Source organism: Atractosteus spatula, chromosome 24, assembly GCF_055471065.1.
Source record: "Atractosteus spatula isolate fAtrSpa1 chromosome 24, fAtrSpa1.hap1, whole genome shotgun sequence".
In the NCBI taxonomy this organism is placed as follows: Eukaryota; Metazoa; Chordata; class Actinopteri; order Semionotiformes; family Lepisosteidae; genus Atractosteus; species Atractosteus spatula.
Window position 1 is genome coordinate 8,841,615 of NC_142729.1, and position 72,089 is coordinate 8,913,703.

The following is a 72,089-nucleotide window of genomic DNA, read 5'->3' on the forward strand; positions in this document are numbered from 1 at the left end:
TGGGCCCGAAATCGTGTCAAAACCAAGACATGGATGTTGCAGCATCAGAAAGACAACATAAACACCAAAAGAGGTATTTCTCTAAAACCCTCTTCAAAAGAAAATTCGGAAATGGCGAGTGTGTGTCAAGAGAATGGCTGCTGTGTTCCCCTTCGAAAGGCGCAGTGTTTTGTTTTCGAATGTAAATTATTTGAGGACGCCGATAATCAGTCAGGACTGACCGTAGGCTATAGCGACTGGAAAAATGCCGCCACACGCTTGGCTGAACAACTGTCGGAGAGCCATAAAAAGGCTATGGTTGCATACGTTATGCGCTGTGGGGCCAAGTGGGGTGCTCACCCTGCGGTCTGTGTGGGTCCTAATGCCCCAGTATACTGATGGGGACACTAGACTGTAAACAGGCGCTGTCCTTCGGATGAGACGTAAAACTGAGGTCCTTACTCTCTGTGGTCATTAAAAATCCCAGGGTGTTTCTTGAAAAGAGTAGGGGTGTTACCCCAGTGTCCTGGACAAATTTCCCATCGGCCCTTACCAATCATGGCACCCTAATAATCCCCATCTATGAATTGGCTTCATCACTCTGCTCTCTTCCCCACTGAGAGCTGATGTGTGGGGAGCGTTCTAGCGCACTATGGCTGCCGTCGCATCATCCAGGTGGATGCTGCACACTGGTGGTGGAGGGGAGTCCCCATTACCTGTAAAGTGCTTTGAGTGGAGTGTCCAGAAAAGCGCTATATAAGTGTAAGCAATTATTATAATTATTAACTTAGCAGTGTTTCTGAATATCTCAGCAGTGAGAGCACTGCACTGCTGTGCAGCTGTCTGTAGAGGAATTCTATCGAGGCTTTTTAGTCTCCAGTGATGTTATAATCTGTTATCAATGAAGGCCTGTTTCCTCATTCATTATGCTGTCTGCAACAAAACTTGCTGCTCCAGCCTATCACACTATTACACTTAAAAAGCTCTTGCAATGCCCACAAGAGGGCGCTCATTGACAACATCAACATACAGTATCAATATCACAGAGCTGCTCCGTTTCTCTCTCTACTTGGCCTGAGTGGGTTCCGGCCTATCAGTCATCTTCCTCTCCTCTCCAGCTCTATCAGGCTAATCTCCTTGTCTCCTGTCCCCTCTCACACTGGGCGTATTTTATCTTCTTATAAAGATCAAAACTACCCACTTTTCACACAATATTACAGGGCAGTAATGAAAAGCTTAACTGTGGCTATCTTTACCTGTACTCGTGAATGAAAAAATGGGACACCTTTACATCCCTGATTTCTTCTGAAAGTTATTATATTATATTTGCACAAAGTCTATACATTTGTCAAATGACACTTTGCAGAGTGACAATGCAATGAGAAATACATTGCAATGAGAAGCAATCTCTCATCCTAGCGTTGATCCCGCATCAGCAGGGTCCGCTTGTCGGCACACCCGTCTCCATTTGGTGGTTTGAACCAAATCTTTGAGCTGACGTTGCCATTAAATGCGACTGAGAAATACTCCAACCGGCGCGTCGCTCCGCCTGCCGTCGGATGCAGTGAGAAGCAATAGAATTATTAATACTGCATCTGTATTGGCATAATATGAGAACATTTAGGTGGTCAGACAAAGATCAAGACGGAGAAGGAATTAAACTACAATGAATTTAGGATGTATGGAAACCAAATTTAATGAAGGTCACTTGGATATCTTTGACTGTTCATGGATTTTTTTTTCTGGTTTGAATCCCACCTGTGGAAGGACTCAGAGTGTGTCCTCTCTCTTTTTGCATCTTCTAAATGCTTTTTTGAAACATTCAAAAATAAATTAATTAATTTCATCCCTTTTTCAAATTATGGGCAACTTTATTTCTTCGGGAAATATTTTGATACAGAGACGACAGAAGGACAGATCTGGAGTGGGTCCTCCCTTGTCTTCAAAGTCGTTTGTATGTCTGCTGTTCCAGTGTGCCCACAACTTGTGACTCAGTCATCTCACCAGTCCAGTAGCAGCTACACTTGTTATGTTAGAGTGTTCCTCCTCTCCAGGGGCTCTTTGATCACACAGGGGTAGGAGGAAGGATTGTAACACCTGTAAAAATCCTCAGACTACACCCTGTCCCACACTGCAGAGAATAAAGACAGCACGTTGAGTCACTCATCACGTTTTTCTAGGGCTTAGGGAAGAAAATACAAATAAATGAGTTCTTACCTCATGATGATTAACAATTATCATTCTATGTCATTTGAAAATACGTTTCAGTGTTGGACTTTATTGATATTCCATCCATCCATTTTCTAGCTGCTTGATCCAATTAATGATCACGAGGGTGCCAGAGTCTATCCCAGCCAGCAAACAGCACAGGGCAGGATACACCCTGTACAGTACGTGACAGCAGTCCACCACACGGCAGACACAGAAACAATCATGGTCATTGTCAAACCACTTTCCCAGAAGCCAATAAGCCTGGTATGTCCTTTAGACTGTGGGATGAAACTAAAGCACCAGGTGAAAACCCACTGGAACCAGGTGAAATCATATCAACACCATGCAGAGAGCACCACAGGAATTCAACCCAGTGCTCAATTGCTGTGAGGCAGCGATAGTAACTACTGTGTCAACTGTTTTTATCTGCAATAAGTGAAAGAATATCTGTGGTGCAGACTGAACTTTCACTCTGCAAGCAGATCATAACTCTTTTTGTCATATAGATATGTATAAAATAAGGTTGTTTTCATACTTCAGAAAAATCTCCCTGCTCTAAGCAACTGCTATAATAACAGTCTATGGTTTACTGACCAAGGAAACCAATTTGCATAGAAGAGACACTTTGCATTGGCAGCACATGCTTCAGTGCTCTGGGAGTGTTTATAGCCCTGTGAGTTTAACACTTCATGACTGAGAGCTGCCCTGCATGGCAACAGAACTCACAACAACAATGACCTTCATCACCACCTTCATCTGGGCACTCCTCGTTTGCACTCAGGGTAAGATATTATTTCATTATTTATTTTTATTTTGGGGGGGAAGATATAATTGAAGTATAATACATTGAACAATGCAAAAATATAATGCTGGCAATGAAAACAAACAATATAAATATAATGATGTTTTTTATTTTCAGAATCCAGAGGACAGATTACTGTGACTCAGACTCCATCAGTGAAACATGTAACTCAAGGACAGACAGTCACTGTGAGCTGTAAAAGCAGCACAGCAGTAGACAGCTGCGCTTCAAGCAATGACTGCCTATCCTGGTACCAACAGAAACCTGGAGAAGCTCCTAAACTCCTAATCTATTATTCAACTACCCGTCAGACTGGGATCCCAGAGCGTTTCAGTGGCAGTGGATCTGGGACTGACTTCACTCTGACCATCACAGGAGTCCAGGCTGAAGATGCAGCAGATTATTACTGTCAGAGTGTTCACTACATCAACAGTAAATATCTGTTCACACAGTGTTACACAGCCGTACAAAAACCTCCCTCAGCAGGACTGCACAGCGACTGTACTGCTACAGCTGGGACCTACTGTGATGAAGACAGATGAAACAGAACACAGTTTACTGTAGGAAGCAATTGAACTGAGAAAAAAGCTGAAATTCATTGATGATGTAAGTTAAGATATAACTTTATTTTCTATCCAAAAGGATGGAAATTTGTCTTTGGCATCACCATACAAAACAAAAAAAACACAATACTCAACATAAAATCAGTATACATTAAATACAAACAATAGTCCAAGGCATGCAAAAATATGTATTGTATACAGTACACACATCTTTCTCTGCCCATACTACATTACGATTATGTGACCATCGCGGTTCTGTGCGGGCCTGTGCCCTTGCCGCTCCCCCCTGCTGGTTCATCCCGCAATACCTGGACACAAACCCAGGTCTCCGGCATAACACAACAGGGAACCAGTCGAGTGAGCTAAAGGAGACCTCCCTCAACCCAGCCGGCCGAGGTCCCTGCTTTGCGCACGGAGGGCGAAGACGTCACCGTGCTGAAACCAGCTCCGCTACCATTACACATATTTCCATAGCTCCATACAGGAAACAGTCACTGAGCTGTGTTTAATATACTGACTCCTCAGGGAACAGTGGATTTCTTGTAGACATTTTTCTTGGCCACAGGCTTTCTAAACTGCCTCCCTGCAGGAATCTCTTGGAAATGGGAATAAAGAGGTCGGGATGGGTCATCAAAGATAAGCCGAGCTTTCTTATCAACTGTATGTTACGGATTCGGCCAGTGAAACCGAAACCAAGTAGTGAACCCACTTGCGGGAGCCGACAGAGACGAGTCGTGATCCAAATACCGTAGCCGAAGGAGAGAGCCAAGAGTCCAGGGGAAGCCAGTGATCCAAACAGGGAGAGAGTAGCCAAAGCCAGACCGTAATCCAAAACCGTAGACGAAGGAGAGAGCCGAGAGTCCAGGGGAAGCAAGAGAACCAAACTAGGAGAAAGCAACCGTAGCCGAGCCGTAATCCAAAAGACGTAGTAAAAGGGGAAAAACCAAAGTCGGAACCAGAACAGTACGAGGAGGTAGAAGGTGTAGCGCAACTAAGTAGCTCGAAAGGGAAACCAATACTGAGCGAGGGAGTAGGGACTAATGCTTAAATACCAGATGAGACGGAGGTGTGGTGGTGAAAGCGTACACTGATAGGTGGACTGATGAACTAAGGCTACGCCTTCTTCTGCCTCTTTCGTTGCCGAGAGGCAGGGATCGTAACATTACCCCCCTCTCTATGGGCGGCAAGGAAGGTAGGGGAATAAAATGGGCGGATTCAGAGAAACGATCTACTACAACCATGACTGTCGTGTATCCTTGGCTTGGTGGAAGGTCAGTAATGAAATCAACGGAGAGGTGGGTCCAAGGACAGTCGGGGATAGGTAAGGGTTGAAGAGGGCCTGCCGCCCTCATCCGAGAAGACTTAATTCGGGAACATATAGAGCAGGCTTGGACATACTCCTTGACATCTTTAACCATGGTTGGCCACCAGAAATCTCTAGAGATGAAATCCAAGGTACGTCGGAATCCAGGGTGTCCGGCGAAGCAGGAGTCATGTCCCCATTGCAAGACAGAAGATCTGACTGGGGTTGAGACAAATAACTTGTCCTGAGGGCACTGAGGAGGTACAGTTTGTCCAGCCAAGGCGCGTCTAACTATGACTTCTATGTCCCATCTGACAGCTGCCAGGAATCTACCAGAAGGGATGATGGGTTCCGGAAGCAGTTCAGCCTCAGGGGGGACGTGGATCCGTGAGAGAGCGTCAGCTTTGATGTTTTTAGAGCCTGGAGTGTAGGTGATAAGGAAATTAAATCTGTTGAAAAAGAGGGACCATCTGGCCTGGCGAGGACATAGACATTTGGCCGATTGTAAATATTCCAGGTTTTTGTGATCAGTGTATATCAAAAATGGATGATGGGCTCCCTCCAGCCAGTGCCTCCATTCCTCCAATGCTAACTTAATAGCCAGAAGCTCACGGTTACCAACATCATAGTTCATCTGTGCAGGAGATAACTTTTTAGAAAAGAAGGCGCAGGGGTGAAGAATCTGTTTTTCTCCATGACGTTGAGAGAGAACAGCACCCACACCATGGCCAGAAGTGTCCACCTCAACAACGAAAGGCAAAGAAGGATCAGGGTGTTTCAGGATGGGGGCACCTGAAAAGGTGTTTCAGGTGCTGAAATGCCTCTTCTGCTTGAGGGGTCCATTTACCTTGTCTGGGTCCTTTGCGGGTTAAACAGGTTATGGGAGCAACCACCGAGCTGAAGTTTCGAATAAACTTTCTATAGAAGATGGCAAAGCCAAGAAACCGTTGTATGTGTTTAAGGTTCTTGGGTGTGGGCCAATCATTAATTGCAGAGACTTTACTTGAGTCCATTTCTACCCCTTCTGGAGAGATGATGTAACCTAAAAAGTGAATCCTAGAAGCATTAAAAGTGCACTTCTCCAGTTTGACATAAAGTTTATTCTTTATGAGTCGGGAGAGTACTTCTCTGACATGGAGAACATGATCCTGGAAGGTATTAGAGAAAATTAGAATGTCATCAAGGTATACTAAGACAAACCTTTGTATGAGATCCCGAAAAATATCGTTAATAAAGGTTTGAAACACTGCCGGGGCATTTACCAAACCAAAAGGCATGACCAAATACTCATAATGTCCATGGGTTGTCATAAATGCCGTCTTCCACTTGTCCCCTTCCCGAATACGGATTACATTATAGGCCCCCCGTAGATCCAGTTTAGTGAAGATCTTGGCCCCATGCACGGACTCAAGTGCTGCCGGAATTAGGGGCAAAGGGTACCGGTTTTTAATAGTGATCTCATTAAGGCCACGATAATCAATACAGGGACGGAGCCCACCATCCTTCTTTTCCACAAAAAAGAAACTGGCACAAGCAGGTGAAGTAGATGGGCGTATAATTCCAGCCTTTAGAGAATCTTGTATATATACTTTCAGGGCTTCGGATTCCGTATTGGAGAGCGGAAATATACGACCCTTAGGAGGAATAGATCCTGGCAAAAGGTCTATGGCACAGTCATAGGGTCGGTGGAGTGGGAGAGCCAAGGCCTCTTGCTCATTAAAGGCTTCCTGTAGATCAGAATATTGGGGGGGTATCGTAGGAACGCCAGAAGGGGGCGTTTCCATGAGTGCAACTCTTACAGGCAGACGACAGCAACTACCAATACATTGGGGTCCCCAAGTTAAAATTTCTCTATGGGACCATGAAATGGTAGGGTCATGCTGTTGGAGCCAGGGAAAGCCTAGTACAAGGGGATGTGATGGGGTCTCGAGGAGATAAAACCAGATATCCTCAACATGTGTGGCGCCAATTTGCAATCTTATTAAGTCAGTTTGCCATCTTATAAGTCCTGGAGACACTGGGGAACCATCAATAGATTGTACACAAAGAGGAGGAGTCACCTGGGTCAGGGGCAGTTTCCAAGCTTGTGCTAAGGAGGCATCGATGAAGTTCCCCGCTGCCCCCGAGTCAATAAAAGCAAGAAGTGGGATCTGTTATTACCCCAAAACAATGTAGAGCTAATAGAAAATCCTGAGGAAAACTTAGAGGATTGAGTCAACTCACTCACCACAGGATCTTGAGCAGTTGGGAGGCGCCTCAAAGACGAACATAAGGCAGAGCAGTTAGCTTTAAAGTGTCCTAATTTTCCACAGTACATACAGCGGCCCTCTCGTCTGCGTCCCTCTCTTTCTTCTGGAGTTAACCGGGCGTGGGCAATTTCCATAGGTTGTTCCGAGTCTAGAGTGTTGGTAGGTGGTGGCCGAAGAACCTCTTGTATCTGTGTCTGAGATCTTTCTCTATTCCTCTGATGAAGTCTAAACTCTAACTCCAACACCTGGGAAATTACTTCCTCCAAGGTTCTGCCCGACTGTGGCATAGTTACCAGGTGATCCTTTATTTCTTCACATAATCCTTGCAGGAAAAAAAAATTAGGACCTTATTATCCCAGAGAGTTTCTGCTGCTGTTATTTGAAAGTCTATGGCATAATCCTGTGCAGACCTGCAGCCCTGGCGGATAGATGAGAGGCGGTAGGCGGAGTCTTGATCAGCTGCGAAACGACTAAAAACCCCCTTAAATTTCTCTAAAAAGAGATCATAGTCCTGTACCTCAGGAGCCCCGCGATCTAGTAAGGCAGTAGCCCATTCCAGAGCACGGCCAGTTAACAGAGAAACTACGAAGGCAATCTTGTCTTGAGGAGAAAAAAAGGTTACCGGATGGAGCCTGAAAACCAGCGCACACTGTGCCAAGAAGCCCCGACTTTTCGTAGGGTTGCCGTCAAACCTGTCAGGGGGTGTAAGTGGAAGAGGTCGAGGAGCAGGTGTAGAAGCTGGCAGCTCCAGCGTTACTTACACTATTACCAGTAGGCGGCATTGCCGACAGGTGCACAGAAATCTGTTGTACGGAAGCCTGTAACTGGAGTAAGGCTTGCCAGTGCTGATCCAAAACCGAGCGAATCTCCTCTTGCTCCACTGGGTTCATGTTAAATGGCTCAGTATTCTGTTATGGATTCGGCCAGTGAAACCGAAACCAAGTAGTGAACCCACTTGCGGGAGCCGCCAGAGACGAGTCGTGATCCAAATACCGTAGCCGAAGGAGAGAGCCAAGAGTCCAGGGGAAGCCAGTGATCCAAACAGGGAGAGAGTAGCCAAAGCCAGACCGTAATCCAAAACCGTAGACGAAGGAGAGAGCCGAGAGTCCAGGGGAAGCCAGAGAACCAAACTAGGAGTAAGCAACCGAAGCCGAGCCGTAATCCAAAAGACGAAGTAAAAGGGGAAAAACCAAAGTCAGAACCAGAACAGTACGAGGAGGTAGAAGGCGTAGCGCAACTAAGTAGCTCGAAAGGGAAACCAATACTGAGCGAGGGGGTAGGGAAAGACTAATGCTTAAATACCAGATGAGACGGAGGTGTGGTGGTGAAAGCGTACAGTGATAGGTGGACTGATGAACTAAGGCTATGCCTTCTTCTGCCTCTTTCGTTGCCGAGAGGCAGGGATCGTAACAGTTATTACTTAATGATTTTATAAATAATTTCTCTCTTAAACTGTGTCTCATTCCTACAAAGTCTGCTTTGTTCCCAAAAGGCTTTGCAACCTCTGCTTGCCCCTGTCTTGTTTGAAAAGACCAGAGCCATACAAGTATTCTTGTAGATGCTTGAACAACCTGAGTAAGAAAACACACATTAATTATGTTTACCACTGTGGATTCTGTTGCTGATCTTTCTTGCTGACCTCTACAGTTGCTTACATACTCTCTGGCTATAATGATCAGATCTTCAGTTCTTCCTTTGAAACGTTCTCTTCAGGCAGTATTTGCACAGCTTCTCATATATCTGGTCCGCTTCCTTCTGCGGTTTCCATTCTTATTCACTGAGCAACCAGACCGCTTCTGCTCACCAGCTCCATTGCCTGTCTTACCTTAGTGTCAAGAACCGTTTTTCAGGACCCTCTGCAGACAGCATAATCCGAAGGGGAATGAGACAAACACAGGGAAAAAAGGACTAGGATAGGGGCTGGAAGAACTGATCTGCTACCTGTCCTTTCCCTCAATCATCAGCCTGCTTTTAACACAGTATCAGCCTGTCTTCCACATCTCTCAGCTGGAGCTTACTACACTCGGCTTTCTGACACCCTGGGAAACTCCTGCACCTGTGTTCCCACCTGACAGCTCCTGCTACTGATTTCCAGGTGTTACGAAGCGTCTTTCAGGACCCTATGCAGACAACACAATCCGGAAGGGAGTGAACAGACATGGGGAGGAGACAAGGAACTTGCTCTATGGACTAGAGTAGAATCCATATTACTTACAACCCATATATCTGGGGTTCTTGATGCGATTCAATGGCAGTGGGTCTGGAACAGCCTTTACACTGACAATCACTGGAGTCCAGGCTGAAGATGCAGGAGATAATTACTGTGGGAAGTTTGGATTCTACTCTATCCAGCAGAGATGCTGACTCATTAAAAAAGAGTCATGTGTGTATAAAGATTCAGAATTAAGATTAAATGAGAGAAAGAGAAGGAAGTATTTTATAAAAAGATTAGGTATCAAGTGTGGTTAGGGCCAGGTAGTGTGAATTGGGTAGATTAATCTATGGATTACAGAAGAATCCATATTGCATACAACCCATCTGTCTGGGTTTCCTGATTGATTCACTGGTGGTGAGTCTGGACCAGCCTTTATACTGATAATCACTGGAGTGAAGGCTGTTCTCTCAGCTCAGGCCTTTTCTGTCTGTGACCGGATTTGCATACAGGAAGGAGCTTTGCATACCTGTACCACCTCACTGCTCCAAACACTTTAAGACTCACAGAGTGGATCAGTCACTGTTCAGCCCTTTCAGAGTCACTGACACACAGGACAATGATGCCACTGATTCTACTGCTGGGGACACTGGGGTTCTTTGCTCAAGGTGAGGATTAAAGAAAATACTTCTCTAATTATATTATATTTATTTTATTAACATTAATTTCACAACATTAACCTTTAAAAGTTAGTTTAAAGAACTGAATAAATTTAGAATAAATCTAAAATTTAAAGAACTTCAATAGAAGTGTAGCAAATGTGTTTTCAGACGCAAATATATTTACAAATTTGTATAAAGTGTGTATTATAATTAATTATAGGCTAGGTGTTGACTTTAATATATTTTATGATTTGTGGAGTATATAGCTGTTAGCATATTATGTAAACAAGCTGTACAGAAAAGAGTAAAATAGCTAAAAGAAATTAAATTCCCTGTGTTTTGTCTTGTTTACAGAATCCAGTGGACAGGTTACTCTAACTCAGATTCCAACAGTGAAATCTGTTCTCTCTGGACAGTCACTGTGAGCTGTAAGACCAGCCCTGCAGTGCATGTTTCTAACTCTAAGCACTACCTACACTGGTACCAACAGAAAGCTGGAGAAGCTCCTAAACTATTGATCTATTATGCAACTACCCGTCAGACTGGGATCCCAGAGCGTTTCAGTGGCAGTGGATCTGGGACTGACTTCACTCTGACCATCACAGGAGTCCAGGCTGAAGATGCAGCAGATTATTACTGTCAGAGTTACCACTACATCAACAGTAAAAATCTGTTCACACAGTGTTACACAGCCGTACAAAAACCTCCCTCAGCAGGACTGCACAGAGGCTGCACTGCTGCAGCTGGGACCTCCTGCAGGTGCACTTACAAGTTAATTATACTACTGTAAGAGATCATTTAACACAGTCACATTATTCAAGGAACTGTGATTATTCTATTTCTCATTTAAATCATTTTAAGAGTGAGGCTTTGGAGCAGACAGATGTAGCGGCAATGCTTGTTAATAAGACAGAATTAAGTGTTGCTGTGCTTTCCCAAATGAGGCCCCATCTCTCTCTTCATCTCTGTGGTGCAGCCACAAAGAAACTATTCATGCAGGCTGATTTAAGGTTTCCTTTGATAAGGAACAGCTCCCAAATGGGGATGCACTTCGCTAAGCCTGGCTATCATGATCAATGGTCATCCATTGGCGCCTATCTGTCTAGGGAGTGCCAGATGGACATCTGGACTGCATTCCTAAGTGTCAGGAGTAAGTGACTCATATCTCACCTTGATCAACCAATCAGGGACTGTCAGGGCAGAGTAACCCACGTGGGTCTCTGATGGCCATGGAACTTTCAGCCAATGAACGAGCTGAAGTTCCTCCAGGTAAAAACAGGCAACACAGAGAGCCTGGAGTAGGAGAATCTCAAAGGAGAATTCCAGGGGTGCTAGGAGAATTCCAGGGCAGGACGGCCCAGGAGCAGAAAGGCTCCCAGGGGCAGGACATTCTCGCAGAGCGCCTCCTGACCATCCTGAGACTCAGCCCGGACAACCACGGAACGGCCAGTGTGTCCGAGTGCCAGAACTTTCCTCTGTTCTAAGAGTCTAGAGCGGAGGTTGCCAGAGAGTAACCAGAGGATCCACCCGAGGTTAGCATCAGCAGCAAGCCTGCTGAACAGGTCGGAACTGTGGACAGCTGAATCACTATTCAGAACTAGCGCTTCATCAGGAACGAACTGGTCCTCTTCCTGACCTGCTGGGACCCACAGTCATCTTTTCTCCTGTGCACAAACTCTTGCTAGTTTCAGCCAAAACTAACTAGCCGGTCTTCAGAGAGCACCAGCAGCACACCGTCGCAAGCCGCACAGCACAGCCTGGCACGGAGCCAGAGAGCGCGGATTGAACAGCAACAAGCCTGCAACTGTTTCTTTGTGCCCGCAGGAGATCTGAATCCCCAAAGATTGGATGAGTATTCAACTTCACTGCATTACTGCTCGAGAATTCAATTGTTATCCCAACCAGTTGATATCAATTTAATTCCTAAGAGTTATGTACTTGTTTTGAGTATCTAATGTAGACGTTATAACCAAGTTCATTTACGAAACGCTCTAAATGAATGATATACTGAACGTATGTCCTCTTGATATATGTAACTCTTTGTGATTGAATGAATATATATCTTTTGTATTCTGATCACCCTCACCATAAGATCTGTTAGGTTTACATGCATATTGTATGTATTAATAAATGTATTCTTGTGTATTAGTACCTGTGTGTGTGCGTTGTTTGAGTTATACCGCATGGTTGGATTCTAAAGCCAGTAAAAGAATCATTTTGTGATTTATGTGATTTAAATGCCCGAACCCCTACAGAACTGGTGCCTCGTGAGAGCACACTACACAGATACACAAACACAAACACTCACACACTCACACCAAGGTCCATATTCCCAGCAGCGGGGGCGCTGTGGAGTTGGCTAGTTTTACCAGTGTGGCCGGTTGCTGTGGAAACGCAGTCAGACAGGCAGCTGGGTTAACCTGTGAATAACCATGTCTTGCTGAACTTTAGTCTTTAAAAACAGAGTTTGTACACCATTTGATTTTCTGGTTCTGGCCACTAGGTAAACAGATGAGAGAACTTGGTTTGTCCCAGCTACAACTTATTTTTTAATATATTCGGACATGCAACATGTCGACAAAAGAAACAGTCCAATGGTCTAAGACAGCAACATAGACAGCAAAAATAACAGTTGGTTCATGAACACAATATTTCTTCTGTTGCAGAAAGAATATCTTGAACAGAATTATGTACATCACAGCTGGTGATTGGCTGAGATGTTGTCAGGTTAAGTTCTGGTACCACCCTACAGATCTCCCACTAGTGGATCTTCCTTTGGGTAATGAACAGTGGCCTTGGACCTTATGATCATGTCTAGATGACTTTCTGCTTGACATCCAGCCACCTTTGGCAAACATCCACCATGGAGAGTACTGGGTCATCACTGTCCTGTGAAAGACAAATTAATCTTCCTCACTTCCCCACACACAAAGAGCACCAGGTCACTCTGTGGCTGAGATCACAGCATGAGAGCCATATGGAGCTAAAGACAGGGGCCTCTTTAGCTACATTCTGGTGCCCTTTCTGCTTTCTCAAGGCACACAAATACGATCAGAAAAGTATTAGAATGCTTCTGGTACTCCTCTTTCAATGTAGAAAGAACATGATCATCCGAAAAGCTCACAGAAAATGGAATCAACAGGAAACAGATTAAACAGGTATTACGACATAAATTTAAAAATTAAAATTCAGACTGTGCTGTCAGAAACATTGTATGAGGAGATTACAAAGTAAGATGGACCTTTTATTAAAAATAATTACTATGACTTCAGATGTGAGACACTGGTAGTAATAGAATATCTGGTGAGTGGAAGGGTATTCAGAAACTAGTGTTTTGTAGCAAAAACAAAATACAAAAATAAAAAGTTAATAAAAGTTTGGTAGTAAGGGATATTCCAATAGAATCTGCTAATTAACATAGTCTGATAATAATTTGAAAACACATAATTGATTTCATAATGATCAATTGGATTGCTCTGATTGAAAATGATTTAAAAAATTATCTCTATTAGTACAATTAGCACAGCAGAAGCTTCTTCACATAAAGAATCATACAGTGTGCCTAGATGCTCATCAATTACCACACAGTCAGAATGGATGTGTGCAGTCTGGCCCACACCTGGAACAGAGGGACAGACAAGAACACTAAAGAGAAGGAACTAAAGGAAAAAAGACACAGCACTCCACAACACTTGCCAATCATCATATAGTAATAGTCTTATGAATCACCAAACAATGGGCAGTCATATCCGTAAAGCCCTATTAAAACCCACCTGAGATGTGGTCCCCAAGCTTCTGGTCTGCATCTTAAATAACAAAAGGAACATATCAACTCTGATGTTATTAAGTCTTATCTTGGTAATCCCTGAGGGAATGATCAATTTTCCCTATCACAGCAGATCATTTCACAAATATATTCTTTTAAGACTGATGGCTTATTGTTGCATGTTCTGGTGTTGTATCAATATGTTGTACACCATGTACAGTATGTTGTGTTGCAGCCGCTATTAAGCCCTGCAGTGAAATGACAGGTTAAGCCCCAAGCGCAGGACTGCAGGGATCTTTGGGACCTCAAAGAGTATCTGTTACTGTTGTATACAGTATATGCTGTATGAATTGTTGTGTTTTATGCAAAAAGATAATTGGTCACTCCAGGGTGACAAAAAAAATATTTTAATAAGGTCAAAGTCAGAAATACACCATCGAAATACACCAAAAATACATCAAATACATGTGGTTAGGATGGTTTGTGAATGTGTTAGGTGGATGCATTGTGTTATTGGCTTTATGTTGTATTTGTATTGCATGTATTTAATTGTATGAGCTCACCAAACCACATTCTATGTAACTAGTTGTTATGGCAATAAAGTTTTGAGCTTGAACTTGAACTACACTATCTGTTTTGGTCTAACTTGCATGATCAACCAGCCTACTTACTCAGCATTAATACTCTTGAAGATAAGTAAATATGGAGTTACTATTGTTTGTGCAAATTCACATCATTGGATACCGTGGTAAACATTCTAAAAGTGTCATGGGTCTTCAATAACCAACAGCTCAAGAATTTGACTGAACGCCTGTAACAGGGTTGTGGTGCTGGAATAACTCTGGGCCTGCGTTGACAGCGGTCTCAGATCTATACCAATTTGAGTGAGAGCCAGAGGAGCAGCTCAGGGAACTTTCGTTTAATTATTTCAAGGTTTAAAAGAAATGTGACAAGCCAAGCTCGTACTAGTCTTGAGAAAGAAAAGAGAAGACCTGTTTTCTTCATGTGAAAAAGAAAATTACTCCTGCATCTGAAGGTCAGAAGTGAGGCTCTGTACTGAAAGCAGATGAATGATAATCTTTTATTGCTGCCCATATCAAGAGGCGCAGCTGCTGTGCATTTCGTTAAGGCAGAATTCCCACACGGCTCTCAGAGTGCAGTTCATGGTCCACTAGTGACCTCTAGAGGAGACTTCAGGTGAAAAAAGGACCGCTGTGTCGCAGCACCTCCAACTGGGCAGCTAATGAATTCCTGATACAGGGGAAGTTCTGCAGACTCCTGCTCAACAAGCACCACTCACAGAAACACAATCATATTATTGGTTTCCCATTGCAGTCCTTACCAGGACCAGCCTTGCTTAGGTTTAGCCAAACATTTTGGTGATATTTAAGAAAGATATTTATTGCACATATCTGAACTGGACATTTCTGAACACAAATTGTTTATTTGAAACAACGTCCTTAATCAATTAAATCATCTACCCTATTTTGCAGTTAATTTAATTCTATCTGAGCTCATTACTGAAGCTGAATATACAGTTCTCTTTTTTTCGTGATATATGATACTAAACTCAATACAATGTCTTTCAGACAAACAGGTTATTCCCCCACATCCCTTCTTAACAGGAGTCAGTTATCCAGGTGGACAATATTCCCAGGTCTCCATCACACCTGAGGTGCCATTGAGGACATGAATTCAGCCTTTTCACTGTTACTTTACTGGCTGTCCATCAAAGCATCTTTATACAGTAATACTAGAACTTGTTATAAAATGTGAATTGAAACTTAAAGTACTGGTACATTTGTAACAATGTTTTTTCAGTATTAAATGTACAGTATAAGGATCAAGCTGTAATAAAATAAGTTATGTTTTTCAGCATGTTAGAGATTAGTAACCCATCTTTTACTGGGATAAACAGAGCAAAACATTAACATTTTCCATTATTCTTGCAGGATAGTTAGTAAAATGATGTTAGTAAATTATTTACACAGTAAAAACAAATTAGTGAAATAAGAGAAATAAATGTTTGAAATTTCAGAGATTAGTAACCCATCTTTGACTGGGATAAACAGAGCAAAACATGACACACTGACACAAAACCCTAACAAGCCCCATCTGTTTTCACAGCTCAGATCTCATCTAACTGTGACAGGATTTGTATACAGGAAGGAGCTTTGCATACCTGTGCCGCCTCACTGCTCCAAACACTTTAAGACTCACAGTGTGGATTAGTCGCTGTTCAGCCCTTTCAGAGTCACTGACACACACAGGACAATGATGCCACTGATTCTACTGCTGGGGACACTGGGGCTCTTTGCTCAAGCTGAGGATAAAAGAGAATTCTTACATTCTTTGGTTCTGTGATTCATTCTGAATATTGTGATACAATAAAACTTACTGATAAATGAATGAAAATTATAGCATTTTTTTTCTCATGTAAAGGAATACATACTGTAAATGTGTATAATGATCAATTATTAATATTCTCTTATCTATAACTACTCCCTCTCCAGGATCCAGTGGACAGATTGTTCTGACTCAGTCTTCTGCTCAGACTGTTCTCCCTGGAAGCTCTGTCTCTATCAGCTGTACAGCCAGTCAGCCTATTAGCAACGACCTGCACTGGTACCTGCAGAAACCTGGTCAGGCTCCACAGTTCCTGGTTTATTATGCAACAAACCGTCAGTCTGGGGTTCCTGAATGATACAGTGGCAGTTATTCTGGGACAGTCTTCACACTGAAAATCACTGGAGTCCAGGCTGAAGATGCAGGAGATTATTACTGTCAGCAGAGTAACAGCTGGCCTCTCACACAGTGATACACGTCTGTACAAAAACCTCCCTCAGCTCTACAGGAGCTGCTCTGGCTCATCAGCAGGTCTGAGGCTAAGAAGAACAGCAGAGGTGCTACAGGAGAACTGAACAACACTGGTTTTGTATATAATGTACAAATCTACAGCATATTATATTTGAATATATTTGTAAGTACTGTAGATATTGGTTATTTTCCATTTTAACACATACATTTCTAATGTATCTAAGTTAATACAGTAGATATAGCAGCATGATGGCACAGTGGTTACTATTGTGCCTTGGAGTGCTGGTGCCCTGCATTCAATTCTGAATCTGGTGTGGAGTTTGTATGTGCTGGTGCTGGAGGAAATGACATTAGTTCAATTTTTTACAAATCATTCATCTTAGATTATCAAAGTGAATAAGAAAAGAAATGTAAAAGGCTTCTTTGGCATTTTTAAGTTTCACAGTTATACTAGAATACGTTCTTATGCCATACACTCCGCAGAGATGCAACAAGTTACAGCACAGATCAGCGATGGTTTGAAGGGGTTTTAAGTCATATAACAAAGGCCAGAGAACACCAACGGTGCTCTGAATCCCAGGAGTTTTGCAGGATGTTTTATAGTCTGAGTACAGCTCTGGCCAGCCCCTGTTATTACATCAGACTCTTTTCTATTCCTCACCCCTTTCTCTTGGGCTGTCTGGATTACTTTTCTTTCCCTCTTCTTCCAGCTCCCCAGCAGATCCTTTTTATTCCTTGCTAGGGAGCCAGGCATCCTGATTCCGTTCCGATGCCTGGAGATCCTCACTCTGTGAGCCTGAGCTCCCTGAGAATTCCTAGTTCCTGGGCTCTGACTGGGACCTCTCCCTGCAGCTGTGCTGACCCGGGGCTCTGAGAGATTAGAGGGGACTGAGATCAGGACAAGAAACTGTATAGAAGTTCACATTGTAGAAATACATATCTGTGCTCCAGAAAAATCAAATTGATTTTTGATACAAATCTCATCTTAGAGAGAGGATTGGGGGAAAATCTGTCAGTTGTTGTGTTGTTGGAAGGAATTCCTCAGATGAGAGAGTTGAAATGTATCGGACTGTGTCTCTGTGTTTCTCTGACAAACCAGGTACACAGCTCCCTGAACCCTGATGGTGTCAGTTCAATCTCTTTGTGGCCGTTTGCTTGTTTAGTTCCTTCTGCAGTGTTTAAACTTCTCATTCAGTATCTGAAATGTGCGACGGGTACCACAGATGTAGTTTGACTGCAGGAGTGTTTCCAGGATGCTTCACATGTCATAGAAACTATAGATGACTAGTTTAAACAATGAGGATTTAGATTTTAAATGTAAACTGTATCAGAAGTGTATACTGTATCTAAATACTGTAATCCTTTCTACCTACAAATAGCTTGCTTTCAGGTATTTGTGAGAAATATTGATTTCAGGTATTTGTGGCCTTCAAACATCTAACAGTTGTCAATCAGTGTAAACTGTATTCACATCTCCACTACACCATTAAAACTCTCAATTTCCTTTTTTTTGCAAATAAATGTAATCATTGACTACAATGCAATACACTACAGTATATCTATATAGAGTAAATATACATAGATAGATCAATATACAATAATAAATCTGATACTTATCAGTATATAACCCATCAGAAATGTGATCTGTGTGTGTATCTGAAGTCTGTTTTGTATCATTATTTGCTGACTAAGATGAGCCACTTTGAAAAACTAAGTGTGAGAGAAGGGGAGCCAAAGTACTGAAAGAAGCTGACATCTGGGACTGACTTCACTCTGACCATCACAGGAGTCCAGGCTGAAGATGCAGGAGATTATTACTGTTAGAGTGGTCTTGTGATCACACAGTGTTACACACCCATAGAAAAACTGCTGCTCTGGCTCATCAACAGGAATTACAGAAAATTGAAGACAACTGCGGACCTACCACAGCTGGACGGGGTCAGTACGTCCCTCAGTGACACATTTTTTAATCGTCACCTGCCCCAATTTTTACTTTTGAAGACTTTGATTAGGAAAAGGAAACAGACAGACTGGAGAAAGACAAACACCCTGTCACGATTGTAGTCCCTCCTCCTTAAGGGCGCTCCGGCTCTTTCACTTCGGACCTGATTTTGTGCACCTGCCCCTTTCTCAAGCCTCCTTCCCATCCCCCTTAAAAGCCAGACACTCAGTCAGTTCGGGGCTCTGCATCTGATTCCCATATCGTGCGAGCCCGGGACCTGTAATCGCCTGGCTCCATTATGTTTTTAAGTTTCTGTTCCTGTTCCCGTTCCCCCTGCCAGTTCCGACCCGTTTCCTGTTTTTAACCTGTCTGTTCTCGGATGGACCGCCTGGCTTTGGACTTTGCCCGTTTTTGGATTCCTTGTTTGGATTGCCTCTGGATTGTTTGCCCTGGACTCACCCCCCTGGACACCTGTGCACTTTGGACACGCCCCCCCGTATTAATTCCCGACTCCTGCATGCCTTTTTCCTAGTGTTTCCTCACTCCACCCCGGATTGTGTCATCTGCATAGGGTCTGGAAAGAACTGTTCCGTTACACACCCCTTAACTGACAGACTCACTGGCCACTATATACTGTGTTCAAACTCAATTAATCTCCTGAGCCTTTGCCTTTCTTCAACTGTTGTTACTTGTAACATATATTTTTCTATTTTTTAGTAACCCTTGAGCTCAACCAATATAAAATAACTGCATTGAGAGCAGCTCTTCCCCTGCCTAGATGTAATCGTCACTAGAGAGCTCAGAGCTCACTAACACTTCCCAGACAGCAGGAGACTTCTGCACTGTCTAGGGCTCAACAAGGGTGGAAAGATTTGGGAGGTTGTAGGATAGGGTGGAGGAGGTGTGACAGGGCCCAATTACAGCCCATCCCACAGCCTGCAAGCATCAGGCAGTAATACTGACTCTGGAATCTTGTAACTTAGTTTTGAGGTTTTATTTAATACTTTCTGTTTACAAAAAAAATGTTGAAATAATCAATTCCTCACAAAGGTCATATTTAATGGGAAATCAACATAATCAAAATGACACCTTTGTTCTCACTCACATTCCCTTTATTTAGAGAAACCCTGTACACTTGGTAGAGGGGCTGGTAGTTGGACACTGAGCTGTTCAGTTACAAGCTTGGAGATGTTCAGTCTGGGATCTGATCAACCCACAGTACAGGAACAAATATGCTAAAGCGAGAGACACGAGCTCAGAATGGCCATAAGATGGTGCAACGTCTCCATTTTTGAACTAGAAACAGAGGAAAACAAAATAGCTTTTCTCTCAGCAGTGTTCCCAGTGACAGATAGTCAACAGTCTTTCAGGGCCTGTTACAGGGGTAAAGGGGTCTTTGTACCCTTCAAGGTGTCTGGTGGTGCAGTCAGTCAGCTACAAAACTGCATTTAGGGCTCATCATCCTTGACATATTATGACATATATTTAAATTGTTTGTGCTAAAATAAATAAAATTTGCATTCATGTTTTTTGTAAATATTGTTAGAGGCTGAGGTTGTGGACAATGGAGGTATCTAAGAATCTAGATAAAGTGTCTAACACCTGGCACTGTAAACATTTCCAGCTTCAAAGCAGGGGGGTATGTTTGCTGAGATGTACAGAGTCCAGATTCTGTGATCAAAGCAGTCATAAAGTTTACCTCGGTTTACCTTAATTAAGTTCTGAGTAAATGAGTAAAGTGTCAATCAAAAGTCCAGAATGACACCATATAAAATCAGATTAAGAGAAGGACAGAAAAGATGAAAAGGGTAAACCAGGACACAAGAAGAAAGAGAACAGGAATAGACAGAACTTGAAACTTGTACCAGGAAAGAGTCCCTACTTCAAGATCATCTCAAAAGTCCTGATTCGAGCTCAGTATCTGAATCTTGCTAAGAGAGCTTGCTATTCTGTGGCTTTTAGGAAACATGGAGTTCCTGAGTGAAAAGTCCCTCAGTTTAAAACTGCCTCTCCTGCTTATCGGGTGCATTTTAGAATAGAGAGATGGGCTCCCATTTATTCTGTGCCATCTGGGTGTATAGGGAGAGATCTAAGTGTAGGCTGTATTCTGTTTAGTTTAGAAGGCAGCTTATCTCTCCTTTGGCCTCTGTTGGCATTATTAAAAAGCCAGGTATTCAGTAGGAGTTTGGGGTTATCTGGGTGGTCTGGATGTAGGCCTAGTCTGTATACTTGTAAATACAATAACTTGTGTTTTGTATGTTTATGATGTGTTTAGTGTACAGTTTGTATTGTCATTGTTAATATTTGTTTAACCCAGTGTGCCTGTATTTTTACTGTTTTCATCAAAACAGAAAACAAAGAATTTATGTAACTAATCATACCAACCACTCTGGTTAATTCTTTAAGAAATCTGTCATGGAAATATAACTATCAAGGAAGCCACAAGAGAGAGTTCTCACCTGAGTAAAGTCTTTATTTCAATATTGCAATATTGGGAGCCCTGCTGCCACTTCGCAAAGTGCAACCAGAGACTCAATTTGTTACAAGCAGTACAGGGTTTTTATAAGACGTTGCGCTGTAAAAAAGCTCAGCGCTTTGTCCCTTCTAAAACTTCCCCTTTCCCTAAGACAAAACAGATTACATCATAGAGCGAGAGAAGAAGCACTAGATTTGTTATTCAAAGCTAATCAGTTACTTTCGGCTAATTCTAACGACCCAGACAGCATATATTGTTTTCGTACATTGTCTTCTAAAGTAACCTAAACAGTGTGCTTTGTTGACGCACTGTTTTCTAAAATTCTGCATGTACTGTAGCACAGCAATTACATCCTTGAAATATATTATCTAAAAGCACCAATATATTTTTTGCAAAGCTCTCTACATTTTAAGAATCAATTTACTTATTAGATTTCCACTTCAATTCCTTACAAGCTTGGGGTTATGATTATTTATTTTACTTATTGCTTTATTCATTCACTCAATTCCTGTTTTTCACCATTTTCGAAACCCCACCACTTGTAATAATACTCTGTTTTCATGTCAAGACACCCACAGATCATGTTGCTCTGCAGGATTTAAGATGCTTCAGGTGGAACATAGTGTTAGGGAAAAAATCTCCTTAAAAGCAAAAACACAACTGGTGCTAAAAGGGTTTTTTGGGTCTCAGACATTTTTCAGGTTTTGCACAAGATCAGTGAGTTCTGGAGATGGAAAAATGTATTGGTTTAGAAATGCACCTCCAAAATTCCTGATGTACTGTACTTTTACTAAAACAAATAAAGCACTTCAAAGCAGGTGTTGCTTTCTTGAGCTCTTTCTGCAAAGGTTCGCCACCTGTTAGACAGCCTTGTTTTTCTTTAAGGACACCATCAGCTTGTCCTGTGCGTGACAGCAAAGTAGCTTCTGATGAAATATTGTGGCAAAAACATGTTGTCATGAATCTTACTCCCGCGTGCATCTCCCGGCGTACACACCTGCGCTGCTTTTAGCAATTAGTCCGTCATTCACCGCTTTCACATATAAACCCCTTCACTCCGTTCATTCCTTCATTCGCTCACTGTTGAGATTGCCTTAAACCTTCTCTTGTGCGCGTTTTTTTCTACTGACTTCTGGATTTCGACCCTGATGCTCTTCGGCAACTTGACTTCTGGTTACCGACCCTGCTTCGTCCCCGGCTACCTTCGTCACTCTCTCTTACGGACCACGGATTTGGATACCTTTCGACCGGACACCTATACCCGACCGTAGCCGACAACCCGACCTCACATCACTCTCTCTCGCCCTTTTGGATTCCTGACGTCTACCTTCTCAGCACCGCATCGGGTCCGACCTCTCCTATCACTAGACGCTACTGATTACCTAGTGACACATGTTGAATGAAGCCGGATGGGCTGCAGACATTATTCACAGTGAAAACAGAGAACACAGGAGAGGAATCAGGAGGGATTGAAAATTAAATATCCAGAAAGGGTCTAAGTTAATCAAATATTCAATGTCAAGATCTACAACTAGATCAAGGTTGGATATGGAGAAAGAAATGGGAGTTAAAAGAGCTTTATTGAGAACAGGGGGAAACTGGAGGCACAGAAGTGGAACAAGCTGTATCAGTTGAAGGTGATCCCATTCAAGAACATGCAAGATGAGCATCTTGGATCATCAAGAATCAGCAGTTTATTTAGCTGTCAACAAGTATTTTACTGGAGCAATCTACATGAAGTACAGGCTGAAAGGGCACAACAGCAGTGGTTTAGATGGGATTTCAACCCTCAGCCTTCCAATTAACTAACTGTAACAGAGAAAGCAAGAAGGACCACTAGCCTCCTCATTTATAATCGTTCTTGTGTCTCTGAGCAGCTTGGACCTTCTTTGATCCTTTTATGCAAGCAGTCACGACAAGCATAAGCTCCAATTTGAAACTCAATGCATAGGAATAGTTTTTCAAGGCTCTTGGTTTACAACTCTGTCTGTTCCCATCCACATCAATGGTCATGAGCTTTGGATGGTTACTGAAAGAACTGTGGACACAGGGGGCTGAAAAGAGTTTTTTTTTCAGGTCTGTTGGGTTTCCTCTCCAAGACTAGGGCAGCTTGTGTCGTGAATGACTGAATCGTAATTGTGGAGGATGTCTGAGTGTGATGTGATGGCAATATCAGCTGTGAGCAGCCAGGAAGGCATTTGGATTACAGAGGTGTCAGTGCCATTACAAGGTCAATGCTCTTGCTGGCAACCGTTTTGGTTCTAGATATTAGATAATATAAAGTGGAAAATGGCAAATGAGGTTTTGAGTCTACAAATGTATAACACATGTCACAGATTCTTTATTATTGTCATTGATATTGGGGGCAGATATTAATCTAGTTATTTTTTAAAATGAATTGCAAGCAAGGTGGTTCGTGGTACCAAATGATTAATGATATCATCCAGCCCAGATTTTAGTTCATTCAAATCGATTATGTATTCAGAAATATCATTCATGTACTCTACTCTTCCAGAGAGTGTACTCAGAACTGTGGTGCAGTCTTTGATCTTCTTCTGCACTGATGTCATCTGTTTGATGAGTGACTTTTGCAGTTTTTCAGTCACAGTTTTAAGATCGTTGTTTATCTTTTTAACTTCTGTCTCTGTACCTTCTAGTTCTTCTCTGCATTTTCTCAGGCTTTCTTCAACTGTAGAAATAGTCTGCCGATGTTCAGAGACCAAAGCTTGTAATTCCTTTTCTTTGTTCTCTGCTGCTATAAGGAAGCTAGCAGAGACTCCTGCTGTAATACCCCCTGGAAATAAAGATTAAAAGATTAAAAGGAAATTCTTAAACCTGCATATCAATACCTTGATATCTACCTGTAATTAATTGAACACTGAAGGCATTTTCATAAATAGGTACTGATCAACACACATTGTTAAAGTGTAAAATCAGGTCATTATTAATATAACAGCACTTGTATTTTTAAGTGTGGTGATTAAATAGGTGATACAATATTTGTGTTGAGCCAAATGTGCTTGTTCTTGTGCAAGAGATTGATCTTCAAGTAAGAAGCAGTAAGCATTCAAGATAATTTTTACTTTGGGAATTAAAACTGGTCAACGTACAGAACGGAGCACAAATGTGAGGAGTGACTGTTCAAACTGAGGTGTAATTAGTGGAGTAGCAAATGTATCTGGATTAGGAACATTACTAATCCTAGTTTTTAGGTAAAAACAAGTATAATTAAAAACTAGGCATGTTTGCAGACAATTCCAAAATGCAAGAGTAAGCACAGAAGCTGTAAAGAGTAATGTGTAAATAGTATAAGTACAGAATGTTTAAATATATTGCAACAGGTCAAGATTTGGCAAACAACCCTCAAATGTCCAACACTGACGCATAACGAACAAAACTTTTGTAGTCTTTAACAAGAGAAAACTCCAAGGAGACCTGATTGTGTTTAAGATATCTCAAAGCTTTTACTAACTCTGTTGATACTTCAGATTCCACACTTAAGCACAAACAAGAGAAATCAATTGAAAATGACAAGGAGTTGGAATTTAAAGCACAGAAGGAGGAATTTTTACAGAAATGATAGTGGGAATCTGGAATAATCTACCTAACCGTGTTGGGAAAACCTGGGTTCTTTAAAAAATGAAACCCTGTGGTAAACTACTGTGGTAAAATTTAGGGAGTGTCTGGTGTGGGGGGCGGAGCCCTGGATTAGGGAAGACGCATTGCCATGTAAACCACACCTGACGTGAATAAGTGAATGAGCGGCAGGTGTAGAAGTGGTTTAAAGGGGAAAGATGCAGCAGGACCTCAGCCCTCACCACTCCCACCCTAGTTCATCACTCACAGCATGGGCTTAAACCCAGGTCTCCATCATTGTTCAACAAGGGTCTTGCCGGCTGAGCTAAAGAAGACCTTCTTAAGCCCCGGCGGCCAACATCCTTGTTATGCGCAGGGGAGGCCGGTGCCGTCACCGCACTGCAACCAGATCGTACAACCTGTATGTTGGCCATTCCGTTACACTATATTCATAAATCATACAGGATCATGGGATCTATAGGCCTGAAGACTTGTCTTGTCAAGTGCCCTGAAAAAATCAAATTAATGTACTGTAGGTCTACACTAATGTTTATGGAAGCCCATTTCTGCCAGGGAGGCTTCCATAGTACCTGGATGGAATAGTGGCTTCTTTTGCCAAATGAGCATCCTGCCTGGCTATGTTCATTGCTGGTGTTAGAAGTGACATCAAAATTGTGGGATATCAAGTCGCAATTATGAGATATAAAGTCGTAAATCCAAGAAATGAAGTCGGAACTATGAGATTTCAAGTCGCAATTGTGAGATACGAAGTCATAATTATGACAAAGTTTGAGATATAGAGTTGCAATTGCGAGATAAAAACTTGTAATTCTGAGATGCAATGTCGCAATTGCAAGAAATAAAGTCGAAATTTTGAGATCTAAAGTCGAAACTGCAAGATACCATAGTGCGTTTTTTTTTTGCTCCCTGGCAGAAACGGGCTTTCATATTAACTAGATGTGAAATGTATACAATGCTATAAATTCTGACCTCCACTGCTATCACTCCAACGTTTTTTATTTCTGAAAACGGAAGATCTGGGAAAATACAGCTGACAGACTTACCTGCTATCCACCCAATCACTGGTATTACCATTAAAGCCAGGCCTGTTATGGTTGCTATCTCTGCTTCCTTCTTTTTATCCTGGGCTTCTGCTACTTCTTTCTTTGCCTTTTCAAGTTCCTTTTCTATTTCTCTCATTTTACTCAACAGATTACTTTTGTCTTTCTCAAGACCTTTTTCTTTTTTCTTCAAACTTTCAAATTCCATTTCTTTGTCTTTCATTTCATTGTTAAGTTTGAGCTTTTCAGCGGTTAGCTGTTCACAGGTTGTGTTAATTTGTTCCACTTCTTTAAGGGCAGACTTTTCAGCCTCACTTGTCTTTTCATGAGCTGTAGCGATAAGCTTTTTCACTGTCTCACAAGCTGCTGCTGTGACACAGGACGGGTTGATCATGGCAATGGTGTCCTTGAGGGACGCGATGGCAGTCAAGCCCTCCTTCAAAGGGGGAAAAACAACACGTCTGAAGTCTTCAGAACAGCCAGAAACCACCACCTCCATAATGGTTTACTGAAACAGGAACAGTTAAAAACATTCTATTAATTCTCTTAATATACTAATATGTTAGATATTGCAATCCACATTAGTATTTAAAGCTAGGTTGAACCAAAACCTTAAATCAGTTTACTACAGAAGCACATTGCTGCCATCAAAATAAATTGCAAATTATTTTCATAATTACAAGATAATACAAAATGCATACTTGATATGATCATCACACAGTAGCACAAATGTCATACTTTATTTGAATTTGAGCTTTAAGCAGTGGAATCAATTTCACGGTACACTGGTTCTTGTTTAAGAATCCCTGTGAGTGTCCTTATGGTGAAATTTGTGTTCACAATAGGTACTAATTAAATATTATAAACCCCACTGGAAATTATGTCCATGCACTTTCTACAGCATTGCTCATGGTCACGAACACTAAAGTCACAGTTGGTAACTTCTATGTGCTGTAATCCCCAGTTCATACAGGTTGTTCATACACTCAGGTGATCATTTGTATCTTGTAATACAGATGAGCATTGATATCCTGTAATTACAAGACCATTTACTATCTCATTATAACAAGTTCATATTTTCATAATTAAGCGATAACTCACTTTTTTTATTTCAGAAAAAGGTGAAGTGGTGTAGGAGGTACAGTAGGGCACTCAAAAGGTAAAACTGAATTATGTTATGAGTTGTAAGAAAAAGAATGAAAGAGTCTGTGTGATTCCAACAGTTTGCTGAAGGATTACTTAGTGTCTAGCATTAAGCAGAGAATTTCAGGGGTCAGCTCGGACAAGAAGAACGATTACACAAACCATAGTCATATTATATGTGTACTATTTATTTCTCATACCCTTATCTTTCTTAAGAAATCATAAACAGAAATAGTAGTGACCAAAAATGTATACAAGTCCTATGAAACCTGTACTCTCTAGCAATAGTAGATAATTTAGCATTCATTTAGTATGAAGGAAGACTTTAAACCAGTGGTGTCATAAGGGTGTCAAGAAAGGCTGAGACGCACGTTTTGGGACAGTTGCATGCTCAGATGATGAGATGCATGAGTTACATGAGATGTCCTGGGGTACTGGGTTTGTGGATTTTTGGAATGAGGTAAAATTGGGATACCTGAGGGTGTTCAACAGTGAGACACTTGAGAAGTGAGATGGTGGATACCACTTCTTTTTGGTGGTTAGTGGTAGGATCCTATAGAAGAGGAGGATAGGTGAAAGTGTTGATAAGTTGTCAGGAGTGAAGAAAGATACAAGGCGTGAAGAAGGGGTTACCTTAAGTCCTTTCTGCACAAGGACTGGACTTCTAAGCAACAGGCTGGAGTTTATGGCAGGAAAGGGAGATAAGTGCTAAAGATTCCAGATGCCAGCTAGGAAACCCCAGGGAGGGTAATCTAAAACCCTGACCATTTGGCCAAAAGGCTGTAAACTGTCCAAACACCGTGACCTCTCCCTATTACCATAGTACAGAGCAACGTCAGAAGCGGCAGGAAAACCCTATATAAACTGAAAGTTCTGTACCGGCATTTTGAACAATACTTCGGTTCTATTGTTCCTTGCATGCAATAAACTCATCTGTTTAACTTCATCCGGGATCCAGAGCTTATTCTTTCTGTTACAACAGAGGTTTCATTAATATACAGGTCTTTTTGCCACACCACAACAGTGCCGCCTTTGTCTGCTGATTTGATGACAATATCATCTCTATTGTGGAGAGACTGGAGTGCCTGAAATTCTCATAAGGTGAGGTTAGACCTGTATTTCCTAGGTTTGGAAAGGGTCTTGGGAGCTTGATTGTTGCATTGATTAATAAAACAGTCCACTGACAGAAAACGCCCGGAGGGGGGAGTCCAAAAGCTCTGTTTAGGATTAATTTTGTTAATGACTTTGATAACTTGCCAGAGAAGAGGTGTCATCAGCAAAATGTGCTCTGAGCCAGATCCTGCAGTAAAAGCAGTTGAGATCACAAAACAAAAATATGATTGTATTTTTATTTAGGTCATGCGATCAGAGTGATGCATTGCCAGTTCAGTGGTAAAATTATCACGTACCATGTGGGAGGCCAGGATTTGGTTCAAGCCAGTGAGCAAGTGATACTTTAACAAACTAAGGGATAATAAAGACTCTTTCTCTAATAATGAGGAGGAGGTGGAGGTGGTACAGGAGGAACAAGAAGCATAAAATCATGGCCACACACAATCAGACACAAGCCTCCTGTAATTCCCGCAAATGTAGACCAATTAATTAACCATCCAATCGGTCACCACCACACCAGAGTACTTAAGGGCTCTTTCACACCGTCACCGGTGCTCACTATTTTTGGGTATTTGAGCCCCTAACCTCAGTATCTTCTCGCTACCTGTGTGCTGTCTGTTTCCTGAACCTCCAGCTTATTGACCCGCACTCTCTACGATAACAACTTCATATATCGCTTATTGGCTAAGCATACCTGGCTCTCACCAAAACGTGTGTCTAGGGTAAAATCTTTCACTGCATAGGGTCCAGCTTTGATCTTGACTACAGTGCCATAACACATCAACTCTGCAAAGTCACAAAACAGATGTAAAATACTATGTATTTTATACAACTACACTTATAGGTACTGTACCATAACTGACATGATGGTAACAGAGATGACATGAGAGTAACATTTGACAGTTATAATTAATTCTGAAATAATTGTAATTAAATTATCATTGAACTCTCAACTGTGCAAATACTTGCAAAAAAATACATTTGCATATTTGAGAGGATATGTAATTAAGAAGTTAATCGATCAGAGAAGGAACAGCTAATTCAGGAATTTCATGGGAGAAAGCCCGTAGAAACTACTCAGAAAAAAACTAATTGGTAAACTCCCTGAAAGGCTACATTGCCCAGATATTTGCTTCCTAGAGTCTGCAGGTACTGTCCAGCCTGCTGGATTCTGTTATATAAGTCAATCAATATGGTCAATCGTATGTTGTTTAAAGGTGATAACACCGTTATCTGATAGTGTTCAGGAGATTGATAATCCAATTTCTATGGAGTGTGAAGAAGGAAAAACTGCATGTGTGTATACTGTACAGGTACATACTGTTGTACATATAATATTGTAAAGTGTCGTTTATTCCAGATTTATCTGTGACAAGAAAATAACATCCTTAATTAAATAAAAGTGGGGATTATGAAGACTTACGGTTATCCTGAGTGGTGTATTTTCCCTTAAGAAAATATTTCATTTTGGTGAGTCCACAAAACTTTTAAGTGTTACCAAAATCCTTAGACAAAGTCACAAAGTGAGTGGGCAAAATGGCAATTGTAATTTAACATTGATGTTAAGTGCAAAGCAATCCACAACATGCGCTACACATGTTGTGATTGCCTGTTGGAGTACTTGACAAACATTAGGTTAGCACTGTACGGCTGTATTTTGATATTTGGTACAGTTTATTTACTTTTTGATTTTAATATAAATGTAAACATAAATGCTGTTCAGTCTATTGTAGTTTTATTTTAGCTGAGTAGGGACTGATCAGGGGGAATGCAAGGGGGACTGTGAAACATCCAAGACAAATGCTGGTATTTTAATACAGTTGACGATCAAAAGAAACTCACAATTAGTATGATGTTGTCATTAATGTGCCTTGAAATTGATGTTCAGATAAAGTATTTGAAGAAACTATGAAAAAAGCAACAGCAAAAGCAAAGGATTTTGATTTTGAACCACTCTTTGCACCTTAATAACAGCAATGTTTTTGCTCTTGCAATGATCCTCTTCTGGAAAGGCTTAAAGTTGTTTGCTTCCATTCTATTTTGGATGTAGCTATAACTTTCATTGAAGAGAGGTTTTCATACTTTCAACTTTTTGTATACTATTGGAAACATTAAAAAAATAGTTTTCTAAAAAAGCATTTCTATGACCTACATTTAGCACTTATTACCAGTATCAATAACACTTCCGATATGGATTAGAAATCTATGATGAACTGAGAGCTTTATCTGAGCTAAATAAAAGCCCTAAAATGCCTCCTGTAAAAATTTTAGGATTGATAGCAAGATTTCTTTTTTCATCCTAAACGTTGCTATTGCATTACACATTAAGTGAACATTACCAGCTTCAGCAGGTTCTGGTGAGCACTGAAATTAATAAAATATTTAACATGATCCATGTTTCAAAATCATTCATCAGGATTCACATTAATATCAGTTGAAAATAATACATAAATAAAATAGATTTAATTAGGAGGGATGACAACAACCAAGTTCAATCAGACTCCGCTGTCAGTAATTTGCAATCACTCCTTTCCTGAAACCCTATAATATTTTGTTCTCTCCCTTCTCTCCCTCACATATATCTTTTTGTCTGGAGTGTGCTATGACCCTGCTTTTCCTTTCTTTTTTCAACTGGAATGGATATTCTTGTTTGCTGCTCCAGCAAATAGTTTTTAATCTTGGCCAAGAATCTCCGGATCCTCACGTTCAGTCTGTACCAATTTCATGCTGAGATTCATACCTGTCTTTTTCAAAACCGCTAGCTTCATGACCATCTTATTTGTCCCGTAAAATCAGGCTGCTCTAGACAAAAGCAAACTTTTTCTGACATTTGCAAACCGTGTCCTATCTGTTTTGAAACCTTCCCTGCCATTAACATTTTGGCTGTAGAAAAACACCAGCATATTCTCCATTAACAGTGTTTCGTTCACAATATACATTTAGGAGTATTGCTTCTTTTTAGCTATCAAAAGTATATAATAAACAAGTCCTGGGATTCCAAAAAACCAGCATCTCCCAATGATGTCATCAGCAATCCTACACTCCAGTCTGGTACAAAGATCTGAGCTGCCAGCGTCTGCTGAGCTACTGAGCCTCTCCTCACATTCATTGGATTGTGCTCCGAATAACATTCAGGAAAGTAAAAAAAACATATTGATTGTTTCACGTTTGCCTCCCACATTATTCTCGCAATGTTTGCATTCATTCTCTATATGTGGACTGTGCTTCGAACAACAAGTAAGGAAAAGAAAAGTGCAGAATAAAGGAAAAGAAATGTGCCACTTTTTTGCTTTCTAGCAAACCTGATTAATTGAAATGCACCTACAGTAAGAAAGCTTTGAAGTTTGTAAATAAATTGTGGTTATTCAGCAAGCTTCTGCTTCTGGCGATGCTGTCACTCAGCACACAACAGGACAGAAGAGCCTCTGAGACACTGTCCCTGCAAACCCCAGGACCATCTGTTACACCTCCATCCTATGTTTGTTTCTTCTTTCTGCATTCTTTATCAGTTTGTATTTGTTTTTCTTGATTCTGCTTCCTCTTGTTTTATCTTGTTTAAACTCATTCCTCTGAATCTCAAGCCTCATGCTGCATTCTTTCCTCTATGTTCTTTAACCTTGTCTTTTCTCCTGCCCTCTCTTTTGCTTCTGGGCCAGTGTAGCACCTTCTCAGCTACAGCATTACAGTGGGAGTCTGTGTTACCCAGTAGTCAGTCCCCGACACGTAACTCCTGCTACACCAGGAGTTCACAAAGTCAACAGGTTTATATGCCTCAGCATCTGATTGTGTTTCACAGCTCCCCCTGTTCTCTGGGGTAGCCAGGGTGTCGCAAAGAATCTGGTCTGACACTGACAAAGGCTGCTGTCAGTCTTTCTCTGAGTCCAGACTGCTGGTCAAATCTGTCAACACAGAGACCCCAAGACTTCAACACTCAGTACTGCTGTCTTTAGTAAGGCTACACTACTTTTCTCTCAATAGACACAGGCAGAACAGTTCTCTCCTGTTAAGTGAGCAACGACATCTGCCCTGTGTCTGCCAGCTCTAGGTAGAAGAACACCTCTTTGTTTCCTACACTGGCTTTGTCCCTGGCCTCTACAGGCAATACCTCAATGACTGCGTTCACACTGCCACATTCTCTAATGGCCACCTAGAGCATTTTCTGCATCACTTCACCAACTTCCATCCATCCAAAAATACAGTTAACATATCTTCCACTACTCTTCTGTTTCTGGCATAAACTTATCCATTAACCATCCATGACTCTATACTTCTGTCTATTACAAATTCAGAGATTCACACAGCTAACTCTTGTACAGTTCCTTTCAGCCCACACTAAAAACCCTCTCCCAGCTATTTACGTTGGTGAAACAGGAAGGAGACTGGGAGACTGTTTCAGGGAACATGTCAGTGCTGTGAGGATTAAAGATTGCTCTTAGCCTATAGTTTCCCATCTCACCTCAAATGGCCACGATCATTCTGATCTCTCCTTTTGCATTCTCACAGAGGGGGTTTCAGAACTTCTATTTTAGAAAGATGTCTGAACCAAAATTATCCTGAAACTAGAATCACATCTTCCACCTTCTCTCAATGACCAACCCATTTCCTTCTAATCCTCTCTATTCATCGGCAGGTTTTGACTTCACACCTCTCTTGGCTTCACATCACTTGAGTATTTCTACTGCTTCTCTTCTGCTTCAGCCTCCTCTCCCCTCCCAGGTTTTATACTCCAATGCTTTATTTACTGCCAGTTTTCCTCTCTTCCCCACACCTGTAGGAGGCTCTACAACTGAAACATTGTGTTTTATTTTCAGAATGGAATAGTTCTTTACTTGTTTCCTTGCATAAATCAGACCTTTCTTCCAAACTGGATGGCCAAGTAAAATGAGGACTGATCAGAGTGAGACAACAATATCCCAAGCACTGTACAATCTGGCCTGTATTACAGAGTGGCAAATCCACATGAAACCCCACATGGAGCTTGCAACAAAACATTTAAGTGATAGCATAAACAGGTTTTGTGGTTTGACACAACTAAAATGGCTTAACCAAAATTTTCCACAAACACATTGCACAACATAGAAAACTACTGTACAACATAGAGGTGGCGTCATCATGCTATGGGAATGTTTCTCACATAACTGTTTAGTGGCAATGCTTGTTAATAAGACAGAATTAAGTGTTGCTGTGCTTTCCCAAATGAGGCCCCATCTCTCTCTTCATCTCTGTGGTGCAGCCACAGAGAAACTATTCATGCAGGCTGATTTAAAGATGTTTTCTTTTGATAAGGGACAGCTCCCAAATGGGGATGCACTTAGCTAAGCCTGGCTATCATGATCAATGGTCATACATTGGCGCCTATCTGTCTAGGGAGTGCCAGATGGACATCTGGACTGCATTCCTAAGTGTCAGGAGTAAGTGACTCATATCTCACCTTGATCAACCAATCAGGGACTGGTAGGGCAGAGTAACCCACGTGGGACTCTGATGCCCATGAAACTTTCAGCCAATGAACGAGCTGAAGTTCCTCCAGGTAAAAACAGTCAACACAACTTTGATAAGAAATTGTTAGGAGGAAAAAACCTGAAGAAGGTTAAAAAGATTGTAAAGCTTTGAACCTTCCTAGGAGCACTGTGAAGTCCATTGTAACAAAATGGGAAAAAACATGGCACAAGCCAGATACTACTAAGATCATACTACCAAATTGAGCAACTGGACAAGAAAGGCAATTGTCAGAAAAGTGACCAAGAGGCCAGCTACAAAACTAACAGAGCTGCAGAGCTCTTTGGCTGAAATGGGAGAAACTGTCTAGAGATCAACAATCTCTTCAGCACTTCCCAGATTCGGCCTCCTTGGGAGAGTGGCTAGATGGAAGCCACTTCTGAGAATGGCAAACATTAAGTCATGCCTGGAGTTTGCTGGAAGCCATGTGACAAAACCTGAAACCTTTTGGAAGGAAATTTTGTGGTCTGATGAGACTAAAGTTGGTCTGAAAGCAAAGTGCTGGCGCAAACCAAATACAGCCCAAAACCCAGGTAACACCATCCATACTGTCAAGCATGGTGGTGGCAGCATCATGCTCTGGGGTTGCTTTTCAGCAGGAGGAAGGCTTGTTAGATCTGCGTTAAGGGCAAAGCTTTATTTTCCAGAAGGACAATGACCCAAAGCACATGGCAAAAGCTATCAAGGAATGGCTTGGAAAAAAAGAAGGTTTGTTTTCTGGAATGGCCCAGCCAGAGCCCACAGTTGAATCCACTTGAAAATCTGTGGTATGACCTGAAAATTGCTGTCCACCGATGCTCTCCATCTAATTTGGCAGAGTTGGAGCAAATTTTCATTGAAGAATGGGCAAAAATTCCACAATCTAAATGCGCAAAGCTCATACAGACATACCTAAGAAGACTCACGGCTGTAATTGCTGCTAAAGGACTATGTACAAAGTATTGACTGGTGGGGGGGGGGTGAATACTTTCATTCTGAAGAAACAAATATTCTTGAATAAAAAGTATTCAAGAACATTTATGAATTTTTGATTCATAAATGTATTGAACTTATTGTGTAATTGAAGGGAGAAAAAAATTCAATGTGTACAAATTTGGAGGTGTAACAGGAATGAACTGTGAAAAAATTCAAGGGGGTGAATACTTTCTGAAGGCACTGTACTTCCTGTGTCTTGCCCAGGGAGGAGGTTCTGTTTCCATTTGTTTGCATATTGTAAGAGCTAATAATCAAAAAAGATTTTTATCAGATCCTTTTTCACTGCCTAAATGTAGTAAAAAGCTTACTGGTAGTGCTTTCTATAAATTACAATAGCTATTATGGTGGGGTTTTTTTTAATAATGTATACTTTTTTTGGGTATGCAATCAATACCATTACAGGTCCCAGCTTCACAAAAAAATCAAGCATTTGCAACCTTTTTTTAGGTCCACAACTTAAAGTTGATCTTTGGAGAAAGCAAAAACAATCTGTTTCTTTTTTTTCCCAGGAAGGCTGGTGAGTAGACAGTGAGATATATAAGAAATATGATGGCTTACGCCTAATGCAAGGGCTTAGCTTCCGTTTAAACCAGAACTAGGCTTCTAGTCTTCTACTGTCTATAAGCCAGCAGCCATATAACCCTGCAACTCACGACTGGCACCCTACTAAAGCTTAGTAGGTGAGCCTGTACAGTATCTGGATGGGGGACTTACTGGGAAAAAACTAAGGCTGCTGCTGGAAGAGGTATTAGAGGGGCCAGTAGGGGGCACTCACCCCGCGGTCTGTGTGGGTCCTAATGCCCCATTATAGTGACAGGGATACTATACTGTACACAGGCACTGATGTGGGAAAACCAAAGTCCTGACTCTCTGTGGTCATTAAAAATCTCAGGGCATTTCTTGAAAAGTGTAGGGGTGTTACACTGGTGTCCTGGTAAAGGCCAATGGGAAATTTATCCAATCATGGCCTCCTAATAATCCCTATCTATGAACTGGCTTCATCACTCTGTTCTTCTCCCCACTATTAGCTGATGTGATGGTGAAAGTATTGGTGCACTCTGGCTGCCGTCACATCATCCAGGTGGGGCTGCACACTGGTGGTGGTGAAGGGGATCCCCATGACCTGTAAAGTGCTTTGAGTGGAGTGTCCAGAAAAGTGCTATACTGTATAAATGTAAGGAATTATTAATTATTATTATATTTACAGAGATATTACAAAAGGTTTGAGGAGACATCATTCCAAGTAGAAATTGCCTTTGAATGTCTTTGACAGCAGCAAAATACTAAAAGGTTAGAGAGGCAACAAAACAAGGTAGATTTGTTAAGGCATAGAGCCAGGAGTACACTAAGCACTACCGGACTGGATCATGCTGGACTGAGGAAATAACTATTTCACTGGAACCTCTGAGCCAGGTGCTAAGCAGAAAATTGACTGTATAAGTCATTGTAACACCATCAAAAGTTTTAAGCTATTAAAATAAAATCTATAAAAATGAGTTTCCTTAGCTCTGCTTGTGATTTGTGTCCTGTAAATATTGCAGATAGACCCCATTATTTCAAATTTACTTTAATCTTTAATCTTTAATTCAAGATTAATAAGCAGCATACTCAGAAAGAATTTGCTACTGGAGCCACATTTCAGTATTTTATTGGTACACAATATCAATTAAAAATGAATAACTGGATGATAATGATTTTTAATTATTAAGAAAGCAAAAGTACTCACATCATATATTGTTAACATTTCATGTCTTGTCTGAGCAATTTCAAACTTTATAGAAATGTTTCAGAATGATACAAGGGCAAGACAACCACAAAGTGTAAATATCCATATTTTCAGTGTTAAGGATAACCTCTACACATGTATAACAAAGTAAATTTACTGAGATGAATCTATGAAAGTAGACTACTTTACATAGACACAAATACTATATTAAAATATAAACTAAATAATTCCTAAATTGAGACTTACAGTAAATCAGTTCTTTAAATCTGTTAATACCAGTACACTGAAAATACTTTTTAGGAATTTTTACATGGAAAACTGCTAACATTCTAATTTCTTCTTTTGTAAATAATATGAGGTGGTCAGCTTTTAAAAATATTGATAGCATCTTGTAGCAGAATTACAGCCAAACAACATTAGCTAAATAACTGTAGCCACTATGTGTTTATATGTGTTACTATAATCTACAAATGTTTTTAATACATTTCCCTTTGATGTGGTTCTCTAATTTGGATTTGTGTTATTTTTATTTGCTTAGGCAAACTGATCCTCATCATCCTCCGACAGCTCCTTTATGGCCATCACAGGATTCTTTCGTATACATTTTTCAATGGCTTTAGATGTTTCTTCAGAAGGAGCAGGCAGCACCGACTCCAGGTTTTTGTTGATGGCATCAACTCTCTTCTGTATACTGGCATCAAATTCTTCACGGTTTTTCTCCACAAGATCTTGAATGCCACTCTGTGCCTCTTTACAACCAGCTTGCAGTTCTCTGCGGATTTTGGCAAATTTGGGATCATTTGGCTCAAGAGACATGAGAGTGGTCAGGCTGCTCATTCTGTCCATGAGGTACAAATGGGAGACCTGGACATATGTTTCTGAGATCATGTGAACAAGGTGAGCAACATTACTTGCTTGGAATGCTGGACCATATATCATATCTTTAATAAAATCCAAGTGACTGTAGTTGGGAATAGACCTGACAGATTCACAGCTGTCCACAAATTCAGAGATGTTTTGGTTGAGACAAGTATCAATTAGATTGGTGATCATTTGGAAGAACTGGACCATCTTGGTCCACTGCTCTCTCACACGACCTAATGCATTCAGCCCTTTGACAAGCATCTTAATCGTGGTGTCAAAGTCTACCTTGTCCACTTGAAGCTTTCTCATTTCAATCAATACTTCATCAAACTCTTGGTTACATTTCTTTAGATTCTCAAAGGTTTTGTGGTACTCTTCTCTGCTTTGTTGGAGCTGTTCTTTGCTCTGTGCGATTTTCATTTGACTCAGTTGTATGGTTGATTGCACAAGGCTCCCAGACTCATCCATTCCTGCAAATGTTTTCGACAAATGAGGTGCACTTGGACTGATTGCAGGAGTACTTGCTAGTTGACTACTTGCGATGTGAAATTTCTGTGTTTTTGTATTCAACTTTTGAATCTTGGTTAGTAAGTTCTTCAACTTTTGTTCGTCCATCTGTCCTGGCACCACTGCCTTCTCCAAATCATCACAGATCTGAATGCCTTTGTTACATAACTTAATAAAGCATGATTTAATTTCACAATCATCTTCTTTCTCTACAAGTGATTTCAGTTTTCTGAATCCCTTATCCCTTGTCCAATTTGTTTCTACCATTTTACTTCTCTGATCATAAAGTTTTTTCACATCAATGCTTTTGCTCTCAGAAGTATAGTTCAACAGGTTTTTTGAAAATGAAAGTAGCTCTTCAGTTCTTGCCACAATGTTTCTTGTTGCACTCATGTTACACTGTTTCATGTTTTCTTCTGTTTCATTTCCAGTTTTATCTGAATCTGTTTTTGAACTCAGCAAAAGTTGAGGAATACAGGTGACTACTTTCATTGCTGCATCTGCAAATGCAAGTCCAACCAATTGAGATCCAGTTGGCATAGAATCAATGGCATCTTTGTATGCCTCTTGAGCTTCTTTGAGTTGCCTGTTTATGTCTTCATGATACATGTTGGCCATTTCTTTTGCTTTTTCTGCAGATTTCTTTCTTTGTTCTGCATCCTTTATAGCCCTCTCAACCTCTTTCAGATTTTCTTGATAAGATGATTTGGCACTCGTGCAGTTCTCCAGAAGCTCAGAAATCAAGCTGATTAATCCATGGAAGTCATTCTCAACATTCTGAGCAAGCTTGAAGCATTTAACTGCCACAAATTTTATTTTTCTGAGCTGAACAGGAAGCATGGTCTCAACAATTTCTTTATTATCTTGCATGAGTGTCTGAACAATCATTTTGACATCCTTGGGTATGTTTAAGCTGTAGAGACGAATTTGATCCATGTTTTTATGGGCTGTGTTGAATGCTTTCCATCCATCATTGCACACCTGCATCAAACAGGCTCTGAATGACTCAGGGTGTCTTATGTATGTGTATGTTTTATCAGGTGTGTGCTTATTTATTGGAAAATCACATGCAGAAGATATGAATATTAGTTCGCCCAGAATGGCAACAGAAATTGGACCTGGTACTAAGAACTCCCCCCAGTTGGCATATGATCTCATTTTCAGTTCAGTCTCCTCCCTGACATCTTGAGCTCTGTAGATCTTCCTGAGTCCATCATTCATTTTAGACAGAGAGTTGGTTGCCATGATGTGACTCCTATAAAAATGAAAAGCTTTAGTTTCAAGGTATTCTTTCCTAATTTTTACAATTAATTCTTTTATAGATTTGTCTCCCTGCCTTTAATATTGAAATAAATTCACAAATCTAATGATAAATCACATTAATAATAATTCTTTTCAAACAAAACTTTGTTTGGTAATGAGTAATCGCCATATTGAATGTGCTACTACAGACATTTTAATTGAAAAGAAGAACTAATGAGATTTGCAATCAGGTTTTGTTAATCTAGTAATTGCAAAATGGCACACCGACTACCGGACTGAATTAAGACCCTGTAACTGAAAAATGGAAAATATTTTAGCCTGTTATGTAGAGTGCTTCAGAATCACCAAGGGATCTGAACTCACCATGGGCCTTTGCTCAATATTTACTTAAGATAAACACCTCATTGTTAATACCAGCAGTAAAGTTTAACAAATTACAAGTGTTCTGTAATATCTGTTGAATCTAACCATGTATGCAGAACCCTTTTTTCACCATTGTAAAACTATTTTTAAAAAAACATCATAATATACCGAAAATAAATAATAAATACCACACAGCACATTTAATATATTTTCACCAACAAAACAAAGAACTTCAAGGAAAGACTTATGGCAAAAGAATCAACACAACCAGAGCTTCACAGAACTGACTGTTTTCCATCCATAATACAGCAAAGCACTTGGTCGCAATTACAGTTTGTATCAGATGACACAGTTCAGCAAAGTTCCAAAGTGTGTCGATAAGTAATCAATAATCAGCAAAACATGACCGCAAAAGCAAAAAAAAACTTGACAAAAACATACTTGTTTTACCCATGTTTTTACCTTGTTCTTTGTAGGAACGAAAATAAACCCACATGTGGCTAAACTTACTCATCTCCAGGCGTGGAGGAAACCGAGACTTATTGGCTAGTGGAGCTGTATTTTGAAACTGACTGTCTTGAAAAAGCTGGTCTAATTGTTTGAAATTGCTGTGATTCATTGTGCTTTCAGCCATTCAAAGCCTTTTATGGAAAGGACTTCCTCCGTGGGGCTTTGGCTGTATTCTAGCTATCAATTATTGACACAGCAGGTGATAATCAATCAGATTCTTATCAGTGGTCATGAGTTCACTCCTCCAATTAAGGTTCACAGCCTTAGAGCAAAAAATGACTTTCGAGCAGTGCCTAGAGGCTTTCTATAGTAATTGCAATGGCCTTTACACATTTATATTAAATTTTATATTTAAAAAAAAATGGGGTATGCGAGTAATATCCTATCCTGAAATTATGTAGATTTTCTTTTAATTTTTGTTCAACCTACAAGCATTTTCAGTTATTTGACAGGGCAACAACTTCAAAAAATTGATCTTTGAAGACAAAAAAATACCTCCTGAATTTGTTTTGTGTTTTTCTGTATATTTCTGATTTCCATGTTGCATATGTTTAACACTTTTAGATCAAAGAGCTAAAACTTGGAATTTAGTTTGTATTGTTTGTTACAAAGATCTGTTTTGTAAAAGGCAGCAGATATAGGCACATAGCTACTGACATGAAAACTAAACAGCACAGTGATTTACATACTATTATTTGGGTTTTCTATACAAGAACTATGTAGTGGCAAGGCTTATTAATAATACAGGAATTAAGTTTCCTGCTCCCTTGCCAGTATCTCTGTCTCATCTCAGTGGCGCTGGACACAGAGAGGCCATTCCATGTGGGACAGATTTAAGGTGTTTTTCTGTCTGAGAGTTTCCTGATAAGGAACAACTCCCAAGGCTGAGATTCTCCAACCACCCTAATGAATGGTCATCTCTGGCGCGTTTCTGTCTGGGAGATTCCAACGGAGTCTAATCCCAAAGTGTTTACAACCCTGAGGTTAAAGAACATTGTTAGTCATCCTCCACCTTGATCAGCCAATCAGGAACTGGTAGGGCAGGGTAACGCCACGTGGGTCTCGAATGCCCGTGAAACTTTCAACCAATGAATGACCATAGTTCCTCCAGATAAAAGAGGCAGCACTGGGCCCAAAAGGTGCCCCTCCAGGACATTCCCAGACTCATCTTGGACAATCACGTGACGGCCAGTGTGTCCGAGTGCCAGGACTTTAATTTGTTCTAAGAGTTGAGACCGGAGGTCACCTGTGCGTAACCAAAGGATCCGCCCGAGGTTAGCCCAGCAGCAAGCCTCGTGAACCACCGGTAACCCACCGTGAATGCTCGCCTGATCAACGAGTGAACTACAGTCGGAACTGTCGACAGCTGAATCTCAGTATTCAGAACTAGCGCTACATCGGGAACGAACTGGTCTTCTTCCCGTCTAAAGAGTGTGACTTGGATCCGCAGTCACTTTTCATGTCCACAAACTCTGCTAGTTCAGCCAGGACTAACTAGCCGGTCTTCAGAGAGTCACTGCCAGAGCGCCACAGCAGCAATCTCTCCCTCCTTCTCCCACACCTCACGCCTGACCAGCACTGCCTGGCACCGGGCCAGAGGACAACGATTGCTGTTCCCTTGTGTCTGCGGGAGATCTGAATCCACATAGATTGGATGAGTATTCAACATTCTGCATTACAGCTCGAGAATTCAATTGTTACCTCAATCCCAGTTGATGTCAATTTAATTCCTATGAGTTATGTACTTGCTTTTGAGTATCTAGTATAGAAGTTGTAATTAAAGCTCATTATGTATCAAATGGTATAAATGAATGGCATACTGAATGTATGTGTCTCTTAGAATTTGTAACTCTTCATGATTGAATATATACCTTTTGTATTCTGCTAACCCTCACTATAAGATCTGTTATGTTTATATGCACTTTTTATGTATAAATAAATGTATTCTCGTGTATTAGTATCCGTGAGTGTGCATTGCTGAGTTTTTCCGCAAGGTCGATTTTCTAATAGCCATCAAAGAATCATTTTGTGATTTACTGCTGTAATGTTTCATAGCCGTTCAGGGACGCCAAATATGTAATGTAGTGGCTCTCTGAAGGCACCAGTTCTGTAGGGTTTGGGCATTTACTGAGACAATTATTAATTGTAGCAGTAAATCACAAAGTTGATTCTTTTGATGGCTTTAGAATCCAACCATGCGACATAACTCAAACAACGCACACACACAGGTACTAATACACGAGGATACATTTATTAATACATAGAATATGCATGTAAACCTAACAGATCTTATCGAGAGGGTTATCAGAATACAAAAGATATATATTCAATCAGTTACGAAGTGTTACACATAACAAGAGGACATACGTTCAGTATATCATTCATTAAGACCGTTTCGTAAATGAACTTGGTTATAACTTCTACATTAGATACTCAAAACAAGTACATAACTCTTAGGAATTAAATTGATATCAACTGGTTGGGATAACAATTGAATTCTCGAGCTGTAATGCAGTGAAGTTGAATACTCATCCAATTTCTGGGGATTCAGATCTCCTGCGGGCACAAAGAAACAGTTGCAGGCTGTTGCTGTCCAATCCGTGCTCTCTGGCTGTGTGCCAGGCTGTGCTGTGCGGCTTGCGACGGTGCGCTGCTGATGCTCACTGACCGGCTAGTTAGTGTAGACTTTAACTAGCAAAGTTTGTGCACAGGAGAAAAGATGACTGTGGATCCCAGCAGGTCAGGAAGAGGACCGGTTCGTTCCTGATGAAGCGCTAGTTCTGAATAGTGATTCAGCTGTCCACAGTTCTGACCTGTTCACGAGGCCTGCTGCTGGTTACTCTCTGGCAACCTCCACTCTAGACTCTTAGAACAAAGGAAAGTTCTGGCACTCGGACACACTGGCCGTTCCGTGGTTGTCCGGGCTGAGTCTCAGGATGGTCAGGAGGCGCGCTGCGAGAATGTCCTGCCCTTGGGAGCCTTCTGCTCCTGGGCCGTCCTGCCCTGGAATTCTCCTTTGAATTCCCTTTAGAACAGTCCACAGAATCCTCTCCAGAATCTTACTGAATCTCCCGAATCTGAATCTCTGAATCTCTGTGTTGCCTGTTTTTACCTGGAGGAACTTCAGCTCCTTGATTGGCTGAAAGTTCCATGGGCATCAGAGTCCCACGTGGGTTACTCGGCCCTACCAGTCCCTGATTGGTTGATCAAGGTGAGATATGAGTCATTTAGTCCTGACACTTAGTAATGCAGTCCAGATGTCCAACTGGCCCTCCCTAGACAGATAGGCGCCAATGGATGACCATTGATCATGATAGCCAGACTTAGCTAAGTGCATCCCCCTTTGGGAGCTTACTTCTTATCAAAAGAAAAACATCTTAAATCAGCTTGCATGAATTCTTTCTCTGTGGCTGCACCACAGAGATGGAGGGTGAGATGGGGCCTCCTTTAGGACAGCATACCAACGCTTAATTCTGTCTTATTAACAAGCATTGCCGCTACACTGCTACAATTAATAATTGTCCCAGTACGTGCACAAAACCCCTACAACTATATAAAAGGTCATGCTGCTTATTGTATTTATACTGTATACATTATTAACACTAAAATTCAATATTGAATGTTATCTAGGATTAAAATTTACATTCACTTAAATATATTATAATAATAAACTTGATTTTATATAGTGCCTTTAAAGGTGGCTTCTCAAAGCGCTTTACAGAATGACAAAAAAAAAGAATACACAAGATAAAACACAATTACAATATACAGAGGAGACCGTGGATGGTGGTACTAAGAAAAGCAGAGGGGTGAAGAATGGAACCAGTTAAGTAAAGGCTTTTCTGAAGAAGACGGTTTTGAGTCTGGATTTGAAGGAGTTTAGAGAAGGTGACTCTTTGATATTCTTGGGCAGAGAGTTCCAGAGCTTGGGGGAATAACAGGAGAAGGCCCTGTCACCCACAGAGTGTAGACGGGCTTGGGGGACAGTTAGGAGACCAGAATTAGAAGAGCAAAGGTTGCGAGGTGGGGAGTAGGGCAATAAAAGTTCAGACAGGTACTGAGGTGCCAAGCCATGCAGAGCCTTATAGGTGAGCATGAGGATTTTAAAGTCCACACAGTTAATGATAGCATAGGGCGTAGTCTTGCGATATTTCTAAGGTGAAAAAAAGATGTTTTGACAGTATGCTGTACATGTGGGTCGAATGTTAAGCCAGAATCGAATATAACCCCAAGGTTTTTCAATTTTGATTGAAGCTCAAGTACAGAGCCATCTACAGACAGGGTTACAGGACTGGCTTTACGAAGTTGATGGGGGGTACCAATAAGCATGACTTCAGTCTTGTCACAGTTAAGATGAAGGAAGTTTTGAGTCATCCAAATTTTTATGTCAGAGATGCAATTAGATAGAATAGAGACAGCCACATCAGTGTCGGGTTTGGTATGGATGTATATTTGAGTATCGTCAGCGTAAAAATGAAAGCTGAGGCCATGTGATCTTAAAAGCTGACCAAGTGGGAACATGTAAATGCTGAAGAGCAAGGGGCCCAGTATTGAGCCCTGGGGGACAATTTCAGACCTGTACCCATTGAGAGAGACAAAGTGACAGCGATCAGTGAGGTAAGATTTAAACCATTTGAGGTGGTTTGCATCTACAGTACATGCTACAGTACTGTACATTTACTTGCATCTACATGCATCTACAGTAAGTAAACACTTACATTTTGTCTTTTCCCCACACAAAAAAAGATGATTGCAGATGTAAGTCTTGTTGAGGATGGTCTCTCCGCACACAGAGTGCTGGTATCTTGCAGATCTGAAAAATAATTTTAAAATAGTACAATGTTGGAAATGTAATAATAATAAATCCATGATCAAATTCAAGTGTACCTGCACTTATTTCATTACATTAAAATTAATAGAATAATGCACAGCTGGTTACGTGTCTTCATCTGAAGTATTTGCATACTGTACATACATTTCTTTATTAAAAACTAACATTTAAAGATCAAGAGCGTTCTGCTGTACAGTATGTGCACATACAGTCACAAAGCAATAATTAGATATTAGAAAAATAAGTTTATGCCCTCTTTGATAGTCTTGGAAGCTCAGTAAGGAAGTCAAAGACTTTCAGTTATAGCACCCAGCTCACCTTGTTGTCAGCCGGAAATCTCAAAGAAGCCAATCAGGTCAAGTCAATAAAACGATCTGTAAAAGTAATTAAGTAATCAATGGCCTACTGTTATGACCCCAAGTGTCTAGAGGTAAAGGGGTGTAACATTTAGAATAGTTTTTGGATGCAGGTGGGTTCTGGTGAGGGACTTAGGAAGCGTGATAACAAGTGTTGGTGCAAATGAGATCATTTTAAGGTGAATAAGTGACTAGTATGAAATAAGACACAATAACACACAGGAAGAGGGAACTTGAGCAGTGCCAAAGAAAAGAAAACAACAACAAAATGGAGCTGGCTAATAAAGTGAGGGGAAGCTGACCTAACTACAAAAGAAAACCCGAAACACACGGTCTTCAGCATCTGCAAACGCCCTAGCTAACCTTCACTGACTACCCAAAACCATACAAGAAAAAAAGAATTCACCCGTACTAAACTAGTGTGACTAATACAAAATCAACTACGTGTGCAAAATGTACCCAACAACCTAAACTAACCTTATACACAAAAGTTCACACAAAAACACAAGTGAACTAGGAATACAAATAATGGGAAACGAGAGTAATCAACAGGAACAGGGTACAAACGAACACAAAGGTTGAACATATAACACGTTACGGCAAGGTAATGGAGAAACAAGGATAAACACACAAACAAATGAAAGTACAAAGAGACGAACACAAACCGACAAAACAACAAAGCTGAAGCTATACGAACACACACACGCAAAGTGAAGCAAAGCGAAGCAGAACCGAAGTCAAACGGAAGGCCTCTTCCTTCCTGAAAACCTCCATGTTATATACTGAATAAGATGCTTTATCAGTTCAGGGTGCTAGGGCCCCTGCTGCACACTAAAACAAAAATTAATCTTAATCGTAATTAAGCAGGTTAGTCTTTACAACTTACAAGTGATCTTCAATATCTTCTAAAACAAACCGCGAGACCAGAACAGACAAAAAAAGCATGTTTACTACAGATGTACACATGCTGTCATCATAAACTGATATTAACAGCAATCTTACACACCAAAATACAACCTAAAAGTCAAAAGCTTAGAAAAACATAAAATTAGATAATAATTGTTTATACTTATACAGTATAGTACTTTTCTGGACACTCCACTCAGAGCACTTTACAGGTAATGGGGATCCCCTCCAACCCCAGCAGTGTGCAGCCCCACCTGGATGATACACCTGCAGCCAGAGTGCACCAGTACACTCCCCACACACCAGCTCTCAGCAGGGAGGAGAGCAGAATGATGAAACCAATTAATTATGAGGCCATGATTGGTAATGGCCAATGGCAAATTTGGTCAGGATGATGTGATATGCACTGAAAAACAGGTTACATACCTAGAAACTGAAAGAGTAAATTTGTTTGGCTAACCTATATGAACAAGTCTGAAAAAAGAGGGTCTAATTGGTTCAAAGTGCTGTCATTCATTATTCACCATTCAGAGACCTAGGAGATGTCACTGCCTCTGTAACTCATGAAAGAAAAACAAACTCTCAGCCAGGCTTTTTTACATATCAACCACTTTGTTTACAGTTTGTTTACTTAGCAACCAGGGGTCATTTATTGTCAACACCTCACTCCTGCTGATAAGCTGACAGTTAAAAAAATAAATTAAAACTCCTCAAGCACTCCCAAGAGGATTATATAGTAATTGCAATAGCTATTATAGCTTTTAATTTTCTTCAATATTTTTTAAAACAATTTCTGGGTATGTGAACATTATCATTTCAGGTCCTCTCTTTACAAAAATTATATATAATTTTTTTCATATTTGTCTCAATGTTGTCTCAATGGCAGCAAGCAGCTATATCACCCTGCAACTCACAACTGGGAAGGAGAGTCGTTTAACATGCAGGGTTCAAAGCACAGGGATCAGTCCAAGACATGGTCAAACAGGCAAGGTCAAAGCACAGAGACAGAGGAGAAAACACTGGAGAAAGGTGAGAAAAAGTACATCAGACTCTAAGATGAGAGATTAACAAATTGACAAATTTTACATACAGTAACTAACTTACTTCCACAGCTACATCCTTTCAGGTGTATAAAGAATATTAGGAATAACAGGATGAATATATGAGTTAAGAGTAAAATGCAAATAAGAAAAGGAGGTTGGCACTTCCACAGCAATTGAAGAATCTAAAACCATTCAAATCTGCATAAATCCACCAATTCACATTCATGGAGAGAATGTGAGTAAAACATTCATATTCAATATTGTAAAAACACCACTTACAAGCCAAATATGATACATTTGGGAGCACAAACTGTTGGAAGAATGACCGAGGACACCTGGCATATCCTAAACATTTTATGGTAGGATACCATAAAATGAAAATAAATTGGGGAAAGATTCTTGAAGAAATATAAAAAAAATCCTCCTTAGCAGTCCTTTTCATTCTTGGACAAACACCAGAAATGTTGGGTTCCAGAAGGAAGAAGAAGGATGAGAAGAAACTGTCAGGAAGGGAAACGGAGACAAACGGAGCTATAGCGACTGGAAAAAGGAAAGAGATTTTGACTTTAAACTATAAAAAAATTGCTTCACATGTAGTATTATATTCTATTATGTCATCTTCTTATAGTTATTACACTGGTTGATGTTGTTGTTTTTATTCAAATGGTTTATTAATCCCAATGTAAATTATCAACACTGGAGTAAGTCAACTGGAGACTTTTTACTGTTATTTGTAGATATGTTGAAAAAAACAACATTCCCATTTGAAGAAAATAAACTATTGAAGAAAAAAAAACAAGCAGGGGTTTTATAACAACACATAAAATAATAATAATAATAATAATAATATTAAACAATAACTAGCATACGACAACCCCTACAGTATATACTATTCTGAACCCCCTAAAAAATAAAAAAATGATCATGAAACTTAACAAACCCCATACCTCCCAAAAATATACAACACTGCACACTTTTTACTTTTTACTCTCCATACAGACTCTCACATGTATCATAGTCACAATGCACTGACACCTTCACACAAGAATCTTTACAGTTTTACTAGAGGAATTCAAGAGAGATCCTGCTCTTCATCAATCCCTCACTCTCCTCCTCTATAGACCCCCCACCTGAGACTGTGTTTATCCTGCTCTTGTAGAAGAGGAGTTGGGTCTGGCCCAGCAGAAAGTGCGCTGGATACAATTCTCTTCTTCTTGACATAACTCACTCTGAACACAACAGCAGGGCTGCTGAAGGCCAGACTAAGGTTAGAAAAGAGACTCAACATGGGTGTCAGGCTGGAGCAGGTGCTATAGCAGTGAAAGTGTGCCTGTTTCTCAGCACAGAATTGTAACCATAACCAGAGGTATAACAGTAAATTCATACAGAATCTAATACATGAGATGATCTAGGTTCTTAATGTGGTCGATATTGTGTCCCACTTCGGTCAATTGCACAAGTAAAGTAAAAAAAACAGTTTCACGACCCAAAGCAAGACTTGGAAAGGTCAAAGGACCTGCTTAATGTGTAAAACACTTACTTGCAGCATTGTGCAGGTGCTAATAAGCTGCTGAGTAAAGAATGTTTGAATTTTCCTGCAAACATCAGCAGTATTGTGTATATAGTTGACCCTTACTTGAATGAAAATAGGACATAAATAAAGGGTTTCAGAAATCAAACAAAGCTTTATTCCCATGCTTATAGTCTGGGTAATTGGAGGCTGCACTGTTCTGCTTCCTATTGGTATGTACGGGTTTTTCGCACAAAGTCGTATTGAGCAGTATTTCTCGTGTTGTGAACGTGTGTACAGAGCAGTCCCCCCAGGTTCCAGTTAGTGCGTTATTACGCATCGATGAAAAACCGGAAGTTTAAAAAAAGAGAATTAGTTCACTGATAGTTTTATGTGGAGGCTGTGAAAATTTTCACAAGTCGTGGAAAGTCGTGGGGGTGGAAAGTGCCCGCGGTCATTTAATTAGTATTAAAATTCACACTGTTTCCCTTCCAAAGATATGGAAAGAAAAATATTCGAGCTGTGCCGAAAAATAAAAGCGCCGTCTTTCAGTCAACGAGTGTCTGAATCACTGTGCCCGTCCTCGCCAACCCGAAAATACTACAATAAACATTTCTAAATATCACCTATGTGGGTTGTTCGCATGAACTCGTATTGAGCAGTATTTCTCGTATTGTAAACGTATGTACACAGCGGTCCCACAGGGTGTAGAACGCAAACCCACGTGACCCTGAAAGTGCTACATTATTAATAATATCTTCTGTGTCGCATTAACATTGGAATGTTCCTATTTACATGTGTAAAAAGAGGGGATACACAACGTGTCTCCTCTTTAACTCTTCAGTTTACAGAGAAATTCCACCAGGGCCTCACAACATTGTCCAATAATACTCTTCTTGTGTCTAATTTTTAGTTTAGCAGGATTTGAGCTACAGTATATGAATATAATTATATCGTTATTAATTTCTTTAGATATGCGATTCCATATTATATTCCCTATTAATCAAATTCTAAAAATGTCAATATTGTGTCCATAATATTTGCTATTTTAGTTTTTCAAGGAAGCCTTTCAAAGGCTTGAGGTGTCTGTTAAATTGCCCCACTGAATAACGTGTTTTGAATTAAACCAGTTTAACAGCTCTAAAGCATACTGTAGTTTTTGTTCACACAATTTTGTCAGTGAAAAAAATGACCGTGGGCACTTTTCCTCCCCCTCTAATTCTCAGAGTAGAATAGGCGAACCTTCCAATGAAAGACAGTCCCCCTTCCCCCCACGGACAGACTGACAAATGTTTTCACTGCCTATTCACTGCCTATTATTTGAGCTTCAGTACATGAATATAATTATATCGTTATTCAATTCTTTAGATACACTATTCCATATTATATTCACTATTAATCAAATTCTAAAAGTATGCTTTGGTTTACTCCGATAATGAGCGTATTCGCAGAAAAGGTTAAAACTTTTATAACTTTTTACTATTATTATCAAAACCCTCAAATCATTAAATTTTGGTTACATTTTGATGTGTTCCTTGTAACTGCTGTAACTGCTGCACTGCTGTCGATATTTTAGCAGTAGACAAAATGATGCACTTGGAGTTTGCAATGTAGGGATTTCTATATTTATGTCTTTATTTAGTGGTTTCATTAGTGACAAAGGCTAAACTTTCAGCTTCAGTAACGCGTACACCATATGGCCAACATTACAGTTATTAGGGATTAATAATACTGGCTGGTTCCCTGGGATGACGGGCGGGTTCGATGTCCCTGGTAGTGGGAGCACAGCCTGTCCTACAGACCATAAAAAAAACAGGCTTCCCTTTTTTCCTCTTTTCTCACCCACTGCGATTCGGGCACAGAAGGGGTAAAAAGAGCTCAGATAGGCAGAGGGAAGGGGGACGGGTGAAACTGTTACCTGCCCTGGATAAAGCTGTTAGAAAACAGGTGGATTTACACCTCTGAAAAGCATTCCAATTCTAATGCAATACAGAAGACATTATTCATAATAAATGATCTTGGATGGTCTGTAAACTGAAAATTTATAGAGGAGACTCATTGTGTATCACCTCTTTTTACACTTGGAAGAACATTCCAATGTTAATGCGACACTGAAGATATTATTAATAACCTTTTAAATCTGAAGCTGTTAACTTTACTTCAGACCTAGATACCTCCACACCTGCATATCAAGATCATGGTTCATCATGCGTAAATGAGTCAAATTAAAAATATAACATGTTTACAAAGAAAGTAGAATACAGTAATCAGCCGGGGACTCAAACCCGGGCCTTTAACATCACTACCAGCTGTATCAGCCAGCTGAGCTAAAGGACGATCTCTCCTTACCCTGGCGGCTGAGGTCCCTGCTAGCTATTCAGAGGGAAAGTCGGTGACGTCACCACGCTGACAAGCTCATTTATAATAAATGAGATAAAATGATGTGTTCTTGCTTAACTTAGACATTGCATGATTTTAAAAGCAATTTAAATACATTTTTTAAATTAAAATTCATTCTATACAGCAATCACATATTTGGGGACCATTTTATAAAAGCCGAGGCCTTTTATAAAATGCCTATATCATGGATATACTGTAGCCACAGTTAAAAGGGTTGCCAGCCCTCCGCATCACGTCGGGCCTAACAACACCTTTTAAGTGTGACTATATCCACAATATAGCACAGCCTCTTGTGACTTATTGTTTAAATAATTAAATTCTGAAAAGTATGAGTTTCTTTTACTGTGATAACGAGCGAAAGTATTCATGGAAAATGGTAATCACTTAACTCACTTAACTTTGAACGTTTTGTGATATTTAGAAAGACAAACAAATTCAATATAGTGTCAATAATATTTATTATCAGTAATAAAGACAGTAGGCGCAGCTTCAAATTATTCGTTGTTATAAATAAATGACTTAGCTTTGAACATGTTGTGATATTTAGAAATATAAAAAATGTCAATATACAGTAGTCTCCATAACATTTGCTATTTTAGTTTTTCAAAGAAATGTTTATTTGTTAAGAGAAAACTCACGGCAACAGACCACCAGACCTCAGGCTTATAAGTCACACACTTAAGCCATCACACCACAGACATAATCACATGGGTAGCACTGAAACTGAAGCACACATAAAAAGCGTATTATACTTCTAGTTGAGCTACAGACATGAATATAACTTTATCGTTATTAATTTCTTTAGATACGCAATTCCACATTATATTCCCTATTAATCAAATTCTGAAAAGTATGCTTTTGTTTACTGCAATAATAAGCGTATTTGCAGAAAAGGTTAAAACATTATAATTTTTTACAAAGTATATAAACTTAATATGGTCAGAAGGAGCACGTAAAAACTTTTCCAAAATAACCTCAGTATGTAACTGAATGCAAGACTTTGAGGCTTAAAATGTTTAGGAAGAAAATGGAATACTGGTGTGTATTGTTTTTTAAACTACCAATACCAGCCATATACAGTTTACATTATATGTTTATGCTTGTAAATTAATATCGTTTATGACCATCAGACGTATTATGCTTCTCTTCTTTTTATGCACAGCTACTAAAATTTCCCTTTAGTTGTAAAATTCCATATAAATATTCAATACTAAGTGGAATAAAACATGCACAGTAAAGAGATTAAATGATTAAATTTTTTCACTAATGACCAATGCACCACAAGAGCCCCTTTCGATCATTTTGGCCAGCCAATCACGTACCGTGGTACAACGCAGTGGCTTGTGGGTAGTTGCGTGCGGTACGGGTTTATCCGCGCATTTTGAATGGCTGCATCTGTAGATAATACAGCTCTTACATACTGTACATCTACTGTAAATCTATTGCTAGAACAACTATGAAAATTTCAGTCTCCTTTCTATACCCAGTCTGTTATGCAGATGGAACCTGGTAGGGCTGACTTTACACTATTTTTCATGCTTAGAGACTGTTCAACATAGTGAGTATTTTGCTATTCCGTTTTTTTGTGTGTCTTCTACCCGTTTTGGGGGGCATTAGAAGGGAAGGAATTCTGTATTTCCCTTTTACCAAACACTGTACTAACAATTTGCACATTCTGAAAAAAATATTTTATAAGAAAATTATCCAATATGTATTTTTGTTAGAATATAATGCAATCAAAATGATTGTCCAAAAAGAACGATTGATTCTGATTCTGGCTCAAACTTAATAATAATAATTTCCAGGCAGCCTGGACTCTTCTAGCTGCCTTAATTGACAAGATATAGGATACCTGTGGAGTTCTAGCCTGATAAACACTTCAGTAATTCATTGTTTATCCTTTAAGATTTATTTTTAAATTTAAGAATTATTGTTAGGTGTAGTTAAACACTTCATATCCCTGACATAATTAAAATATACAAGATTGTTCACAGATTACGACATAAAAAAACTTTTACTGCTTATTTTCCAACATGCATCATTGCTTTAACTTTCACCATTTGATTTTGTATTGCAGCTGCAACAGTCACAGATTTTTGCACAGGGACTATTCTAACTATTGTAACGCATATGGCCTCCATTGCTTGTGAGAGCTAAGCTAAGCTGAGCTGAGCTGGCTTAACAGAGCGGTGATATCACCGTCTTCACCTGTGAATAGCAGGGACCGCAGCCACTGGGCTGAAGGGAGATCTCCCTTTGGCTCAAGAGGCAGGGTCCCTGTTGAGTGACGCTGATGGCCTGGGTTTGAGTCCCTGATGGTTGGGAGCTGACCTGATGCAGCAGCGGCAAGGGCGTCCACCTGAACCCTGTAGCATTACACTATTATTTTAGCATTCACAGCCACCTCTTGGACTGTCGACAATAACAGTAGAAGATTTGGTGCACAGTTCCAGTAGTTCATTAGATATAGTCAGTTAAGTAAAATAGTTTACAAGAAAAACTACAATAACAACTCAAATTTACTCAAAAAGTGTTGGGTATGTATTTTACTAACAATCAGTGCATTTCTCAAATTAAAAAAAAAGTTTTCTCTGACAATTGAATTGTTGTTGCTTACCTTTGTTAACACTGTAAAGATCTGTGAGTAGTGTAATCTGTAGATAGGTCTTGTGCTTCTGTGGGCTCCTGGCTGAGTGATTCAGTTCCCAGTACTGCACACAATGCCGATACAAAGCTGCAGAGCTTTTATATTAGAGAGATGCACTTTCACTTTCAATTTCCTGTAACAGGAGCTGTGTATTAACTTACATATTCCATGACTTTTAACTTTTAAGAATTTATTTTGATTTAATGTTTAATGTTTAACTGTAGCATTTGGAAAGAAGAATACACTTTTAAGTTACCTAAAAACATTTCTTAAGTTGCAATATGTAATTATAAACTTAATACAATTAGATTTTTTGTTTATGACTGTACATTTAATACAATTTATAAAGCAGGGAATGATTTCTAGCTAAGGGCTGCTGCTGTACTTTACTATTTTTACATTAATGAACATTTTTCTTAAACTTCCTTGAGACTTCTCCTTTTTAAATATACAGAATATTCTATCTATGGGGGGAAACCGAGCTTGGAGAAACATTAAGATAAGAGTAATTAAAATACAGTATGTTTTGAATCTGAGATACAGCCCATATTAAAGGTTTACAAAGTCAGGAAAGCAGACCGTAAAGAACTGTAGATTGTAAAGAAGTGTAGAAAAGGACAGGATGAATACTGCATGATTCAGTCAGTAATTGATGGCAACAGCTTAACGATATTGTGTTTGAATCACAGAACAATGATCAAGTATATATATAGTTTTATAGATAAAAAGATAAAAAGAAGACCAATGTACAGTGTAAAATTACAGTAACACAGAAGTCTTTTGCAGCAATGGATTGCTATTGTCTGTCTATCAGGCAGTTTGAACGCATGCTGGATATGTTTGCTTTTATATGAGCAGGTCTGAGTTGCATATTCTATCTCTTCATTATTTATACTGTATGTTCTGTTTCCCTATCTGTACTGTTTTTTTACAGCATCTGAGTGTTCCTAACTCTATCGAAATTTGATATCCTTTTGAGTTTCCTTCCCAAGAATGGAATGGAATTCTTTCAATGTTCACATGATTTCCTGATTCTGCTAAGAAGCAAACTGAACATTTTAGAGGAAAGAGTTTAAACATTAACCAGTTTCACATTCCTTTGGTTACAAAGTGAGACCAATAAATGAAGAATAAACACAATAATATATTTGAAATCTCTTCTCTTCCCAGAACTCATGTGGTGCAGGAAAATACATGTTTGTTAACAGTGTTAACAAAGGTAAGCAACAATGATTCAATTGTCAGAGAAAACATTTTTTTTAATCTGAGAAATGCACTGATTGTTAGTAAAATACATACCGAACACTTTGTGAGTAAATTTGAGTTGTTATTGTAGTTTTTCCTCATAAACTATTTTACTTAACTGACTGTATCTAATGAACTACTGGAACTGTGCACCAAATCTTCTATTGTTATTGTCGACAGTCCCAGAGGTGGCTGTGAATGCTAAAATAATAGCTAGAATAGTCCCTGTGCAAAAATCTGTGACTGTTGCAGCTGCAATACAAAAACAAATAGTGAAAGTTAATGCAATGATGCATGTTGGAAAATAAGCAGTAAAAGTTTTTTTATGTTGTAATCTGTGAACAATCTTGTATATTTTAATTATGTCAGGGATATGAAGTGTTTAACTACACCTATCAATAATTCTTACATCTAAAAATAAATCTTAAAGGATAAACAATGAATTACTGAAAAGAAGATTACTCCAAAAGAAGTCAACAGGCCAAAGTGCTTGTTTTCCATGGTGAAGGATTCTGGTGGCTCTGGTATTGTGTGGGATGCTTTTTCCAGACATGGTTAAGGGCCACTCAATCCCCCTAGAGGACAAAAAGACAAGATAAATGCCAATAATTACAATAATTACAAAATCATGCTGAATAACTGTCACATCCCTCCAGTGGAGTTCCAGATCTTTGTAGAATCTATGGCAAGGCACATTGAAGCTGTTCTGGTGTCACCTTGTGGCCCTACACCTTATTAATACACTTCATGTTGTCGTTTCCTTGATTTTTATACTGTACCTATAGTTACCTATAGTTAGGGTTCACAGCCTGCTAGCAGCGTGTATCATAAACCAACCAAGTTAACATCTACAGTATTTCACTCCACTAACAGTGTAAAAAATATAAAAGTTAAACTTCAGTAAGTTGTGCACAAAAAGTTGCAGCAGTCAGCTGACACCCCTACCTTACACGAATCATACATTTAATAGACCCATACAGTACCTATTGTTAAGAATGTTCTTTTTATGAAAATTCAATGCTTGAAAACATGAATTGTTACCCAAATTTGAAATAATGAAAGCTGACTTCAAACTATTAAGAAGCAATACAAAGAAAATTTTAGAAAGCTCCAGCAAATGTAGAGAGTAAAGAGGAAGGTGTCATGCAACTCATTTCATATCCAGTGTACACCTCATATTCCTCTACCTAGTATAGGTGAGAGCTAGCAGAGAGCCTATGGAGTAGTACAAGCCATGTGTGATATGAAATATAGATGAATGGGTTTCTGGGAATTAATTACATTTGTAAAAAGAGGTATTAATTAATCTGAAGAAGAAATTTGCCACTTTAAATAAATATACTGTACACTTCTTAAGATACCTGATGGAGCACAGCAATGTTTTGTCTTAATAAAAAGTAATTGAAAACTGACATATTTAGATAGTATCTAAAAATAAAGAAAGGAAAGAAGAAAAAATATCACATTCATCAATAGATGATAACATTAACTGGTAACAGAAGTAAAAACATACAGTACATGCAAATACTATATTTAAACATGCTCAAAACTATAATGTTAAGATTCCAATATGAATTCAATCTTTAATCTGTAAATAGCAAACTTTGTGTGTTTCAGTTTGTAAAAACAGTAATTGGAATCTTTTGTCTTTTAACTTGCTCAGTGGTTTATGGCTCAATTACAGATCCAGCCATTCAAAAAGAGTGTGGTACACTGCGGTAAAACTTGGTAGGCGTGGCACATCACAATGCATCCTAACACGTTATACCGCATCATACCGCATGTTACGATAATAGTATCCAGAATCACCTTGTAAAATCGCCAGTTGGAGCTAATAAAGCTTAATGTCTCATGTACAGCATTTGAGCTGTTACCAAAAAACGCTGGGTTTTGAATCCTGGTCACTGCTAAGGGGCAATCATTTTTCCAATTAAGAATTTAAGTTGTATACTCTTTAGACTTTTAATTTTAAACTGTGTATTACAGCATGTTAATCATCAAACATTAAAAAGTCGGTATATTTTATAAAAGCAAGATTGCTCAGTTGGACAAAAGTACACAACCTTCCACTTCCATCATAAATATTTTAATTATGCATAAATGTTTTATGCATTAAAGTCTTTACGGAAGATATTACAAATAGTATTAATAATGAATGACCTTGGATAGGCTGTAAGCTCAAAGTATTACCCTGGTCCACTTTCTTTGTAACTGTCTGCATCAGTTTAACTGTTGCGACACTAAATTACTTTATTTTTTTGACAAAAAGTAACACCACACTCTCTTGTTTAAATGGACTGTTTTGTTGCTCCACAGACTGTTAAAGCAGAGGAAAAGAGTGCCTCTTTCTTTGAAGCATTCTGTTCATACGATTACGTATCTGTTTCCAATCACCCAAAAGTTTTGAGAATTTTCGATTCACCATGCCTATAATGGTTTCCCAGAGATTGCTCATAAATGGTATTAATTTAGGAACATAAACATATTATGTAAACTGTATATGGTTGGTATTGGTAGTTAAAATAAAAAATTCACACCAGTATTCCACTTTCTTCCTAAACATTTTAAGCATCAAAGTCTTTCATTCAGTTACATACTATGGTTATTTTGGAATAGCTTTAACATGCTCCTTCAACTATATTAAGTTTATATACTTCATAAAAAGTTATAATGTTTTAACATTTCCTATGAATATTTGCACTTGGTATCACAGTAAAAAAACGCATACTTTTTAGAAATTGATTAATAGGGATATAATATAGAATCGCGTATCTAAAGAAATTGATAATTATATAATTATATTCATATAGCTCAAATTATCACAGTAGTGCACTTTGTAAATGTCTGCATCAGTTTAACACTTGCTATTGTGATTATGTCTGAGGTGTTATGGCTTAGGTGTGTGCCTTGTATGCAGGAAGTCAGGGGTTCAATTCTAGCTGTCATCATGATATTTCCTTTAACAGATAAACGTTTCTTTGAAAAACTAACATAGCAAATATTATGGACACTATATTGACATTTTTGATATTTCTAAATATCACAACATTTTCGAAGCTAAGTGATTTACAAATAACAATGAATATTTTCAAGCTGCTACTGTACTGCTACTACAGTATAGCTTGTGAGAAATACATTTACAGTATTTGACCTGCAGCAAAGTTTAACTCATTCAGAGCACCCTACATTACAATCTTTCTTCGTGAAATTCTTTAAAATCCGGAACAGAATCTGGAACATTAACAAGAAGTTAAAAGAAAGTATTGGGGCCAGGCACTCCGAGCCCCGGGCTCAGAAAGTCAGGACGCCGTGAGGAAGCCTATGCCGTCGGGTCTCTCCTGGACCTGCTGGTAGGCGGACTTGCTGGCGTCCAGATTCCAATGCTGAGCCAGGAATAGCGAGTACACCAGGTTTAAATAATGAGAAACAAAACAGGGAGCAGGTGCACATAATCGACTAAATACAAAATGGTCTGAGCACCCTTAAGAGGAGGGATCCTTATCGTGACAGTATATTTTGATTCCAGGAATGAGTCTATAAATTATTATATTTGATAGATTCCTAAAAGTTGTCAAGTACACTCACGATTTACCATGACAATTATTGATAATTACAGTCAATTAAAACTCCAAATTACCTACAGTAGTAAATGTACAGCAGTCAGGGTGTAAAAGCTGGATTCAAGAGTTGGTTAATGGTGGATACAGGAACTCTCAAGAAACTGGATGAACAGGAAATTTACATGTAGATTCCTTTTGCAACATTTCTTTTCAGAAATAACTGAATGTCTAAATTCTGGGTAGGGGTGTATAATGTCTAAAGAAATATTGATATGAAAAATGACTCTTTTAAATCTTTTTTTAAAGAAAATCTTTTTTTAAAAGCCATTGAAGCTGTGAACCAATAGAGGAAATATTTGATAAACATGTTTCAGAAAAGTGGTTAAATACCATCATAACCAACAGACATATTCCTGTCACTCTGTTGAATAGAGAACACTTTACAGTGAGGAGTTTTAAATTGATAGTTTGACTGTCACTCTGGTGGAGACTTCCTACTCTCCTGTAGGGAGTGCATGAGACTAATGGACAGATGGATATTCTCTGGTGAATAGGACACACACTCAGGTTGGAGGTGCATAAAACTGAAGGTAAGGCAGTCAGTCTGTTTTGAAGAATATACCGTACACTTTTGGGTAGTGGTGTGTTAAGTTGATGGTCAGAAGGTCACTCTTTGATTAATAATTAATGTTGTATGGTGGAGTGTGTCTATGACTGGAGGTGAGTCTATTACTGTATAGAAAAATGCATGTTCTCCATTGGGGGGAGTTAGTGTACGTTTGCTTATAGGTGCTTTAGAGTTTTTACAGGAATTCTCAAGAATGTAGAAGAACAGGAAAGTCTTGGCCATTACAACACGCCTTCTTTTGTCATGAGACTTGAGCACATCATGATAGTCCACAAAGATATGTTTTAGTCTGTGATTAAAGGCTGAAAAAAATGTAGTAGTGCATCATTTGGTGTTACAGGAGGCACAGAGCCTGAGAGTGACTGCTTTCATAGCAGAATATATTGGAAAGGAAACATTTAAAAATGAAATCAAAATTAACGTATACTTCTTCATTCTTCATTTCATTGCATTCAGATTGTTCAGGCATCCCATAATATTTGCTGTCGTTTGTATACTTTGACAAAATTAAATAACAGAGAAATGTTTAATTATCCTTCACAGTTTCCAGTTAACAACGTGTCTCAGGTGATCACAATTAAACACAATTAAAGCCAAACAGTTTTACATTCACATCATTCAACAACATCATTCACATATACAAACTCACTTTTAGACCACTGCAATTTTTATACCTGTTAATAATTTTTACTGGTGTGTGCACAGTGTATTCATTAAGGAATATTGACACTAATGATATTTGATTTACCTTAGATCTTTTTTAGTTTGTTACTCAAAAGTTAATCAACTTATTTCTTGTACTGGTTTCATTAAAATACATTTTCACAGAATACAATGAGAAACAAATGTTGAATCAACACCATTTATTATTGAGGATACAATGAGGACAGTGGTAAACAATATTTGAAAGTGGTGTTTCAGTACAGTTATACATTTTACTAATCTCCTGGTTTTCCGGATACCCAGGAGCCCTGTGACCAGTGAGCGGTGCAGGCTGATGACTGTAGAGCGGTGCAGCCTGATGAGTGGAGAGCAGGGCAGGCTGATGACTAGAGAGAGGTGCAGCCTGATGAGTGGGGAGCAGTGCAGCCTGATGAGTGGAGAGTGGTGCAGGCAGATGACGAGAGAAGTGCAGGGTGTTGACTGCAGAGGGGTGCATAGTGTTGACCAGTGAGAGGTGGAGGCTGATGACTGGAGAGCAGTACAGGGTGATGACTGGAGAATGGTGGAGCTGATGACTGGAGAGTGGTGCAGGGTGTTGACCAGTGAGCGGCGCAGGCTGATGACTAGAAAGAGGTGCAGGTTGATAAATGCTGAGGAGTCCTGGGGCTATGTATTTCCGGTTCACGCTTTCCTCCTGGCTCAGCATTGAGGGTTCGGATGTCTTGAGACCCGCCTAACACCAGGTCGTCTCCTAGGCGGCTGGCCTGAGGGCATACTGTAGGTTTGTACCTGACATTGTCTGAACAGCTGAGCCCGGGCTAACCCCAGTCTCGCCGCTACGCATAGGGTCTTTTCTCACTCTACTGCCATTCCATGGCTTGTCCCTTTCGACATCCATGACACTGTATGGTGCAGACTGCTTTAGTGAAGAAAGATAAGGGTAGTAGGATAGGAGCCCTGGGGTCAGGATGCTTACTGCCTCCATCAACACTTCAATATTTCTAAGATGCTCCATTACTGTCTCTTATGGGCAGAGTGAGTCCCAGCTGATTAGTCTCTCTCATCCCTACCCCAGTTCAATCTGTCTAATCCCCTGTGTATTTCCCTCTCACACTGGGCTTATTTTACCTTCTTATTCTTTTACCTTTTTTAAGTACTCAATTTTCACATTTCAACTACCACAGGTAATAGTACAGAAGAGCAATTCTTAGCTAAGATAGTCTTTAAATAACTTATTTATTCTGTAAATTATTTATCTGCAGCAAAGTCTGTACTTTTGAGAAATGACATATATTGCACAGTGAAAATTAAATGAGAATGAAGCAACAATTTTCCTTGAATCTTTAATGTTGGAGAGGCAGGTGACTCACACCTCACCTGTAGAAACACATGAGTAGAAATTCCAGGTGGCTGGTTTCTCATCACAGTGCAGGTAGAGAGACAGGTCTGACAAGACCAAGGCAGGAAGTGAAAAGATCATCAACTGACGCCAGAGGCAAATCAAGACAGAGAAACAAGGAAACTACAAGTAAATTTAATGTATGAAAACCAAGCCTTCATGAAGGACACTTGGAAGTTTTGAGATTTTTGAGTTTTCATGGTGTGTAAACCTGCCTGCAGAAGGACACAAAGTGACACAAGTTTGAGACACAAGTTTGCTGATGTGAAGATGTAGCAGAGATGAATAATCTATATGATCCCTACTGTGTTCACACCACTATTGGATTAAAACAGGCTTCTGAATGTAAAAACTTTGCCAGGCGCTCTATCTTGTTTTTATGTTTCTTTAGACAAATGGAAAAAAAGATCCAGTTTTGAAGGAGTCTCTTTGTCTGTAACAAAATAATTAGAATTATATATAATTATATTACAATTAGACTATCTATGAACAACTGAGAATGTAAATGAATGCACTCCATCCATGGTCTTTCAAACCTGAGCTGTATCTCAAGTGAGATGCAGAAATGTCACAAATCAATGGTCTTCAAGAAAAAAACACAAATTGCATACAGATGCAGCCATTCAAAATGAGCGGGGTATGCTGCGGTACAACGCGGTGGGCGTGTCGCAATTAAACGCATCGTAAGGCGTCATACCACACTCTGTGGTTGAGTGTGAATTGTGGCGCCCTAGCAGGCTAACTGGTGTCTGGGTGGTTCGGGCCGAGAATGAGAGAGAGAGAGATGAAAACCGGGCAGCGCCAGGTGGATGCACAACATTAATGTAGGGCTTTCGGGCTCACGTGGATTTGCGCCCTACACCCTGCGGTACTGCTGTGTACATACAGTATGAACATATTGTGATATGTAGAAATATAAAAAAGGTCAATATAATGCCAATCATATTTGCCATTTTAGTTTTTCAAAGAAATGTTTATTTGTTAAAAGAAAACTCATGGCAACATAATGGCTTGAAAACCCATCCTCAGGGTTATAAACCACTCACTTAAGCTATCACGCCACCAAGGCAAGTCATGTCACAAGCACTGAAACAGCCATACACATATCAATGGAAAGTCTTATACTACTGTTTGTGCAACAGTACATGGATATAACTATACCGTTATTAATTTATTTAGATATGAGAATCCATATTATATTTCCTATTAATCAAATTCTAAAAGTATGCTTTTGTTTACTCCGATAACGAGCATATTTGCAGAAAAGGTTAAAACGATCACTTTTCACAAAGTATATAAACGTACAATAATATGGTCAGAAGGAGCACGTAAAACATTTCCGAAATAACCACATGTAAGACTTTGATGCTTAAAATGTTTAGGGAGAAATGGAATACTGGTGTGTATTTTTTCTTTAAACTACCAAGACCAGCCATATACAGTACAGTTTACATACAGTAATATGGTTATGTTCCTAAATTAATATCTTTTATTTGCATGTGAAAGGCATGGTGAATCGAAGATTCTCAAGACGTAATTTGTATGATTGGAAACGAATGCGTGATGGGATCAACAAAATGCTGTGGTGTTACATTTTGTCAATGAAAAAATGAAGTATTTTCGTTTACAAAGACGGTTACAAGAATGTGGACCAGTTTAATACTTTGAGTTTACAACTTGTCCAAGGTCATTCATTATTAATACTATTAGTAATATCTTCGGTAAAGACTTTGAAATTAAAATACTTATGATAAAGATAGTAGGTTGTGTACTTTTGTCCAACTGAGCAATCTTGCTTTTATAAGTTATACCAACTTTTTAATGTATAATGATTAAAATGGTGTAATACACAGTTTAAATTTAAAAGTCCAAAAAGTATACAGCTTAAATTCTTAATTGAATAAAAATCGTCCCTCAGCGGTGATCGGGATTCGAAACCAAGTGTTTCTGATGACAGCTCAAATGTTGTACATGAGAGGTTAAACTTTATTACCTCCACCTGGTGGTTTTCCAAATGATTCTGGATACTATTAACATAATCTCATTTGCATACGGCACAGCGCGGTATGATGCAAAATGAGGCGTTATGACGCGTTTCATTGCGACTCACCCACTGCGTTGTACCGAAGCGTACCGCACTCGTTTTGAATGGCTGCATCTGTATATAATGAAGGAGGATCGCTGTACGACATGACTACACACCGGCACACCTCTCATTCCCTGGCTAAGGATAAGAAGCGCTCTGCTGGTGCTAAGGCAGTACTCGATAACCTGACACTATTACAATCAAATCATAGTTCCCTAAAACTACAATTTTAAAACAAATGATATTTTTCTCCAATCCTTTTTTAGAGCCTGAAGTTCAGAAACACTACCTTTGGCTGAGCTGTCTGAGGGTTAATCCCAGCAATGTCAGGCCAAGCTCTCTCTTTTCTCTGCAGGATGATCACTCCCAGCACACAGCAACTGCCAAGCTCTGTCTTATCAGTGGGAAGCTTAATGCATGAAGGACAATTGACCAAGTGATCTTTGAGTATAAACCTTCTTTATTCACTTTAGAACTCTTAAGAGTTCAACTACAGTATTATTCCAAACACATTTGAGGTTTAGTTCATGATAGTAAATATACATTATTTTATTAGTATCTGAGAATAAAACAACTAATATAATGTTTCAGTCAGTAAATTTTAGCACTGAAGTTATTAATTCTGTTCTTATTAATCCCAGAGTGAACGATCAGCAATTTGTATCACAGTAGGTTGTTACAAATGTATTTTTTACATTACATTTGGTATTTGTTATGCATGTTTTGGTGTTACATAAATAAGTTGTATTTGTATATGCCGGTCCAGGCTCCCGTGAAGCATAGTTCAGGACCCTATGCAGACAGTATAATCCAGAAGTAAGTGGAGAAGGACATCAGGGGAAGGTACAGCAGGATAGGAAGGGTTGACAGACAGGGGGTGGTGATGGCGGAGATCCGGTGCTCAGGGGGCGTGGTGAAGGCAACTAGTCCAGGGAAGTCCAAAACGGAAAACCCGGGGTGCAGTCCAGAGACCAAAAACCGGGTGATCCATCCAAGACAGGACAGGGTTAAAATCTAGAACAGAATCCGGAACAGGAACAAGAAGTTAAAAGAAAGTAATGAGGCCAGGCACTCCGAGCCCCAGACTCAGAAAGTCAGGACGCCGTGAGGAAGCCTATGCCGTCGGGTCTCTCCTGGACCTGCTGGTAGGCGGACTTGCTGGCGTCCAGATTCCAATGCTGAGCCAGGAATAGCGAGTACACCAGGTTTAAATAATGAGAAACAAAACAGGGAGCAGGTGCACATAATCGACTAAATACAAAATGGTCTGAGCACCCTTAAGAGGAGGGATCCTTATCGTGACAGTATATTTTGATTCCAGGAATGAGTCTATAAATTATTATATTTGATAGATTCCTAAAAGTTGTCAAGTACACTCACGATTTACCATGACAATTATTGATAATTACAGTCAATTAAAACTCCAAATTACCTACAGTAGTAAATGTACAGCAGTCAGGGTGTAAAAGCTGGATTCAAGAGTTGGTTAATGGTGGATACAGGAACTCTCAAGAAACTGGATGAACAGGAAATTTACATGTAGATTCCTTTTGCAACATTTCTTTTCAGAAATAACTGAATGTCTAAATTCTGGGTAGGGGTGTATAATGTCTAAAGAAATATTGATATGAAAAATGACTCTTTTAAATCTTTTTTTAAAGAAAATCTTTTTTTAAAAGCCATTGAAGCTGTGAACCAATAGAGGAAATATTTGATAAACATGTTTCAGAAAAGTGGTTAAATACCATCATAACCAACAGACATATTCCTGTCACTCTGTTGAATAGAGAACACTTTACAGTGAGGAGTGTTAAATTGATACCGTAGTTTGACTGTCACTCTGGTGGAGACTTCCTACTCTCCTGTAGGGAGTGCATGAGACTAATGGACAGATGGTTATTCTCTGGTGAATAGGACACACACTCAGGTTGGAGGTGCATAAAACTGAAGGTAAGGCAGTCAGTCTGTTTTGAAGAATATACCGTACACTCTTGGGTAGGGGTGTGTTAAGTTGATGGTCAGAAGGTCACTCTTTGATTAATAATTAATGTTGTATGGTGGAGTGTGTCTAAGACTGGAGGTGAGACTATTACTGTATAGAAAAATGCATGTTCTCCATTGGGGGGAGTTAGTGTACGTTTGCTTATAGGTGCTTTAGGGTTTTTACAGGAATTCTCAAGAATGTAGAACAGGAAAGTTTGTATGTACATTCTTCTCATAACCTTTTAAGTATGTGACAAGCAGTCACCTCTCATGGCCATTACAACACGCCTCTCTTTTGTCATGAGACTTGAGCACATCATGATAGTCCACAAAGATATTTTTTAGTTTGTGATTAAAGGCTGAAAAAAATGTAGTAGTGCATCATTTGGTGTTACAGGAGGCACAGAGCCTGAGAGTGACTGCTTTCATAGCAGAATATATTGGAAAGGAAACATTTAAAAATGAAATCAAAATTAACGTATACTTCTTCATTCTTCATTTCATTGCATTCAGATTGTTCAGGCATCCCATAATATTTGCTGTCGTTTGTATACTTTGACAAAATTAAACAACAGAGAAATGTTTAATTATCCTTCACAGTTTCCAGTTAACAACGTGTCCCAGGTGATCTTAAACTGTTCTAGTGGAAGACAGAAAAAATAAATTACACCAGGAAAATGTCAACACTCCAATTTACTAATTCTGACAGATTCAATAGATTCAAAAACAGCTAATTTATATTAATTAATGTGAATAATACATTTAAATCACCCTAGTTTCAGCGTTTCTTCTTAAACACAGTTAAAACCAAACAGTTTTACATTGTCATTCACATGTACAAACTCACTTCAGGTCAGACACTTGGAAGTTTTGAGATTTTTGAGTTTTCAACCTGCCTGCAGAAGGATACAAAGTGACACCTCTCTCTTTTTCTATTTTAAGAAGCTGTTTTGATACATTAAAAGGTAAAAACATTTTCTTGTCCTTCGTCTTGAACATCATGTATGACGTTTCTTTTTAAGGAATATTTTTAATACAGTGATGATAAACAGAGAGTGCTGGAGACCTGGAGTGGGTGTTTAAAATTTTGATCATGTTCTGTTGTTCCAGTCTTAACACACTCCCATACATAACTTTTATCTCACCCATCCAGTTCACAACTACACTCGTTAGGGAAAATAAAATGAGAAGTCCTTCTACCTGGTGTCTATATGGAAAATATATAGTATGAGAGATGCGCTGGTAACAACTCTAAAAAATAAAAGTCTCCCTGACTCCCCAGACTGTCCCAGAGTATAAAGAAAACACTGATTGGGCAATGAACTCACTGTGTGTTTCTGGGGTAAGTATACAGAACACAGTTAAATTATTAATCACTGAAACTAAAATTTGACACAGAGATATTTCCTAACTGATGATAATAAAAAGCATTCATAATAATCTGTAAATAATTCTTAATCTGAAAATAATGTTTGCAATATTGTGTTAGAATTTATTATTGCAAACATTATTGGTGTGTTAGATTATCTGGACTATGACACTGGAAGTGGTTTATATACTGAATAACTGTGACATTGTATAAAGGAAGGTGCTTTACAAACCTGAGCCAGACTCATTGCTTCTCACAACACATTTAACAACTAAACTACTGGTCCATGGAAGACAGATTGTATAGAAGAGAGACTGTCAATACAGTATTTATAAGTGATGCACAAACCCAATTAAAGCAACTCAGCAGTTGTTCTCAGCCTCAGCCCTCTGTGGTTCCTGTTGATGAACCAGAGCAGCTCCTGTAGAGCTGAGGGAGGTTTATGTACGGCTGTGTACACTGTGTAACACTGTGTTAACATACCGTACCACCAAGTTATACACTCAGATGAGCCAGATCAGCTCCTGTAGAGATGAGGGAGGTTTATGTACAGACCTGTACCACTGTGTGAGAGGAGTGCTGTAGCCCTGCTGACAGTAATAATCTCCTCCTGCATCTTCAGCTTGGACTCCAGTGATTGTCAGAGAGAAGTCAGACCTAGATCCACTGCCATTGAAACACTCTGGGATCCCAGACTGACAGTATGTTGCTGCATAGATCAGGAGTTTGGGGGCTTCTCCTGCTTTCTGATGGTACCAAGCAAGACAAGGGTGATATGAACCACTATAAAAACATCTACGTACAGAACTGCTGGTTTTACACCTCACAGTGACTGATGGAGTCTGAGTCACAGTGATCTGTCCACTGGAACCTAAAATAAAATAAACAAATACATGTATTAATAGAAATAATTTTCTGCTGGTTTGATGATAAATCAGTACTGTTGTTTTACTGAGGAGAATTTAGTGCTTATGGTGCTGGGACAAAAGAGAAATGGATTCTACTCTTAAGTGTCTTTTTACCTGTTTGTGCACATGGTCTGGCACACGGACAGACTGTGAGTCAGGACAAGGAGGAATAAACTCAGTTCACTCCCTGAGTATGACTGCTGCCACTAAATATACATTGATCGTCAGGCTTGTTGACAGGATTCTGCACAAGACCAACTGTATTCATATCATTGATCATTGGAAATTACGGGTAGCAAGAGAGTAGCAAGTGTGCTGAAAGGCCTCTCAGCCTGGTGTCTAATTTTGTAATAATGCAGCTGCTTTCTTGGTGTGAATCTCATCAGTAATCAGGCTGAGGAATCCACATGCCAAGACGTTTTATTTGCCAAAAACAACAAGTGTATTGGAATGCTTACTTGTTCAGCTGTACCCAGTAACAGTAGAGAAAACACAGATGACAATCAGACATGGACAATAAATTTAGACAATAGATGTTATAATTCAACCAAAACAGGACGTAGTGCAAATAGTGCAGTACCTTAAAGTGCAGGTGCTAATTTGAGCAGGTGGTAATTTCAGCTGTTTAAGATGCGGACTGCTTGGGGGAAGAAACTGTTTTTCGAATCTGTTGGTCAGTGTTCTGATACTGCGATACCTCTTACCAGAACCCAGGGGTGAAAACAGATTGTTGCCAGGGTGAATTGGGTCTCGAAGTTAGCTCAGGCCTGGTTGTTGCAGCGGTTGAGATATATCCGGTTGATGGAGGGTAGCTCGGTCCCAGTGGTTTTCTGTGCGGACTTCACAACCCTCTGTATGGCTTTTCTGTTCTGTACTGTGGCTCCACCACACCACACCATAATACCACTGGTCAGGACACTCTCAATGGTATTACGGTAAAAATTGGTGAGTGTTGTCTTGCTCATCACCCACTTCCTTAACTGTCGCAGGAACTGAAGAAGCTGGTGGGCTTTAGTGAGGATGGCAGCAGTGTTCTCTGACCAGCTCAGTCTCTCAGTGAACTGGAGGCTGAGGAACCTGAAGGTGCTGACAGTTTCGACTGGACCCAGTGAATGATGATGAGTGTGAGACGTCTTCCGTGCCTCCTGAAGTCCACTATAATCTTTTTTGTTTTGCCAATGTTAAGTGTGAGGTTGCTGGAAGTCTGTGTACAGCCTTGATCAACCTAAGCTAATAATGAAACAAGTAATAGGTTTATCCCATGCTGAAAAAAAAAGAAGAAAGAAAACACGTTTTGGCCGTGGAGCCTTCTGAAGTTCCAACATGGAAGGACAATGGAGCTGCTGAACCAGAATTTACAAATAATCTCAGCATGCTGTGTGAGCACAGGGATGCAATGCTGTAGGAGTTGTTATGTTTGAAGGTTGCGATTCTGCAGTTACTGTGCAGTGTGCTTGTAGAAAATAAACCTGCTCAGTTAATATCAGCACCCATGTGTCATGTCTTTGTCCACAGAACATTTGGTGATGAGGATGGCTGTGTAGGGATTCAAGGAGTTTCAGTGCAGTTCAGTGAAAGTTTGAGATGAGTTTAATTTGTGATGAAAATGGCAATTTCCAGAGAACACTGGGAGAAGACACGCACTAGGGGCATCACTCATAGTCCTGAACTCCAGTTGTGTCACAGAGTATTTTATAGCCATAGTCACCCTCTGTTAATACCGGGAATGGATGTTTATGAGTGACCACTTTTGAAATAATAGAAATGACTTCCACATATGTTACAGTGGCTATTCCTAATAACATTATCCCTGCTTTTCAGTGACACCTGAAGTGTCACATACAGCAAGTGTGTGTTTAAAGTGTGTTTTTTTTAAGTTGTATGTTATCTAACTTGTTGTTGTTTCTGCTGTTGCTCTGTGTTCATGTTTTTGGTGATTCCTTTAATCTCTTTGTCTGGGAACATATATGCAAATAAGCATTTTATTGCACTTGTGCGTATGATAAATAAACTGAACTGAAATGTACTCCAGCCAGGCCAGAGTCGGATCTCTACAAGCTGGTGCAGTGAGGGCAGCAGCCTTCCCCTCTGTGTGCTGTTCTCAGCTAGGAGAACATTCAGCATCTCTGCCATCAGGTCAACAGCATCAGAATTAAGCAGCAAATTCAATTGAAAGGTTTGGCATTTCACTCACCTTAGGGCTAAAATCACTACTGTGGGAGTTCTACTTCATGAATCCACACCTCTGATCTTTACCAGGTAGCAGAAATTATTTTATAGTACAGTATGTTCTTGCCAGATGTAGTATATCCCAGTATCTGGCCAGCAAGACCTGGACAAATGTTGTCTCTAAGCTCAGGCTCATCATATTTGAACACTTTTTAAACAGATACACGATTGTTAACAATAATGAATTACAGAAATGTTGTATTTTTCTTTTGTCTAGGTTCTCTATGAATTATGTCTTAATCCAGGAGAAAAATTCTCATATTCTCATATCAAGCTCCATTCATGCACCACTGTTGAACTAGGACAGTTTATTTCAGATGTTCAGAAAATACTGCACCTGATTTGTTTTTCTTTACTCAAAGAGCTGTTTAAGAATAAAACAAGGTTCCCAGCTATATTGGTACAGTACTCTGGCTTCTTTCAAGTAACAGCCATGTGAGATTCTCAGATCAATGAGATACTAGCAACCAAACACCCATGATGTGCACAATGGCCTCTTGTTTCCCTTTCTTTTGTTCTTAAATCCCCACAAAACAAAACACATATTTAGTGATCTCCAAGAACATTAGTTCCAGCTCTTTGACACAGATCTGAAAAAGTAGACAGCCAACTGGTGATTTTAAGATCATTAAAGAAGAGCAAAGGACACAAAATGAAAGCCAGTGTCAAATTTATAGCCAGCCAACCTTTGGGTTGTTAGGATTTTATTGTGGTACACATGAAATAACAGAGATACAAAAGACAGAGATACAAAGATGAGAAAGAAATCTTAACTAGCAAACGTATTCAATATAAAATACAATACAATACTACATCCCAGTGAAAACAGAGATCCAGCAATTTACCAATACATAATTTTATAACAATGTTGGGTTAATAGCATCCTACCACATTGTTACTGAAGAAACATTTCTGAAATATATTTAATAATTCTAATCAAATTGTTCAGGTTTATGTTGCAGTTGCACTACAGTATGTATTGCTGATATTACTGGTCGGTAAAAAAATTAAATTCAACCCAACAGATTTCAGTTAATCTGTTGTAGTCACTGGCTGAACAGTGAGTGATCCACACTGTGACTCTTAAAGTGTTCGGAGCAGTGAGGTGGCACAGGCATGCAAAGCTCCTTCCTGTATACAAATCCTGTCACAGACCGTTAGACAAGGCCTGAACTGGAAATCAGGTGCAATTCTACGGTTTGGCTACTTTTAGCTATATTCTTTAATATGTGTTGCATTGAAGGAAGAGTGATTCACAAATAAACAAACTGTTCTATTACAGTATATACACTGTATACGTCAGTTTGCCTATATTGCTTTTATATTGTCCAGTATTACTAGTAGCCATAAAAGCGCTCTTACCATTTGGTATTTCAGTTTCTGAATGTTCCTGTAATTTCAAATCATCAAATCATTACAATAAACAGTTAAAGAAGCATTGAATACAGAAAAATCATGCAGAGTGGGTAACAATTTTAATTTAGATGTTTAAACGATCACACTGTTTTAGTAATATGTGATATGTCAAGGAAATATGATGTTTCTTTTGGAAGTGAGTATGTGATAGTCTGATGTGATGGTGTTGTGTGTGTATAGAGACACAGGTAAGGGAAGGAATGGCATCTTCAATAGGTCATCACCATGACCCAAAGAATGTGTTGCAGAAGTCCAGAAGATATAGATGAAGTGTCAACATAGTCATTTTTTGATGAATGAGTACCTCTAGCTCAGTGTTTCCCATTTTTTTTGTAAAGTTTATGAAACCATTTCATCCAACATGGAAGGACAATATCTATCCATGACACCTTGTGATTAAACACCCAGTGTGCAGCAGATCAGATGAAGAAATTAAGAATGAATCAAGGACAACGAATTCACATCCTTACTCTCTTCAACAGTGTCATGGGGTCTTTAATAAACCCACTCAAGTCACGATCTCAGGTTAAAATTTCGAATTTGGTTTAATGTGTCATCTGAAGGATATCAGCTCCTACAGCACTACATCCCTGTGTGTTTGCTTGTAAATAATTCTGTCTTGTCTTGGAGGTCTCCCACTACTATACTGATCTGACCCAGCTGTGTTCAGCTTCTGAGATCTGATGAGACCAGGCTTCAGGGTGGAAATGCTGTCTGAGTCCAAGGTTGTACTCCCTATTTACTCATGACTGCACAGCAAGACACAGCAACAACTGCATCATTAAGTTTGCAGATGATGCCACTATAATAGGACTGATCATTGATGATGACGAGTCCACTTACAGGGATGAAGTTGTACAGCTGCTTAGGTGGTGTCATAGCAATAACCTGGACTTGAACATAAAGAAAACGAAAGAGCTAATAGTGGACTTTCGGAGACACAGGCCATACACTCACAGCCCACTCAGTATTGATGGAACGGAAGTGGAAACAGTCACCAGCTTTAGGTTTTTGGGAATTCACATCTCTAAAGATCTAACCTGGACTGTGAACACCGACTCTATCATGAAGAAAGCTCAGCAGCGCCTTTATTTCTTGAGGTGCCTCAAGCGATGGGGGATGCCAATACATGTGTTGGTGAACTTCTACTGCTGCACCATCGAGAGCGTCCTCACCAACGGGATCACCGTGTGGTATGGCAACACCTCTTCGCGAGAAAGAAAGGCACTGCAGAGAATGGTCAATATGGCCCAGAAGATCATAGGCTGCGGTCTCACCGAGATTAAACAGCTCTATGAGGACAGCTGCCGTGGTAGAATTCTGGCCATCACAGAGGACAGTCACCACCCCGGGCATGAGCTCTTCACCCCACTGCCCTCAGGCAAGAG

The 72,089-nt window shown here is 39.7% G+C and overlaps 1 protein-coding gene across 1 annotated transcript; it reads right to left on the reverse strand.

Annotated features, from left to right (window-relative positions):
• Positions 1 to 12,233: 12,233 nt before the first annotated feature.
• Positions 12,234 to 53,273, reverse strand: LOC148815861 (uncharacterized). Its single transcript, XM_088904718.1, has 7 exons — positions 53,186 to 53,273; positions 44,672 to 44,727; positions 44,241 to 44,335; positions 25,563 to 26,067; positions 23,573 to 23,716; positions 17,166 to 17,374; positions 12,234 to 12,305 (listed from the first exon to the last, which is right to left on the reverse strand). Exons 4-7 carry the CDS (start codon positions 26,056 to 26,058, stop codon positions 12,234 to 12,236), a joined length of 921 nt encoding a protein of 306 aa, XP_088760844.1. The 5' UTR covers positions 26,059 to 26,067; positions 44,241 to 44,335; positions 44,672 to 44,727; positions 53,186 to 53,273.
• Between the last annotated feature and the right edge of the window lie 18,816 nt (positions 53,274 to 72,089).

What these genes read in the sequence shown, in the direction of transcription:
- LOC148815861 (XM_088904718.1), bottom strand. Translation starts at nt 26,058, where the DNA reads ATGGAGGTGGTGGTTTCTGGCTGTTCTGAAGACTTCAGACGTGTTGTT. An exon ending in AGTGATTGGGTGGATAGCAG is followed by an intron (nt 23,717 to 25,562) that starts GTAAGTCTGTCA and finishes CTTTATTTCCAG; the next exon opens with GGGGTATTACAGCAGGAGTC. An exon ending in AGACAGCCCAAGAGAAAGGG is followed by an intron (nt 12,306 to 17,165) that starts GTGAGGAATAGA and finishes GCGTTTCCACAG; the next exon opens with CAACCGGCCACACTGGTAAA.